The sequence below is a fragment of the Notolepis coatsorum genome (genome assembly GCF_963971535.1).
Source record: "Notolepis coatsorum genome assembly, chromosome: 3".
In the NCBI taxonomy this organism is placed as follows: Eukaryota; Metazoa; Chordata; class Actinopteri; order Aulopiformes; family Paralepididae; genus Notolepis; species Notolepis coatsorum.
Genome location: NC_140167.1, coordinates 164,124,189 through 164,196,277, shown reverse-complemented (window position 1 = coordinate 164,196,277; position 72,089 = coordinate 164,124,189). Strand labels below are relative to the sequence as shown.

Below are 72,089 nucleotides of genomic sequence, written 5' to 3'. Positions count from 1 at the left end.
TAGAGGCTACGGTAGAGAGCACAACTCCTCTCATTAGCGGATTGGCTTTTATTTGAACTCTGAACTTAAACGCGTCCGATGTGACACACCACTCTACTCCAAGAGCTCTTTCCATATGCGGTAAACTCAAGGCCATGTCTTGATCCTTGATTGCGGCACGTTCATCTTCTGGGATGGTTGCCATCACATTGTCACTGTTTGAAACAAACTTGTGGAGTCTTAACTTGCCAGTGCAGCAAAGTTCTCTTGCTTCTTTAACAAGTTGGATGGCTTCATTCTCAGTTTGAACACTTGTCAGACCATCGTCTACGTAGACATTTCTTTGAATGAAGCGCGTGGCTTCCTCACTGAACTGACCTTGCCCTTGTGTTGCCAGATGTTTTAGGCCAAAGTTGGCACAGCCAGGAGATGAGGCCGCTCCAAACAAGTGGACCTTCATCCTGTAGATTGATGGTGTGGTTTCCAAGTTTCCCTTCTCTCACCATAGGAATCTCAAATAATCTTGATCTTCCTTTTTCACATGAAACTGGTGGAACATTCTTTCGATGTCACACATGACTGCGACAGAGCCCTTTCGGAAACGGCATAGGACTCCCACCAATGTATTTGTCAAGTCAGGACCGGTGAGCAGATGGTCGTTGAGGGATGTTTCTTGAAACTTGGCAGAACAGTCAAATACTACACGTATTTTTCCTGGTTTTTGTGGATGATAAACCCCATGATGTGGAATGTACCAAGCTGACTTGTTGTCAATTTCTTCCTCAGGGACCTTCTCTGCATCGCCACGTGTAATGATGTCATCCATAAAGTTTACGTAGTCTCTGTAGTACCTTTGATATTTCTTTAGTCTCCTTTCAATACAATTCAAGCGGCGTATTGCATATATCTTGTTGTTGGGTAATTTCGGTCTTTCCTGTTTGAACGGTAATGGCATTTCGTAGTGACCATTGTTCTTTTGTGTGATGGTTTCTCTCAACTTCGACAGGAACTTGAGATCTTCTTGAGACACAGGATCATGTTCTCCAGTTCTTTCTGAGAAGTCTGATTCAAGAACTCTTATGATGTCTGAGGGAGTCATTTCTTTCACTTTGGTTCGGCTCACATAGTGTACTTCAGTTTTGAGATTAACAGAAGATTTCACACCTGCCGTTACTTGTCTCACTACTATGCGATGGCTGATTCCAATGGCGTCGCCGTAGTCTACGCAGGGATTCCCATGGCCAACAATACTCCATCCAAGGTCTGTACGCTGTGCATAAGGCTGACTTTCTTCGCCAGACACAACTTCCCTTGGAAGCAGGGCTTGTGAGCAGTTGTACCCAATGAGCAGACCTACTTCGCAGTCCTGCATAGGTGCGATCTCTCCTTGGAGGTGCTCTAGATGGGACCAAGCTTTTGCAGTTCCATCTGTCGGTATGTGAGTTATGTTGGCTGGAATGAAATCCCGCGTGTAGACTGGTGGTAAAGATATCTTCTTACCAGAGAAGAAGCCACGGATTTGTAAGTCGTTTACTCTTTCAGAGCTTACTACTGTGGTTCTTGAGGTCATAGTAGAGAGCTTGAGTTTGACTTTCACTTTGGTTGCTTCCAAAGCTTCTGCTAACTCCGTTAGAACAAAGGTTGTGTCGCTTTGAGAATCCAACAGAGCGTATACCAGGACTTCTTATGTTGGTTGAGTTGTGGATGAAAGCCAGACAGGAATTATTGCAGCCGTTTGTGTGTTGGCTTCCTGAAGTATTACTCTATGTGAAGTAGAGGTTGTGGCTGCTTCCTTGTATTGTGCTGATTGGGGTCTTTCTTTGTACCATTGTTGACTTGTACTTGGCTTGTCTTCATTTAACTTAGCTTGTGGTGGTCTTTGTCCTTCTTTGGCTCGCTCCTCATGCAGACATGTAGGATGCTGCTTGTGGCACATGGCGCAAACATTCCTATTGTTGCAGCTTTTTGAGTAGTGACCAGACTTGAGACAACCAAAGCATAGCTTTCCAGCTTGAACAAATTTGACTCTGTCTGAAACAGTTTTCTCCATGAACTTCCTGCATTTATGCAAAGTATGTCCGTACTTCTCACAGAAAATGCATGTTATGACAGTCTTTTCATTGGAACCTGTGGTTAGTGTCTTTGCTCCAAAGCTTTGATATCTTGGGCATTTTGGTTTTTCAGTCTCACCTTGTTTCAGTGACTGTAGTGATGTAACAGGGTTGCAGGCAATTTTTGCTTCTCTTGTCAGAAACTTTACAAATTGGCTGAAGGAGGGGAATTGGTTACGCTCTTCTTCTTCTTGGATAACCATCCTGTTCCATCTCGCCATTAGCCAATTAGGCAACTTTAAAAGAATGTTCCTGTTTTCATTACAGTAATTTAAAATGTCCAATGCCTTGATGTGGACCATGGCAGCCTCGCAACTCCTGAGAAAATCTGAAAACTCTCTGAGCTCAAAGCTGTCCTTAGATCCCATCTTGGGCCATGCTTGGAGCTTGTCTCTGTATGCTTTTGCTATTGTAAATGGATTTCCGTATCTCTCCTCCAAAATCTTCCATGCTGCAACATAGGCAGATTTGGTTCCTGTTATATCTTAATAGAAGAGACCGTGGTAGTGCTCAGTTGTGCTTTATTCACAGTTTGTATTTATACAGGTAAACAGTAGAACCGCAGGCAGTCCCTCTGGCGGCTGCCTCACACTGAACTAGAGCGCTCCGAGGCGCCTCTGGTTAACGTAACAGTAACCCATCATACGCAAGACACGTGACACAATAACATTGGGAGTTGTAGTCCTACACTACACTACACTCCTCCCCTACCCTGATTCCTGAGATTACAGATCTAATCTGTCTGGGGGTTTTGCATTTCGTTTTGGTCTACTACTTCCCATGACCCGAGGACCAACAGGCCCTAGTATTTCTCGCTCTTCCGTTTCAGGCTGTGGTAACTTAGTTGAAGTTCAAGTTCTTTAATAGTTGTCATACAGAAGTACAGAATACTTTCATACAAAATGCTTCTTACTGTTACGCTCCAGAGACTGTGCTAGACAAGATAGTATCAAATAACATAATAACATAATATAGCATGAATTTAGAAGAAGAAAATGAGGTCACAGTGTTCGGTATAGACATATGTACAATGTTCTGAGTTACCATATAATATACAATACACAATACTATGCAGTGTACTAATGTACAGTACTATCTAGTGCAAAGCAGAAATGGGATGAGGTACAATTTTAGGTACAATTTACAGTAAGGTGTACGAGTTGTAGTGCAAAAATATAAAGTGTGGGGAGTGGGTGCTACAGTGTGTTTGTTTAAAGTGGGTGTGTGCTATAAAGTGTGTGGAGTGGGTGCTACAGTGTGTTTGTTTAAAGTGAGTGTGTGCGTGTGGATGTGTGTGCTATGTGCGTTTGGTGGTTGTTGTTGTGTAGTGTTCATTCATTGTTCGTTTAGCAGCCTGATGGCCTGGGGATAGAAGCTACTTCTGAGTCTTTCTGTGCTCGCCTTGAGACTCCGGTATCGCTTGCCTGACCGCAGCAGTTCAAAGAGGCAGTTGTTCGGGTGACTGGAGTCTTTAATGATTCTCTTAGCCTTGCCCTTGCAACGCTTGTAGTAAATGTTCTGGAGGGTGGGGAGCCCCCCTCCAATTGTGCGTTCGGCTGCACGTGTCACTCTTTGTAGTCTGCTTCGGTCTTTTGCAGTGCTATTCCCAAACCAGGAGGTGATGTTGCCGGTCAAGATGCTCTCTATTGTACATGAGTAGAAGTTCTTAAGGATCTTCTGGCTGACTTGGAACTTCCTTAGGCGCCTGAGGAAGTAGAGGCGTTGTCGTGCCTTCTTCACCACACTGTTAATGTGTGTGGTCCATGTCAAGTCCTCGGATATGTAGGCTCCGAGGTACTTGAAGCTGTTGACTCTCTCAACCGGTGCCCCGTCGATGCTGAGGGGGCTGTAGTCCTTGACCCCCGACCTCCTGAAGTCCACAATCATCTCCTTTGTTTTGCTGACGTTCAGGGAGAGGCTGTTTTCCTGGCACCATCCCGCCAGGACCTTGACCTCTTCCAGGTAGGCCCTCTCGTCGTTGGCAGAGATCAGGCCCACCACCACTGTGTCGTCAGCAAATTTGACGATTGTATTGCTACTCCGCTGAGCCACACAGTCGTGTGTGTACAGGGAGTAGAGGAGGGGACTCAGAACACAGCCCTGGGGGGCCCCTATGTTGAGGGTGATGGATGAGGAGGTGCAGTTGCCTGCTCTCACCACCTGGGGTCTGCCAGTCAGGAAGTCCAAGACCCACTGGCAGAGGTCATAGCCCAAGCCCAGGTCCCTGAGCTTGGCTATGAGTATGGAGGGGACTATGGTATTGAATGCCGAGCTGTAGTCGATGAATAGCATTCTCACATAGTTCCCCTGCCTCTTGTCCAGGTGTGATGCTGCTGTGTGCAGCACATGGGATATGGCGTCCTCCGTGGACCTGTTGGGGCGGTATGCAAATTGCAGGGGGTCCATGTTGATGGGGAGGGAGGAGCAGATGTAGCCCTTTACTAGCTTCTCAAAGCACTTCATGGCTATGGAGGTGAGAGCTACAGGGCGGTAGTCGTTGAGGCAAGCAGGCTTGGATTTTTTGGGTACAGGGATAATAGTGGACTTCTTCAGGCAGGTGGGGATGACACCATTTGATTCACATGTCTTTTACATACTTTGTTCTGAACCTCAACCATGTATGTAACCGGGCCTAATGGCCTCACAATCCTCCCATGAACCCACCTTTCTCCTTCCCCTCCCCCATAGTTTTTCACCAACACCCGCTGGTGAGGTTGGAATGATCGGACCCTCTTCTGCGGTCCCTCCGGGCTCCGCTGTGAGCTCTGTTGTCCCGTCTCTGCACTGCTGGGCTGTATCAGCGACAGTCTCGTTCTCAGTTTCCGTCCCAAGAACAGTTCTGCCGGTGTTTTAACCGTCACACAATGGGGGGTGCTCCTGTAACAAAACAAAAAGTCTTGAATAGAGTGCTGCGTTGTGATACTCTGACTCTTTGCTTTTTCCAGCACCTTTTTCAGATTCTGCACCAGGCGCTCTGCAGCCCCATTAGAGGCAGGGTGCCACGGCGGCGACCGTGTGTGTTTCACCCCATTTTTCCTGAGAAAGTCCTAAAATGTCTGTGACTGAAATGGGGGGCCATTGTCTGACACCAGTTCCTCTGGCAGTCCATATTTTGCGAAGAACCCCCTCAAAACCTCCACTGTTTTCTCCGCTGTCGTTGTCATCATCAATGACACTTCCGGCCACTTAGAGAAACTGTCTGTTAACACCATGAACTTATGTTTGCCTTTGTCTGCAAAATCCACGTGGACCCTCTGCCACGGTCTCACTGCACCAGTCCATGCATGCACCGGAGCCGTCGGTGGTGTGTTTCTAGTCAGTTGACAAGGGTTACATGTGGCCACCAGGTCTTCAATGTCTCTGTCCAGGTTTGGCCACCAAAAATGGCTACGTGCTCTGGTCTTCATTCTCACTATACCCAGGTGATTGTCATGTAACTCTTTTAACATCTGTGACCTCAGTACGGGAGGAATGACCACTCTAAAGCCCCACATCACACAATCACTCTCTACAGACAGTTCTGTACGTCTCACCCAGTATGGTTTTAGTTCCTCCTCTGTGACATGCTTAGGCCACCCTTTCTGTGTGAAATCTTTCACTGTTCTCATTACTGCATCACTCTTGGTGTGCTCTGCGATCTTTCTAGCAGAGATAGGGATCTCATCTAAGAACGAGACTCTGAAGTCCGGGCTACACTCTTGTGCCTCTGCCTGCATCGGTAACCTAGATAATGCATCCGCATTCCCATGTGTCAGCGCGGCCTTATACTGAATATCGTACTGGTAGGCTGCTAGAATTAGGGCCCATCTCTGCAGTCTTGCTGCTGCTAATGTGGGAACACCTGTCTTAGGTCCTAAGATCTTGGCCAGTGGCTGATGGTCTGTACAGAGGGTACATTTTCGACCATACAAATATTCATGGAACTTTTGTACTCCAAAAATGATACTGAGGGCCTCCTTCTCTATTTGCGCATAATTTACCTCTGCCTTGGACAGGGTCCGTGAGGCATATGCTATTGGCTGCTCACTGCCATCTGGTAGCTTGTGTGATATCACCGCCCCAATCCCGTATGGGGAAGCGTCACAGGCCATTATCACTGGTAACTGGGGGTCAAAGTGCGCTAGCACTGGTGCTGCTGTCAGCATCTTCTTGGTTCTCTCAAAAGCCTCTTGACGCTGCTTTGACCGGACCCATTCCTGTCCTTTCTGTAGTAGTTCTGTCATAGGTTTTATCTGAGTAGATAAAGAAGGCATGAATTTCCCATAGTAGGTTAACAAAGACAGAAACACCCTCAACTCTGTGGTGTTTTTGGGCACAGGGGCCTTTTCGATGGCCTCCGTTTTCTCCTGAAGGGGGTGTAACCCCTGTGCATCTATGCGATGGCCCAAATAGCATACACTGTCCTGAAAGAAAGCACACTTTCCCTTGTTTACTCTCAGCCCATATTGATCCAACCTCTGCAGTACCCTTTCTAGGTTTTTCATATGAGTGTCTGTGTCATTGCCTGTCACCAATATGTCGTCTAGAAAACAGACTACACCATCTAACCCCTGCAGCACTTGATCCATTGTTCGTTGAAATATGGCTGGAGCGCTGGCTACCCCATATGGCAAGCGATTGTATCTGTACAACCCTTTTGGTGTGTTGATTGTTAAGTATTGCTTGCTCTCCTGCTCTAACTCCATCTGCTGATATGCCTGTGTCAAATCTAGCTTTGTAAAGTGTTTCCCTCCTGCTAACTTGGCAAATAGGTCTTGTGTTCTGGGAAGAGGATATTGATCTACATCCAGAAATGGATTTACTGTTTCTTTGTAGTCCCCACATATGCGAACTGTGTTGTCTCTCTTTGGTATATTCACTATGGGTGCTGCCCACTCACTGTGTGGCACTGGAGAAATAACCCCTTGCTTCTCCAAGTCATCTAGCTGTTTGTTTACAGCTTCCCTCAAAGCATAAGGAACAGACCTGGCTTTGCAAAACCTAGGTTGTGCATGTGGGGACACATACATTTTAGCCTTAACCCCTGTCACTTTACCCAAACCATTGCCAAATACCTGCGTATATGTCTGACACAGGGACTCTACCGGATCCCCTATCCTGTTGACCTTAGACCAGTCTAGGTTTAATGGTCTTATCCAATTACGACCCATGAGTGCAGGACCCCGCCCCCTGGCTACCACTAAGGGTAACTGCAACTTCTGTTCCCCACTCTCAACTGTGACCATTATCTTCCCCATTAGCTCTAATGGCTCATCTGTGTACGTTTTCAACTTAGTCATACATGGAAGTAATGTTACATTTTCGAACTTGGCATGGTACATACTCTCTGATATGACTGACAACGCGGCACCTGTATCCACCTCCATACATATTTTCTGATCATTACATTTCACAAACACATTGTATGGTTTCTCATACTCACAATCCATATTAGGTCGGACTGTATACAGTCCCATGTGAGTCTGTTCCTCTGAACCGGACCTGCACTCTGCCTGTTCATGTTCAGTCTCTGTGATCATGTTGACTCCTCCTCCTCGCCCGCCTCTGCTCTGGGCCACGCGCGTTGCTCTCCCTCGCTGATCTTGTCCGTTGAATTGGCCCCTCTTCCTGCAAGCCCTCTCCAGATGCCCCGTTGTCTTGCAAAACCGACACTGGAAGTCCTTGTAGTGACAATCCCCCGCCGAATGCCCTCTTCCGTTGCAGCGGTAACATTCCGACGCATTGCCGCTCTTCTGCTCTGTTTCTGCTCTCGGTGGTCGCTGTCCACCCGTGGCGTCTTCACGTTGTCTTCCCGTCATCTCCACTCTGTCGGTTCTGAACTGCGGCTCTGGCGCAAACCTTTTCATGCTGACCACTGTGCATTCGTAGTTGTTGGTGATCTCCAGCGTCTTGGTCCACGCTAGGACCCCATCACAAGCTGCATTCAGCAGCTTACTGCGCAGGTCGTTACTCGTGATACCGCAGATAAACTGGTCGCGAAGCTGCTTTTCCATTGATGTTCCAAAAGCACACCAAGAAGCCAATCCTTTCAATGCCGCCACATATTTTCCGTGAGCGACTCACCAGAGAGCTGTTTGCGATTTCTGAACGTATACCTCTCTGCTAGCACATTCTTCTTCGGTGAAAAATAGGCTCTCACTGCCGTTAACAAGTCTTTCAAGTCCACGTTGCCCAGCTTGTCTGGCGCCACCAAATCCTTGAGCAATGTAAACGTTTTAGCTCCTACCATGGAGAGAAACACAGCCCTTTGCCGGCCTGCCGCGATGTTGTTTGCGATGAAAAACTGCTGAAGTCTCTCTTCATAGGCTTCAAATGTCTCTATCGTCTCATCAAACACCAGTCCCGTTTCTAGACTGTACAGCGCCATTCCTTTTTGCACTTGCCCGCCACGAGTTCCAAGAAAAAAAAACATGGAAGCTAGCTTGACTATACTCTTTCTTCGGCTACAACCTCTATTTCCGAGGTGGACACAAACGTGTGTTTTCCTTTATCCTCGTCGCCACTGTTATATCTTAATAGAAGAGACCGTGGTAGTGCTCAGTTGTGCTTTATTCACAGTTTGTATTTATACAGGTAAACAGTAGAACCGCAGGCAGTCCCTCTGGCGGCTGCCTCACACTGAACTAGAGCGCCTCTGGTTAACGTAACAGTAACCCATCATACGCAAGACACATGACACAATAACATTGGCAGTTGTAGTCCTACACTACACTACAGTTCCGAGTAAGAAATAGCCATCAAGTGCTTTCTTAGCTTGTCCACTTACATACCTATGGAGTTTAGTATATCTTCTCCTTGTCTTCAATGCTCTTCTGATCAATCAGTATTTCAAAGGAAAGTTTCCAGTCATTGTATTTCAATGGGTCCCCACTGAATAATGAAGGTTCAGGAATTGGAATTCTGTTGGCACTTAAAGCACCTGCCAGCATCTTAACAAGCTCTGCTGTACTGTCATTTGAGGAGGTGGTCACAACTTGTGGTACGGGAGACGTATACAGGGACAGAGGACTTGTGGGAGCAGGCACTTTGTTGTCTGCTACCCTCTCATGTTCTAGTACATCTTTCCGCTCTTCTTCTGTGGCCTCCATTTGATCGTACGCAAGAATTCTTGCTTGTGCTGCATTAAGACCTTTCACTGCCTCCAAATGCTGTATCTTTCTCCGCTTTTCCTCCAGAGTCTTTTGTATAGCTCCATGTTCTTCTTCCAGTTGAGCTTTAATTCTAGCTTCCTCTTCCTCTCTCTCTATTCTTCGTTCAACCTCTTTTGCCTCTCGTTCTAAACGACGCTTTATGCCTGCTGCCTCTTGCTCAGCTATCTTCTTTTTAGCTTCTGCTTCTAGGCACTGTATTTCCAATTGTTCTTTTTCTTGTTCATTTAACACTTCCAGAACAGCTTGGCTTGCAGCAGCATCAGCGACAGCTTCTCGTCGCTTTACAGAAGACCTGCTTGAACGCACTGAGGTGCCTTTCCTGGAAGAAGTGTCAGAACCCGATTTATAGGTGCTTGAGTCAAAGAGAGAGCCTGCTTCTGGCCACTCTTTCTCTCCTCCTTCTAACACACTTCCCCCCAGTCTAAATGAGGCTCTGGATACAATTAACTCAGAAATCCCTGCACACAGATCCACTCTTAGACGTGTGTCCTGGTCTGGAGTTGAGATGTCACGTAGTTCATCATAAATATGCTGGACATCTTTAGAAAGACCTGTGACATCTGTAATGATATCAGTAAGCAGCTCATCAGGTAAATGTTCTGTCAATTGTGATAACGGACCTTTAGAAGATTTAACTTGTGTCCTCCATTTATTGTAAATGTAGTTGAATCTTTGTTGAAGCGCTTTGATCTTTTCCTCCTGCATTGCTTTACCCTTCTCTGTTAGAGTTCTGGTTCTTTGAGATCGTTTTGGTTGCTGCCCTTCCTCTTGTTGGGCTTCAGCACCTTCTACCTGACCTTCTTCAGGTCGGTCTTGGGAATTTGCACTATCCCTAACACTGTCCCCTACCTCAATTGCAGGCTCACTTGGCTCCGTCATTTGTAAATCACTACTTTAAATTTACCAATATTTGTAAAGAAAAAAAATAGTAAATAAACCTCTAAACCTTTAACATTTGTTGTACTCAAATTTGAATTAAATGTAGTACTATCCAAATAAATCAAATTGCTTAATTCAATTGGCTTTCAAAATAACCTCTCTCTATATATTAAGCACTTCAGAACACTTAGAAAACATAAATATTAAATGCCAATAATAGCCTTCACTTATAAATTATAAGTGTTTTTTATAGGTTATAATTTCCAAAACACACTTTAAATTAGAAATGGGTATAGTTCAATCAGAAAATATATTTACACTTTAACGTTGACACCTTAATGTGTATAAATTGTTAGCTTCAATTAAATTATATAGGCAAATAAGTCAAACGTTTAGCACGCACACAGTAATTAGAAGTCACAGTAAAATATATTATAGAAACGTTTACAAAAGCCCTCTTCTTGACCACTCTTAACTTATAATGTCCAAGTTCTTTATGGCTTTATCTTGAAACGCTGCTCTTTAAACTTGTGTGCATCTTCTTACTTCTTTGTGTTTGATTATGCGTGTAGTGCGTATTGTTTGTGACTCATCTGTCCTTTGTTGACGGTGCGCAGCAAACAATTGTCGGGGAAAGTCCGCTGGACGCCGGCCTTAAACTTGGACTTGCTTCATCGCCCACTTGCGTCGATGAACAGGCAAGTTTTCACTGTAACTCCTTCCAAGCACTGCAGACACAAGTGGTTTCTTTTTACGGGTTTATTAAAGGCTTGGTCCTCCAATCCACCTCCAATCCACAGTGAAAACTTAAAACAGAAAACATAAGTCGCGTTAGGTCGCCACAAACAATAATATACACAGTATGAAAAACAACACGTCAACAAAGCAAAATACAAACAAACATTAAATACCTCGTTGGCTGCATGCTACATAAAAGGGGTTTTATTCTTCTGTTCTTGTCAACAGTCTTGGTAGTGGTAGAAACAGTACAACTCCGACCATCCCTGTCGCTTGCTCGCAGGTGACGTAATCAGTCCCCAAAAGTTAAACGCGAGAGCAGCCTAACGGGACACCATATATAACCAGATGTAAAAATGAATATACTATAAATGGTAGCGAATTAAATAATAAAGAAAATAAGAAATGCAACATAAATACATTCTCAAATATTACACTAGACTTACAAACTGAAATAACATATAAATGATCAAACCATATAATGGCCACAGCTAAAGTCATCATGCAGCACAAGTACAGTTAAACGTAAAATATTATTTAAGTTTCAACAGCGTAACTTTTTTTTAAATTTTATTAATAAAAAAACTTTAGAACCGGTATTGTGATACTTAGGCCGGTATCGGTATCGAAGTCAACATTTTGCTATCGTGACAACACTAATGTACAGTGATACAGGTATAAAGACACTATGGTAGTAAGTCACACTGGCCAGCAGCGTAACTATAGTAAGAGTAGGTAAGGGATATGTACAGATATACAGATATAGATATAACCTGACATATACCCAAATGCAGATGGGTCAGAAAGACGATGTACCTTCCAGATGTGTGATTATTTACATGTAACATTAAAGGGATAGTTCACTTCAGTTAGAACATGTCAAGTTTCAGCAGTCTCATACCTCTATCTTAGTCTACCTCTAGGGGAGAGTGGGGTACATTGTGCCAAGGGGCATGTAGTTCCACCACTGTTATCTAGAAAACCATAGAAGAAGTTGGTCATGTGACAACATATTTTTGAAGAGGCATCCATTTCACTCAACCTGCAGAGAAGGGAGACACCTGGCTTGAGAGGTAAGCACATTTAAGTTCAAAAAACCTTTTTTTGCCCTCCAAAGTAAAATTTGTATGATCAAGGTTTTTTTATTGCTGTGTTTGAACAATTATAGACAACTTTGAAAACAGTTCACACATGTTTTAGTGCTTTAGTAAGCTACACCATGAGTCTATACAGTTAGCATGATGCTAGCTCAAAACAGCTGGGGGATGCATTTTTTTCAAAATGGTAGGCTTGGGGTGATTTGTGCCAAAGGGCCTGGGTTAAGTTGTGCCAGATATTCTCTTTGTTAAGTTGCCCCAACTTATAATTATTAACTATATATATTACTTTATTGTATTTTATTGTTATTGTACATTGCATTCTTGCATTTGATCACTAAAACAATATTATATTCTTAATTTTAGACCAAAATCCATCATGCCACGCAGATACAAACAGAAGACAGACAGGATTTCAACTCCTCTTGAGAAGTTGGAAAGAGCAGTGAAAGAGGTGCAACAGGGGAAGACTATACGACAGGTTGGAAAGGAGATGAAGATCTGCAGGATGCTTTTACCGCTTTTGAGATTAAAATGATCTGTTTTACTTAAAATTATCAATGGCAAAGTTACCCCAGTGTATTCTCTCTAATGGCACAACTTACCCCGCACGAGGACAAGTTGTGCCACAAAACCACTTTTTTTTCTAAAGCTATATTTCTGAAACAGTTTATTTAGGATCCAAAGTGATTGTCCCCAGGGATCAGTGGCGTAACTCTGTCGATAGTTGTGGGGGGGACAGATATGGGGGCGTGGTGAGTGACGTCGCAGGGGGGGGGTTTATGGTGAAAGAACATTTATTATATGGTGCTTCAATTAGCAATTATGAACACAGTAATACCTAGAGTGGTCATGCCCGCATTGATTGTGCAAAATACAATAATAAAATAGGCAGATTTTTTTTTAAATCGGTTATATATATATATATATATATATATATATATATATATATATATATATATATATATATATATATATATATTTAATTTTTTTCTTTTTTTTCATACAGTCAACATATTCTTAAATAATAGCGCTGCCCGAGGCTGGGCATGATACAGTCAACATATAGCAAGAGAGAGAGCGAGAGAGAGCTCCCGTTCTACAGTCAATATACAGTGTTATCGCTGCACAGACCCGGCAATGCCCCTGACCCTCCACCAGAGCAAGGCCAGAGAGAGAGAGAGAGAGAGAGAGAGAGAGAGAGAGAGAGAGAGAGAGAGAGAGAGAGAGAGAGAGAGAGAGAGAGAGAGAGAGAGAGAGAGAGAGAGAGAGAGAGAGAGAGAGAGAGAGAAGAAAGAGAGACACATTGGAAAGAAACAACCCAAAACCAGAGCTAATTGAAATGCTATTTGGCCCTAAACAGAGAGTACACAGTGGCAGAATACCTGAGCACTGTGACTGACCCAATACTAAGAAGATCCTTGACTAGGTACAGACTCAGCGAGCACAGCCTAGCCATCGAGAAAGGCCGCCATAGGCAGACCTGGCTCCCAAGCGAAGACAGACTATGCACCCACTGCACACAAGATGAGGTGGAAACCGAGCTCCACTTCTTAACAACCTGCCCACTATACCAAGACATATACTTCCCACAAATTGCAAACACCCAAAGAGACTTTGAAAACATGGACAATAACTCAAAACTCCCATACCTACTGGGAGAAATACAAGAATGTGAAATAAAGCCCATTTGAATTGAAGAGAGAGAGATAGATAGAGCATGTCTGTGTGTGTTAGAAAGAGAGAGATAGAGAGAGAGCATGTCTGTTTGTGTGTGTGTGTTAGAGAGAGAGCATGTATATGTGTGTGTGTGTTAGAAAGAGAGGGAAAGATAGAGAGAGAGAGCATGTCATTTTGTGTGTTAGAGAGAGATATAGAGCATGTCTGTGTGTGTTAGAAAGAGAGAGAGAGAGCATGTGTGTTTGTGTGTTAGAGAGAGAGAGAGCATGTCTGTGTGTGTGTGTGTGTTAGAGAGAGAGCATGTATGTGTGTCTGTTAGACCGCAGTGGTTCCCAAACCTCTCCTCGAGACACCCCAGCCGTTCCATGTATTTGTTAAATTCCACCACCAGCACACCTGATTCAACTAATAAAGGGCTTGTTAAGTTGAATCAGGTGTGCTGGTGGTGGAATTTAACAAATACATGGAACGGCTGGGGTGCTTCGAGGAGAGGATTGGGAAGCACTGTGTTTTAGAGAGAGAGAGAGAGAGAGAGAGAGAGAGAGAGAGAGAGAGAGAGAGAGAGAGAGAGAGAGAGAGCTCAACGGCGGGAATAGAATAGGTTGCATAAAAAACTCACCATAACGCAGTATCAATGGCAAAGTTGGAAGGAGACGACATCGACGCATTTTCCGTGGAGATGAAAAGTACCAGTCCCTTGGGAGTCCTAGTTTATCTGCCACACGTTAGCACTGGATAACTTAGCAATTAGCTAAAGGCAGGGACGCGTCCTTGCCTTTAGCTAATTGCTACTAGTACTAGCCGACATAGCTATAGCCTGACTGAAGGTTCTAACATGCAACAACTTTCATCTTCAGTCCATCTGCCGAACATCCTCTTCGTCTTGGCAAAGTTGGCATAACCATCATACTTGGTATTGATAACAAGCTTATGGCACACGGTGTAATTTCTTCTGCTCCATGCTGCTTTTCAAAAGACATCAACTCGCTCCTCTGAATAGCGCTGAATAGATCCTGTACCTCGTGGGTCCGGGAAGAGCCCGGAACACTATTCTACAAATGTGTCTATCTGCAGAGCAGCAGAGCCGCAGAAACCGGAACACTATTCTACAAACGTATAATGTGAAATATATAAGCATGTAAGAAAAACTAGATTTTAGGTCTGTGATGAAAAAGGGCCTCGCAGGAAGGGGGGCCTCGCAAACAAAAATTTTAAAAAAATAAAAAGAAAATAAAAAGAAAATTATAAAATCATAATAATATTTTTTTTTCTTTTTTTGCGAGGCCCCCCTTCCCGCGAGGCCCTGTGCGACCGCACTGCTCGCACACCCCCTGAGGCGGCCCTGACCTCCGGAGTCCGCTGAAACTCCTCTCAGCTTCAGCAGAGGATGTGGGAACAACCAGCAACAGCCTCACAAGGACCTCCACCTGATCAAAAAGACCTCTGACTTCAGGCAATATGCCTCTCAGGATGTCTGCAGCTTCTGTGCTTGATGCATAGGTGTTAGTTGCTTTGAACATGGCTAGCTGAACATCCAGCATCCTCCTGTTCATCTCTGGATACTTGTCCACAATGTCATCACTTTCTCCCCTAATAAGCACACCCTCCAACTTCTGAAGCACTTCAAAGCTTCTTTGATTAAACCGCTCTCGGAATTGCAGATCTGCTGTGTCCAGTATTTTGAAGAACTCCCCTCTGAAGAAGTCCACAGAAGTTGCTGGGACATGTGCTGCAGCTTCACCAGTTAGACGTTTTGGAGGGTTGCGGTTATACGAGGCATTTCCATTGGATCGATGTTTAGTGAGGTGACCAGCTTTGCTGTGTTGTCAAATATCTATGAATGAATGAAAACTTTATTTAACAGATTGCAGAACAGGTACAATACAGTACAGCTCAATACACACAATTGTTAAGGGGATGCAGACCAGAGAAAGACTTTAGTCTTGTTTACATCAGGGTCCCCCATTTTCAATTCATCATTATTAGTCAGGATTTTCAATTCTTAATGACATGTATGACATAGGATAGGGACATACATATATAGTACTGTTATATTTGTGACATATACCTGTTGGAATCTTTCCTCTGTTCGTTTCTTGTGGAGAGCTGTCTTGACACACTCTACTGCAGCCTGCATCCCTGTGATTGTGGTGGTTCGCCTTTGCAAGGATTTGTTGAGGCATTCCATTGCCTCAAGAACCTCCAAAGAAAGATGGAGTCCCAGAACTGTGTTTCCTTTCTGGAATCTGTCAAGCAGACCATTTGCCTTTGTAGCTGATTCAGAGCCAGTTGAAGCCATCTCTTCCAAGCTGAGTAACACTGATACTGATTGAGGACTGCATGCACTGCTGCGACTCGCACAGTCCACCGTGTAGGACACATCGGCTTCAGTGTGGTGAAGGATCCATGTGAAGATGTGGCAATGTTGCTGAAGATGTTCTTGTACTTGCCTGAAAGTCCAAACTGACGCCCCAATTCATGGACCCATTGCAGAGCATCACGGACTACAGATGAAGCTGTGCAAGTTGCCTGTGTTATCAAATTAACACAGTGAGGACCACAGTGTACATACAGAGCCAGTGGCTGTGCTTGTGAAATATAGGCTTGTGCACCAGAATATTTTCCGGACATGTTTGCTGCTCCATCATATGTCTGTCCCCGGAGCCCATCAAGAGACAAACCGAGACGAAGCAGCACATCTTTGGCTACATTTGCTAGGTTTTGTCCAGTTGTGAGCGACACTTCATATAAACCAACAAATTCTTCATGGGGAATAAGGTTGTGGTCAACATAGCGAAGACAGATTGATTCCTGTTCGGTCCCAGTGATGTCCTGTGTTCCATCAATAATGGAGTATTGCAACTGTGGTTGTGATCTGATTTCAGTGGCTATATCTCTAATGATGGATTTTGCCATTATGTTCAACATTTCATTTTGGATTTTGGGGCTTGTGTAATCTTGAGCACGTGAATTAAGCCTTGTCTGCCCAGGAATTGCACACTGCTCATGATCTTCTTCAAGCATGACATGGCTTTTTGCTGTGATGCTGCCAACGCACTAGAAAGCTGAACATTAATAGGATTTGGTTTCTGACTATGTGTAATAACTGCAAGCTTATGAGACTTGCTGTTTGTATGATCTGTAAATCTTTCCACAGCCTTTTTCCAGTTTCTGAATCCAGCAGAAACAAATGCTGGATCAGTGTATTTCGCCAGGGTAGACTTCTCACGTTGAAAATGCTTTTGCACAATAAAAGCACAGGACTCCACTGTGTGTATGACTGTAGTGAATCCAAGAAAATGCTTTAAACCATTTCTCTTGGAAACGTAGCGTTTTGTTTGCCAGTTTTTGACCTGGTATTTCTTTTGGATTGGGCTGATATGGCTCAGTTTCTGCTACCTGCAGAATAAACAAACAAAAAAAGAGAGAAACCATTAGAATAGGTATAGGTTTTTTATTTATTTGATCAAGGGGGACAGCGTACATTAATAAACAAACAACAGACCAAGGCTAGCAAAGCTATAGTCATTACTGAATGCTTTTATTAGTATTCTTACAATGTGATTGCGTGGCAAATACATTTTTCTTTTGGCTTGTTATTATAACAGAAGAATATATCTGCATATTTTGTCAGTACAAGATTAATCAGTGAATAACATTGAATTAAAACAATAAAATGTCTTGCTGATGGACTCTGTAAACAGGCAATTAGGAATGGAATGCAACCCATCACATTCACAGGTTTGGTGTGAGTGCTCGGCCTGAGTAGTCAGACCATCGTTCACACACCAAACCTGAGGGGAGGGGGCAGGGAGCTCTGTGTCTATTCCATCTTATCCAACCATCCACTACACAGTCAAATATGTATTTTGTTAAGACATTATTTGTTACTTACATAATTCCTGTCATTCAGTGGTGGCGATAGTGCGCGCTGCTGTGCATCTACGTTTACAGGCACTGTCTGTGTGCTTTTAGCAGGTGTATTTGCATCCATCTGCAGAATAAACAACAAAAAAAGAGAGAAACCATTCGAACACGTATAGGTTTACTTTATTTATTTGATCAAGGGGGACAGCGTACATTAATAAACAAACAACTGACCAAGGCTAGCAAAGCTATAGTCATTACTGAATGCTTTTATTAGTATTCTTACAATGTGATTGCGTGGCAAATACATTTTTCTTTTGGCTTGTTATTATAACAGAAGAATATATCTGCATATTTTGTCAGTACAAGATTAATCAGTGAATAACATTGAATTAAAACAATAAAATGTCTTGCTGATGGACTCTGTAAACAGGCAATTAGGAATGGAATGCAACCCATCTGTCATAATCACAGCACGGGCCTACTTCACTCCACCTCCTTTTCCCCTCACGTCCTCCACACGCTCCTCTTCATCCCCCTCTCCATCCACTGCACACTCCTCCTCATCCTCTCTTTCTCCAGTCACCCCTTCCTTTACCCTCATACGCCCAGCTGTATTCCATCCCCCTAATTCGCACGCGGTCAAGCACCCCACTCTCCACAGCTGCACTCAATCCTTCCCTGATGGGGGAACTACTACACCTCGACGCTGACCAGAAGCTGTCGTGGTATTAATTACCACTGTCCAGGTACGACGTCTCTGCCGAAAGCTCTGCTAGATACCAACTGTGTATTTGCTTACTCTAACCTGTTTCTCTCCTGTGCCCCAAAGGACCGCCGTCCCTGCCTGGACGTCACCTGTTCCAGAAGAGGAACACTTGTTCTCCCGCTGCAACCCAGCAGCTCCCAAGACAAGCACCAGGACCTCTTGCTCGCTCACTGCCGCCGCGGCAGCCACAAGACAGAACATAACCCTGTTCTATTTCCCCCATTTCCTGTGTTGCTCAATTGACATTAAACACCCTTGAAACCACTCCTATCTCTTCTCGTGTATTCAGCAATTGGGCTGTGCTCCAGACCCCAGTTCTCACAGAATACCACGACCACGATGACAGCACCAGCTGTACACGAGACCGAGGAATGGAAGAAGTTTCAGAAGCAGTCTGTGAGTATCATCAATGGCCAGACCGCCCGGGTTGACCAACTCGCTCACTCCCTAGACGCCGTCACAGCGCAGCTGGCCGCTCTCGCCCTCGACTCCATTGAGCGAGAAACACAGTATCTACGTATCGAGGCACACTTGGCACCAAGCCCCCCGCATAGAGAACCCCATGTCCCCTCCCCGCACCAGAACGTTATGACGGAAGCGTCTCCAAATGCTGTGCGTTTTTATTGCAGTGCTCGTTAGTGTTCAACAACCCCACACGTTTCACAGCGATAGGTCTAAAGTAGCTTACCTGTCGGCGCTGCTCACAGGCGCGGCGTTGAAATGGGCCACCGCTCTCCACTTCAACAATTCCTTCCTCTGCAATTCGTACTCTGAGTACGTCGACGACATGCGTAAAGTGGTTGACCACGCTCCAGATGGCTCAGAGGGGGCCTACGGCTTGTTTTCGATCCGCCAGGGAAGCCGCAGCGTAAGCGAATACACTATTGATTTCCACATCCTCGCCGCCGGCTCCGACTGGGGGGACACACCGTTGCGAGGCGCATTTCGCCAGGGCTTGAACGACGCTATTAAAGACGAGCTTGCGTCCAAAGAAAGACCCACCTCCCTGAGCAAGCTAATCCATTTGGCCAGGGAACTGGACCTGCGTCTTCGGGAACGTCGTTGAGAGAAAGCTAGCACCGCTCGTTCGCCTATACCCGGTCCGCCTCGTCGCGCCGCCCGCGCTGAAGAAAGTAGTTCCTCCGAGCCCATGGATCTCGACCGCTCACGTCTCCCTCCCAGCGAACGCCGACACAGGCTCGCTACAGGAGCATGCCTGTACTGCGGTCAAACAGGTCACTCCGTTGCCTCTTGCTCGCTTCGCCCAAACGACGGGGCTCGACAGTAGCGCTGGGCGTCTGTTCGAGTCTTGATATCGCTCCCAGCTCCGGCCCAAACATGCTATTCCGCACCACGCTGTGTCTGAATAACCAATCACTCCCGTTATCTGCCCTGGTTGACTCAGGGGCCGACGAGAACCTCATCGACGCCGGAGTAGTTTCCCGTTACAACATCGCTACTGACGCCTTGCCGATACCCTGTGACGCCCGGGGGTTAAACGGGAAACTTCTCACGCGGATTACTCGCCACACCGTACCCCTTCGCCTTCTGCTATCCGGGAATCACAGCGAGAATATTCGGTTTCACGTTACCAACTCACCCCACAATCCCATTGTCCTGGGCATGCCTTGGCTCAAGTTACACAATCCCATTATCAATTGGCCTACCGGCCTGGTGACCAGCTGGAGCGCCCACTGTCACGTCGCTTGTCTGCAGTCGGCTCGGCCGCCACTAGAGGATGCCGGTTCGCACCCCCCCAAAGAGAACATTGATCTGTCTGCAATTCCGCCGGCCTACCATGATTTGAAAGCAGTTTTCAGCAAACAACAGGCTCTCTCCCTGCCTCCCCATCGCCAATATGACTGCGCCATTGATTTACTCCCCGGGACGCCACTCCCCGCTAGTCGCCTGTTCAACCTCTCCCGCCCAGAGAGAGAATCAATGGAGAAGTATGTTCACGAATCCTTGGCCTCGGGCATAATCACCCCCTCCTCCTCTCCTGTCGGCGCAGGATTCTTCTTCGTTTCCAAGAAGGATCGTTCCCTTCGCCCCTGTATCGATTACCGGGGTCTCAACAACATCACGGTAAAGAACAAATACCCCCTACCTTTAATCGACTCTGCTTTTGAGCCCCTGCAAGGTGCCACCATCTTCACAAAACTGGACCTCAGGAACGCCTACCACCTTGTCCGCATGCGGGAGGGAGACGAGTGGAAGACGGCCTTCAAGACACCACTCGGCCACTTCGAGTACAAGGTAATGCCCTTCGGCCTGACCAACGCCCCTGCTGTCTTCCAGGCCCTCGTCAATGACGTTCTCCGTGACGTACTCCACCGCTCCGTATTCGTCTACTTAGACGACATCCTGATCTTCTCCTGCTCCATGGAGGAGCATGTCCAGCACGTCCGCCGGGTCCTCCAGCATCTTCTAGAGAACAAGCTGTTCATCAAGGCAGAGAAGTGTGAGTTCCACGTCTCCTCCATCGGCTTCCTCGGCTACATCATTGAGGGCGGCAAGATCCGGGCGGACCCCGAGAAGATCAGAGCGGTGTCCGACTGGCCCCGTCCCACCAACGTCAAACAGCTCCAACGCTTCCTGGGATTTGCCAACTTTTATCTGCGCTTCATCAGGGACTACAGCCTGGTCGCGGCGCCCCTCACCCAACTCACCTCGCCTTCGGTGCCCTTCGTCTGGTTCGACGCAGTGGACTCCGCCTTCGCCGAGCTGCGCCGGCGCTTCACCACGCTCCCATCCTCGTCCAGCCGGACACGTCCCGCCAGATCATGGTGGAGGTGGACGCCTCCTGCACCGGAGTGGGGGCGGTTCTTTCCCAACGCTCTGCCACCGACCAGAAGCTGCACCCCTGCGCCTTTTTCTCACGCCGCCTAACCCCTGCCGAGGTCAACTACGACATCGGGAACCTGGAGCTCCTGCCGGTCAAGCTAGCCCTGGAGGAATGGAGGCACTGGCTGGAGGGATCGGAGGTCCCCTTCCTGGTTTGGACGGACCACAAGAATTGTACCTAAATTGCACCTCGTCCCATTTCTGCCTTGCACTATATAGTATTGTATATTAGTACACTGCACAGTATTGTATATTGTATGGTAACTCAGTTACGTCCATTCTGCATCGAACATTGTACATATGTCTAAACTGAACACTGTGACCTCATTTTTTTACTTCTAATTATACTATGTTATTTTATTTCATACTTATCTTGTCTTGCACAGTCTCTGGAGCGTAACAGTAAGAAGCATTTTGTATAAAAGTATTCTGTACTTCTGTATGACAACTATTAAAGAAACTTGAACTTGAAACTTGCCTACGTCTCAACGGCCAAGCGCCTGAACTCTCGCCAGGCTCGCTGGGCGCTGTTCTTCACTAGGTTTAATTTCACCCTGACCTACCGGCCTGGTTCCAAGAACACCAAGCCAGACGCCCTCTCCCGGCAGTTCTTCCCTGAGGAGGGTCCCACACACCCCGACACCATCCTTTCCACTTCCTGTCTGGTGGCCACCGCCACCTGGGAGATCCAGTCCATCGTCAGGGAGGCACAGCGTGCCCAGCCGGACCCAGGTAACGGTCCACCTAACCGGCTTTTTGTCCCTGACCTCGTCCGCTCCCAGGTGCTCGAGTGGGTTCACGCTTCCCGGTTCGCGTGCCACCCGGGGATCGACCGGACACTATCCCTGCTGAAGAGGCACTTCTGGTGGGTCACCATGAGAGAGGACACCCGCGCTTTCGTCCTGGCATGCACCGTCTGTGCTCGTGCGAAGGCCTCCCATCGACCGCCCGCCGGGCTCCTTCGTCCGCTCCCAGTCCCCGGTCGGCCCTGGTCGCACGTCGCCCTGGACTTCGTCACCAGCCTTCCCCTCTCACACAGTAACACTGCCATCCTCACCATTGTTGACCGTTTCTCAAAGGCTGTGCACTTCGTTGCTCTATAGAACACTAGATAGCTTGCCCGCGCTGCCGGCCAATGGAGAGCGACGTCACTGAACCGCCGCCATCTTGCTCCAGTTAGCCTTGAGTGAGAGTGAGTGAGCTGCACAGACAAAAATACTCATAACTCGCTGAAATATTGACGGATTTACAAACGGTTTGGTTTATTACAAGCATTATTAACGTGGCTATGATTCAAGCGGTTTGTAAAAAAAAACATCTTTAAAAAAAAATGTTTTATAAGTATGCAGTATCATAACTACATCGTTGATGTTTATAGCAAACCAACACGTTTGTAAATCCGTCAATATTTCAGCGAGTTATGAGTATTTTTGTCTGTGCAGCTCACTCACTCTCACTCAAGGCTAACTGGAGCAAGATGGCGGCGGTTCTGTGACGCTGGTGACTCTGCCTTAAGCTATCTAGTGTTCTATAGATATCTATGGCTGCAACAACCAGAACCTGCAGATTCCTCCTGCAGATTCCTCCTGAGCAACGTCAGAAGGATCCGCCCCTTCCTGACAAAAGACACCACTCAACTCCTCGTGCAATCATCTCCCGCTTCGACTACTGCAATGCACTGCTCGCTGGTCTACCGACCACCGCCACTAAGCCACTTCAACTCATTCAGAACGCAGCCGCCTGTGACCTCCAACCTACCAAAGTCAGCCCATGTTACCCCACTTCTTAGAGTATGTAATGTCTTTACTACTATGCACTCAACACTGCAGCACCCACGTTTCAACACTGTTTGATGAACATTGTTACTCAGCTGAAAGAGTTGTACCCTTCCTGCTGACCTGTTGTACAGAACTTGGTAAGTCGCTTTGGATAAAACACGCACACCTGCTAATAATTTCAGAGATGGAATAAAACTAACCTTGTTTAATGAAATTTCGTTTTTATTCTTTACATGAAATCATCTATTAGGCCTCGTTTCGTTTTAGATCGACTGACACGCTCATGAGAGGCTTATTCCACCTTTCCTCAGGAGCCTATATCGCGCGGGCCGGGGTGTAAAGTACTTGAGTAATTGTACTTTGTTACAATACTTAAGTACTATGGGCGGTTAGGTGGCCGAGCGGAGATTGCGTTCGTCACCAACCCCGGAGCTGTGAGCTGGATTCGCCTGTTCGGTCGGGGCGCCTGCTAAGCGCGGATAGGACTTGAGGGGGATAGTGTGATCCTCCCACACGCTACGCCCTCTCGATGAGAATCCGCGCTGCCAGGTGAAAAGAAGCGGTGATTGGCTGGACGTGTGTCGGAGGAAGCACGTGGTAGCCTCCACTCTCCCAGATGATCTGACTGTGGGGGGTAAGTGCGCAGCGACCAGGAAGGGACTGGGAATTGGCATACGACTAACATTGGGATGGGAGAAAATCGGAGGAAAATGGAGGGGGAAAAAGACCAATAATAAAAATTAAAAAAAAACAATACTTAAGTACTGTTTTGGGGGATTTGTACTTTACTCAAGTATTATTAGGTTTGTATCCTTGTACTTTTACTCAATTACAATTCAGAGAGAAAAAACATACTTTTTAATCCTGCAGACCTACAAAGTACAAAGTACAAATCTCGCAGGTCCAACAATTTTAATTAGTATATTTGTTTCTCTGGCCGAACTAACGTTAACTTTATTAATCCTGCGGCCACGCTTTATTTAAAAACAGCCGATTCAAATCCCATCAATGGAAAATTAACCTGCCCATACCCATGCTGATTGGTCCTTGTGCAATACTAGAACGCGGAGATCTTTGATTAAACACCTGCTATCAGAAGAATAGACAGTCAGAGAAAAAGTTTTTACTTTTACTTTTTAATACTTAAGTACATTTAAAAGTAGAAACTTTTTTTTACTTTTACTCAAGTGTGTTTTTAGCCAGATACTCTGACTTTTACTTGAGTACGATTTTGAGACGGTACCCATACTTTCACTTAAGTATAATTTCTGGGTAGGTCTACTTTTTACACCCCTGCGCGGACTCATCCAGAGAGACTCATCTCCGTTGGGAAGGAAACCGCTCCTGTACAGCTCGACTGGCTCTGAGTGGCTTCATTCCAAAGATAGGTGTGAGGTCTGGAAGGGGAGCGGCGCGATGTTTGGTGTTATTACTCCACACCTACCTACCAACCACACGCCTATCTCGGGTCTGAATCTGGGCACGTAGCGTTTAAGGAACTTGGCTCGTCGTTGTCATTTTTGTGAGAACTGGAGTCTGGAGCACAGCCCAATTGCTGAATACACGAGAAGAGAAAGGAGCGGTTTCAAGGGTGTTTAATGGAAATTGAGCAACACAGGAATTGGGGGGAAATAGAACAGGGTTAATGTTCTATCCTGTGGCTGCCACGGCGGCAGTGAGCGATCAAGCGGTCCTGGTGCTTGTCGGGGGAGCTGCTGGGTGGCAGCGGGAGAATAGGTGTTCCTCTTCGGGAACAGTGACGTCCAGACAGGGACGCTGGAGCTGCTGGGTGGCAGCGGGAGAATAGGTGCTCCTCTTCGGGAACAGGTGACGTCCAGACAGGGACGCTGGAGCTGCTGGGTGGCAGCGGGAGAATAGGTGTTCCTCTTCGGGAACAGGTGATGTCCAGACAGGGACGGCGGTCCTTTGGGGCACAGGAGAGAAACGGGTTAGAGTAAGCCAATACACGGAGGGTATCTAGCAGTAGAGCTTGTGGCAGAGACGTCGTACCTGGGCAGTGGTAATTAATACCACGACCGCTTCTGGTCAGCGTCGAGGTGCAGATATAGTCCCCTCATCAGGGGAGGATAGGGTGCAGCTGGGGAGAGTGGGGTGCTTGCCCATGTGTGAATTAGGGGGATGGAATACAGCTGGGTGAATGAGGGTGAAGGAAGGGGTGACTGAAGAAAGAGAGGATGATGAGGAGGGAGCAGTGGATAGAGAGGGGGATGAAGAGGAGCGTGTGGAGGACGTGAGGGGAAAAGGAGGGGGAGTGAAGTAGGCCCGTGCTGTGATTATGATAGGACCCCCCCCTCGACGGGCGCCTCCCGGCGGCCCAGGCTTGTCAGGGTGAGCCCGATGAAAGTCCTGGACGAGAGTTGGGTCCAGGATCATTGGCCGGGAGATCCAGCTCCGCTCCTCCGGGCCGTAGCCCTCCCAGTCGACCAGGTACTGGAAGCCGCGGCCGCGTCGCCGCACGACAGCAACTCCCGGACCACGTAGGCCGGGTGGTCGTCTATCACCAGCGGAGGAGGGGGCTCTGGAGCAGGGGGAGACAGGGGACTGGAGACCACCGGTTTGAGCTGCTAGACATGGAAGGAAGGGTGAATGCGCATATGTGGGGGGAGCTGGAGCTTGACAACAGAGGGATTAATGAGGGACAGGATCTTGTAGGGCCCCACGAAACGGGGGGTTAGCTTTCGTGAGACGGATTTGAGTTGCAGGTCCCGAGACGAGAGCAATACCATCTGACCTGGTACATAGGCGGGAGCCAGGGTCCGGTGGCGGTCGGCGAAGCGCCGGTTCTGGTCCGCAGTCCGGAGCAGCGCAGCCCTCGTCTCCTCCCAGATCGTCCTGCAGCGACGGAGATGGTCCTGCACCGACGGCACGGTGATCTCCTCTTCCTGGGCAGGGAACAGCGGGGGTTGGTAGCCCAAAGATGACTCAAAGGGGGACTGACCTGTGGCCGCCGAAGAGAGGGAATTGTGGGCGTATTCCACCCACGGCAGGAAGGCGCTCCAGCCGGAGGGGTCCCGGGCCGTCACGCAGCGGAGTGCGGATCCCAGGTCCTGGTTGGCCCGCTCCGACTGGCCGTTGGTCTGAGGGTGGAACCCGGAGGAGAGGCTGACCGTGGCCCCCAGAGCCCGACAGAAAGCCCTCCAGACCTGGGATATGAACTGAGGGCCTCTGTCGGAGATGATGTCAGCTGGGATCCCATGGAGCCGGAAGACGTGGAGTACCATCAGGTCAGCAGTCTCTGCAGCAGAGGGGAGTTTGGGGAGAGCAACGAAGTGCACAGCCTTTGAGAAACGGTCAACAATGGTGAGGATGGCAGTGTTACCGTGTGAGAGGGGAAGGCCGGTGACGAAGTCCAGGGCGACGTGCGACCAGGGCCGACCGGGGACTGGGAGTGGACGAAGGAGTCCGGCGGGCGGTCGGTGGGAGGCCTTCGCACGAGCACACACGGTGCACGCCAGGACGAAAGCGCGGGTGTCCTCTCTCATGGTGACCCACCAGAAGTGCCTCTTCAGCAGAGATAGTGTCCGGTCGATCCCCGGGAGGCACGCGAACCGGGAAGCGTGAACCCACTCGAGCACCTGGGAGCGGACGAGGTCAGGGACAAAAAGCCAGTTAGGTGGACCGTTACCTGGATCCGGCTGGGCACGCTGTGCCTCCCTGACGACGGACTGGATCTCCCAGGTGGCGGTGGCCACCAGACAGGAGGTAGAGAGGATGGTGTCGGGGTGCGTGGACCCCTCCTCAGGGACGAACTGCCGGGAGAGGGCGTCTGGCTTGGTGTTCTTGGAACCAGGCCGGTAGGTCAGGGTGAAGTTAAACCTAGCGAAGAACAGCGCCCAGCGAGCCTGGCGAGAGTTCAGGCGCTTGGCCGTTGAGACGTAGGCAAGGTTCTTGTGGTCCGTCCAAACCAGGAAGGGGACCTCCGATCCCTCCAGCCAGTGCCTCCATTCCTCCAGGGCTAGCTTGACCGCCAGGAGCTCCAGGTTCCCGATGTCGTAGTTGACCTCGGCTGGGGTTAGGCGGCGTGAGAAAAAGGCGCAGGGTTGCAGCTTCTGGTCGGTGGGAGAGCGCTGGGAAAGAACCGCCCCTACTCCGGTGCAGGAGGCGTCCACCTCCACCACGAACTGGCGGGACGTGTCCGGCTGGACGAGGATGGGAGCGGTGGTGAAGCACCGGCGCAGCTCGGCGAAGGCGGAGTCCACTGCGTCGGACCAGACGAAGGGCACCGAAGGCGAGGTGAGTTGGGTGAGAGGCGCCGCGACCAGGCTGTAGTCCCTGATGAAGCGCCAATAAAAGTTGCCGAATCCCAGGAAGCGTTGGAGTTGTTTAACGTTGGTGGGATGGGGCCAGTCGGACACCGCTCTGATCTTCTCGGGGTCCGCCCGGATCTTGCCGCCCTCTTTGATGTAGCCAAGGAAGCCGATGGAGGAGACGTGGAACTCACATTTCTCCGCCTTGACAAACAGCTTGTTCTCTAGAAGACGCTGAAGGACCCGGCGGACGTGCTGGACATGCTCCTCCATGGAGCGGGAGAAGATCAGGATGTCATCTAGGTAGACGAATACGGAGCGGTGGAGTACGTCACGGAGAACGTCATTGACGAGGGCCTGGAAGACAGCAGGGGCATTGGTCAGACCGAAAGGCATTACCTTTTACTCGAAGTGGCCGAGTGTGGTCTTGAAGGCCGTCTTCCACTCGTCTCCTTCCCGCATGCGGACAAGGTGGTAGGCGTTCCTGAGGTCCAGTTTTGTGAAGATGGTGGCACCATGCAGGGGCTCAAAAGCAGAGTCGATTAAAGGTAGGGGGTATTTGTTCTTTACCGTGATGTTGTTGAGACCCCGGTAATCGATACAGGGGCGAAGAGAACGATCCTTCTTGGAAACGAAAAGAATCCTGCGCCGACAGGAGAGGAAGAGGGGGTGATTATGCCCGAGGCCAGGGATTCGTGAACGTACTACTCCATTGATTCTCTCTCTGGGCGTGAGAGGTTGAACAGGCGACTAGCGGGGAGTGGCGCCCCGGGGAGTAAATCAATTGCGCAGTCGTATTGGCGATGGGGAGGCAGGGAGAGAGCCTGTTGTTTGCTGAAAACTGCCTTCAAATTGTGGTAGGCCGGCGGAATAGCAGACAGATCTATGTTCTCTTTGGGGGGGTACGAACCGGCGCCCTCTAGTGGCGGCCGAGCCGACTGTAGACAAGCGACGTGACAGTGGGCGCTCCAGCTGGTCACCAGGCCGGTAGGCCAATTGATAACAGGATTGTGTAACTTGAGCCAAGGCATGCCAAGGACAATGGGATTGTGGGGAGAGTTGGTAACGTGAAACCGAATACTCTCGCTGTGATTCCCGGATAGCAGAAGGCGAAGGGGTACGGTGTGGCGAGTAATCCGCGTGAGTAGTTTCCCGTTTAACCCCCGGGCGTCGCGGCGTATCGGCAGGGCGTCAGTAGCGATGTTGTAACGGGAGACTACTCCGGCGTCGATGAGGTTCTCGTCGGCCCCTGAGTCAACCAGGGCAGATAACGGGAGTGTTTGGTTATTCAGACACAGCGTGGCGCGGAATAGCATGTTTGGACCAGAGCTGGGAGCGATATCTAAACTCGAACAGACGCCCAGCGCTACTGTCGAGCCCCGTCGTTTGGGCGAAGCGAGCAAGAGGCAACCGAGTGACCCGTTTGACCGCAGTACAGGCATGCTCCAGTAGCGAGCCTGTGTCGGCGTTCGCTGGGAGGGAGACGTGAGCGGTCGAGATTCATGGGCTCGGAGGACCTATTTTCTTTGGCGCGGGCAGCGCGATGAGGCGGACCGGGTATAGGCGGACGAGTGGTGCTAGCTTTCTCTCGACGACGTTCCCGAAGACGCAGGTCCAGTTCCCTGGCCAAATGGATTAATTCGCCCAGGGAGGTGGGTCTTTCTTTGGACGCAAGCTCGTCTTTAATAGCGTCGTTCAAGCCCTGGCGAAAGGCGCCTCGCAACGGTGTGTCCCCCCAGTCGGAGCCGGCGGCGAGGATGTGGAAATCGATAGCGTATTCGCTTACGCTGCGGCTTCCCTGGCGGATAGAAAACAAGCCGGAGGCCCCCTCTGAGTCATCTGGAGGGTGGTCAAACACCTTACGCATGTCGTCGACGTACTGTGAGTACGAATTGCAGAGGAAGGGCAAAAGTGGAGAGCGGTGGCCCATCTCAACGCCGCACCTGTGAGCAGCGCCGACAGGTAAGCCACTTTAGACCTATCGCTGTGAAACGTGTGGGGTTGTTGTTCGAACACTAACGAGCACTGGAATAAAAACGCACAGCATTTGGAGACGCTTCCGTCATAACGTTCTGGTGCAGGGACAGGGGGTTCCCTATGCGGGGGGCTTGGTGCAGCGGGGGTAGCGGCTGATGAGCCCTGCTGTGCCAAGTGTGCCTCGACAAGTAGATACTGTTTTTCTAGCTCAACGGAGTCGAGGGCGAGAGCGGCCAGCTGTGCCGTGACGGCGTCTAGGGAGTGGGCGAGTTGGTCTACCCGGGCGGTCTGGCCGTTAATGATACTCACAGACTGCTTCTGAAACTTCTTCCATTCCTCTGAGAACAAATAGATTTACTTAAAGGGACAGTCCACCCAAAATTAAAATTAAAACTATTTAAGCCATCATAGAGACTAACTTGTGTTTGATTTAAGGCATTAAAGTGACTAGCATTGTGTTTGATTTAAGGCATTAAAGTGACTAGCATTGTGTTTGATTTAAGGCATTAAAGAGACTAACATTATGTTTGATTTAAGACAAAAGAATATTCTCCAACGGTCTTACGACAAAAAGGGCTTTCTCTTAGGGCCATTTGAGACCTTTTCGAGCCGATTTTGGGATTCACCAACCGTCCCAATAAAACATATATAATTAATATTATATTATAATATATTGTCTATATTAATTTGTTGCCCGAAAAGGTCTCAAATGGCCCTAAGAGAAAGCCCTTTTTGTCGTAAGTCCGTTGGAGAATGAGACCCATATATTATAATATGATATTACCGTACTTTTCGGACTATAAGCCGCGGCTTTTTCCCCCATTTTTCGACCCTGCGGCTTATATAACGGTGCGGCTAATCTATGGATTTTTACAGCTAACTGGGCGCACTCCCTCAGCTCTGTGACCATCAGATCAGACTCCTAAATCTGCTGCAGCAGTGCACGCCTTGCCCCTCCTCCTCCCCCTCACGTCAACAAACCATTACGGCAAGAGTCTAGTGTATGAGCAGCTCAGGGCTCCTCTTTCAACATGCTGCCTAGTACCTACTGTACCCGGCGCTGCTAACTGGCTAACGTTATGAGAGCTAACGTTCCTACCTACTGTAGGGGTCTGGGGGACAGGTGCTCCTCACAGCTTGGCCTGGAGGACGGTGGAGGGGTCTGGGGGACAGGTGCTCCTCAGCTTGGCCTGGAGGACGTTGCTACCTACTGTACCCGGCGCTGCTAACTGGCTAACGTTATGAGAGCTAACGTTGCTACCTACTATACCTGGAGCTGCTAACTGGCTAACGTTATGAGAGCTAACGTTGCTACCTACTATACCTGGAGCTGCTAACTGGCTAACGTTATGAGAGCTAACGTTGCTACCTACTATACCCGGAGCTGCTAACTGGCTAACGTTATGAGAGCTAACGTTGCTACCTACTATACCCGGAGCTGCTAACTGGCTAACGTTATGAGAGCTAATGTTGCTACCTACTATACCCGGAGCTGCTAACTGGCTAACGTTATGAGAGCTAACGTTGCTACCTACTATACCCGGAGCTGCTAACTGGCTAACGTTATGAGAGCTAACGTTGCTACCTACTATACCCGGCGCTGCTAACTGGCTAACGTTATGAGAGCTAACGTTGCTACCTACTATACCTGGAGCTGCTAACTGGCTAACGTTATGAGAGCTAACGTTGCTACCTACTATACCTGGAGCTGCTAACTGGCTAACGTTATGAGAGCTAACGTTGCTACCTACTATACCCGGAGCTGCTAACTGGCTAACGTTATGAGAGCTAACGTTGCTACCTACTATACCCGGAGCTGCTAACTGGCTAACGTTATGAGAGCTAATGTTGCTACCTACTATACCCGGAGCTGCTAACTGGCTAACGTTATGAGAGCTAACGTTGCTACCTACTATACCCGGAGCTGCTAACTGGCTAACGTTATGAGAGCTAATGTTGCTACCTACTATACCTGGAACTGCTAACTGGCTAACGTTATGAGAGCTAACGTTGCTACCTACTATACCCGGAGCTGCTAACTGGCTAACGTTATGAGAGCTAACGTTGCTACCTACTATACCCGGAGCTGCTAACTGGCTAACGTTATGAGAGCTAACGTTGCTACCTACTATACCCGGAGCTGCTAACTGGCTAACGTTATGAGAGCTAACGTTGCTACCTACTATACCTGGAACTGCTAACTGGCTAACGTTATGAGAGCTAACGTTGCTACCTACTATACCCGGAGCTGCTAACTGGCTAACGTTATGAGAGCTAACGTTGCTACCTACTATACCCGGAGCTGCTAACTGGCTAACGTTATGAGAGCTAACGTTGCTACCGACTATACCCGGAGCTGCTAACTGGCTAACGTTATGAGAGCTAACGTTGCTACCTACTATACCCGGAGCTATTAACTGGCTAACAATATGAGAGCTAACGTTGCTACCTACTATACCCGGAGCTGCTAACGTTATGAGAGCTAACGTTGCTACCTACTGTACCCGGAGCTGCTAACTGGCTAACGTTATGAGAGCTAACGTTGCTACCTACTGTACCCGGAGCTGCAAACTGGCTAACGTTATGAGAGCTAACGTTGCTACCTACTGTACCCGGAGCTGCTAACTGGCTAACGTTATGAGAGCTAACGTTGCTACCTACTGTACCCGGTGCTGGCTAACTGGCTATCGTTCCTGTTTAAACAAAAATGTTAATAAATGGGAGCTTCCTCAAACAGCCATCTCTTTCCCGACAATCCCCTCTGTGCACGAACCCTTACATATGGTAATTAAACATTAAAACACCTGCTGCTTATAGTCCAGTGCGGCTTATATATGTACACATCATTCAATTTAGCTGCTGCGGCTTATATTCAGGTGCGGCTTATAGTGCGAAAAGTACGGTAATTATATGTGTTTTATTGGGATGGTTGGTGAATCCCAAAATCTGCCCGAGTGCAGTGCAGTGTCATTGTGCCAGTGTCACTTGGGGGCGGAGGGGGGGGGTCCTGAGGCATTAATCCGCCTGGCGGCTGAGGGGAAGAAGCTCAGTCTGTGACGAGCTTTCACAGCCTTTGGGATCCTCAGCCTTCTCCCAGAGGGGAGCAGGGTGAAGAGGCTGTGTCCGGGGTGGGAGGGGTCAGCCATGATCTTTCTTGCCCTCTTCAGCGCCCTGGAGTCGTGCAGGGACCTGAGGGAGGGCAGGGGACAGCCGATCACCCTCTCTGTGGAGCGAATCACCTGCTGCAGCTTGGAGAGATCTTTTTCCGCTGCAGCGGGGAACCAGGAGATGATGGAGTGGGTGAGGATGGACTCAATGATGGCCGTGTAAAATTGGGCCATCATGGTCCTCGGCAATTTGTATTTTTTCAACTGCCGGAGGAAGAACATACTCCCCTGAGCCTTTTTAAGCAGGGCCGTGATGTTTAGCTCCCATTTCAAGTCCCGGGAGATTGTCATGCCTAGGAAGCGGCATGACTCCATGGAGGCCACCTGGGTGCCTCCCAGTATGATGGGAGGGGGCTGGGCTGCTTTCCTCCGGAAGTCCACTACCATCTCTCCACTGTCTTTTGAGCATTGAGCTCCAGGTTGTTGCAGCTGCACCAGCTCTGCAGCCTCTCGATCTCCCTCCTGTAGGCCGACTCGTCCCCCCTGGAGATGAGACCCACCAGGGTGGTGTCGTCAGCGAATTTCAGGAGTTTTACCGATGGGTGGAGAGAGGCACAGTTGTTGGTGTACAGGGAGAACACAGTAGTGGGGACAGGACGCAGCCCTGCGGGGAACCGGTGCTGGTGGACCTAGAGCTGGAAATGCTCTTACCCAGCCTCTCCCGCTGAGACCTGTTGGACAGGAAGTCGGTAATCCACCTGCGAGTGGAGGCCGGCACCTGCAGCAGGGATAGCTGGTGCTCCAGGATGGGTGGAAGGATAGTAATAATAATTTTATTTGTATAGCACTTTTCATACAGAGGTTGCAGTTCAAAGTGCTTCACAACAGTAAAAAATACAGGCATAAGCGGCATAAAAAGATAGACAGGTAGCAAGGTATGGCAAATCACAGTGTTTCACATTAGGATCTAGCATCCCAATAGGCTCTCCGCTTACAGTTTTCAGTAACACAAATAGTAAAAATAGTTTAAAATGATTCAGTTTAAAAATAGTCAAAAAATTATAAAATAGAACGGACATAAAAAATACAGGCATGAGCAAGCATAGCAAGGTATGGCAAATCACAGTGTTTCACAGTAGGATCTAGCATCCTAATAGGCTCTCTATTCAGTAATACAAATAATCACAGTGTTTCACATTTGGATCTAGCAAATAATAAAAATAGTTTAAAATGATTCAGTTTAAAAATAGTCATCAGTAAGAAGTAAAAAGTGCAATAACCGACACATGAATTTGATAGGCAGTGTATAAGGGTAGGCAGGGTAAGAATAGTGCAGGTAAATACAAGTTGTGTCAGGATATCCCTGATGTTTCCTCTTGCCACTAGGTGGTAGCAGATATCTATCAGTGAAATGCCTGAGCAAAGAGATAGGTTTTAAGCTGTCTTTTAAAGATGTCTAGCGAGTTGGCTTCCCTGATGTTTTGGGGTAGTTTGTTCCATAGTTTTGGGGCATAGTTGATAATAGGCTGCATTACCGATCCTCTTTTGACTGCTTCTGGGAGCCTCTAGTAGTCCAGCAGCTGATGATCGCAGTGTTCTTGCTGGTGTGTAATTTATTAGAGTGTTGGCGATGTAGCTAGGTCCCTGTCCATTTAGAGCTTTGTATGTAAGGAGAAGGACCTTAAAGTAAATTCTAAATGTTACAGGAAGCCAGTGTAAAGCAGCTAAGACTGGACTAATGTGCTCTCTCCTTTTGGTTCTAGTTAGCAGTCGGGCTGCAGAATTTTGGATTAGCTGAAGCCTCTCTGTGGTTTTCTTAGGGAGACCTGTGAAAAGTGCATTACAGTTGTCTAACCGGCTAGATATGAATGCATGAATTAGCTTCTCAGCATCGTTCTGATTAATAAATGGTCGTACTTTTGCTATATTTCTGAGATGGAAGAACGATGTTTTCGTCACTTTGCTAATATGAGAATTGTTCAGTTCTGAATCTATGATAACCCCAAGACTAGTGACATCAAATTTGATCCAAGGGGTTAGTCCCCCCAGGTTCTTTATTAATGTTTCTTTTTTAGTTTTGGAGCCGATAATTAGAATTTCAGTTTTGTTCTCGTTTAGTTTCAGGAAGTTCTTACTCATCCATTTATTTATTGCCAGTAAGCAGTCTGTAATGGAGCTAATCGCTGTATCATTTGGTTCAGCAGATATGTACAGTTGTGTATCATCCGCATAGCTATGGAAATCTACATTATGTTCTCTGATGATATCACCCAGCGGTAACATGTAAAGGGAGAAGAGTAAAGGACCTAAGCAACTCCCTTGTGCAACTCCATAGTTGTTGTCGTATATATCAGACATGTGATCTCCTAGTTTAACATAGAATTTCCTCTTTCTGATGTATGTTTTAAACCAGCCCAGCACATGTTCTGAGAAACCGACATGGTTTTCAAGACGATCGATTAGAATATCGTGAATCGTGATCGATTGTATCAAATGCTGCACTGAGATCTAACAGGATAAGGATGGAGATCTTATTCTCGTCAGAGTTTAGTCTGAGGTCACTGATTATTTTGGTGAGGGCAGTTTCAGTGCTATGATATTTTCTGAATCCTGACTGAAATTCTTCTAAGATGTTGTTTTCTTCAAGAAAGGAATTTATTTGAACTGAAACTATCTTTTCAAGTACTTTACTAATGAATGGTAGGTTGGATATTGGACGATAATTTGCCATTTCATTACTATCCAAGTTAGGTTTTTTTAGTAATGGCTTTACAACTGCTGTTTTAAAGGCATCTGGGAAAATACCAGTCCTAAGGGAAGTGTTTATGATATCTAGCACAGGGCTTGAAACACTATTAAACACCCGTTTGAAGAAAGCTGTAGGTATAGGGCAGGGGTGGCCAACCCGCGGCTCGCGAGCCGCATGCGGCTCTTTGCCCGTCAATGTGCGGCTCTTCCATCCATAAAAAAAAATAAATAAAAATAAAAAAAAATAAAAAAAAAATATTTTTTTTAATTTTTCTTTTACTTTTTTTCCTTTTTTTTTTTTTTTTTTGCTTTTTTTTTTTTTGTCACTCATTCCATAAGGACGTAGAATAAACATTTACAATTTTTTTTTAAATGGTCCATTTGCATGTTCTTGGTACTGAATCTAGGGACATATATGGATCAGTGTCAGAAATAGTGTGTCTGTTACTAGGCTTGAGTAAATTGTAATGAACCAAAGGAGAATATCAATTCTATTTAAAAAAAAATTTATCTTTGACTGTAAATAACACCATGCTAAAATTGACCAGACCTGAAAAATCTAAGCAAATGAATAAAGGGAAGATGATTAAACAGAAGGTTTTGTAGATACAGTACTGAATTCTGCCATCTTTTTTATAATGTAAATTTCTCCACCATTTTTCATCATATTGCAACACAGTTTTTTGCAAGACGTTCACAGAAAGGTAGAGAAACTAACTGCGTTCTGTTTTATGGCAATAACGTTCAGGTTTGTGGGAGATAATCCCAAAAAATAAGAGAAATTAAAAAGTTAATCCAGAAGTCAGATGATTGACAGGGGCTGGTGTGAGCTGGGTAGGGTAGTTTTTCGAAATTTGAAAGCCCTGAGTCTCTTCCTTCAAAAGACTACACTCACTTTTGGCTGTGCCACTTCCTCCTGTCAATATGCGCCGGTTTCCGACTCAATGCCCTGAGATTTCTATAATCTTATATTTCACTAATAACAGTTCAAATAATTGGTAAACAAACATAATGCTGAAAATATACACTTTTACTGTATATCTCGGGCTTAAGAGGTTAACCCTGTGAGGCCCAAATTAAAAAGAAATTAGCAACTTCAGAGGCCAGAGGGTGGGACATATAAACACATTTACTATCAAATAGCATTGTGAGGCTGAACAACAGGACCAATTGACTATACATGTGCTTAAAGGGGAACTATCTTATAAATGGCTTTTTTCAGTGTTTACCATTGTTTCTTAGCTATGTGGACTTATATTAATAGGATATATGTCTCTAATTCTCATATTGGCGAATTCTTCCAATTCTCCTCTCACAATATTCACCCTCACTTAACTGAGTCATCTGAAAATGTGCATATCTGTGATGTCAGAGATTTCTCAGCTGCATAATAATGTGGCAGTTGATGTGGCAGTTGGCACCAGGCCACACAGTGGTTGGAGCCCAGCCTCAAAACGGCTTAAGATCTTAAGGTAGAAAAATGCGGTTTTTAGTACTTGATTAGAAATACAAAACAATGCATTAAAAAAAAAAAAAAAACTAGGTGTTCCATAGACTCACAGGAATTGTGTAAAAGTGCCCAAATAGTGAAAGAAATTGTAAAATAGTTCCCCTTTAACATTTTTTAAATAAACATAATTTTTTTAAATGGCTAAAAGTGATTTTGTAATTTTGCAACCGTTAAAAGTACCCTGTGAGGCCCAAATAAAAAAGACATTAGCAACTTCAGAGGCCAGAGGGTGAGACCTATAAACACATGAAGGGTGCCGTGACTGAAAAAAAAGGTTGAGAAACGCTGGTATATGGTGTGGCTCTTTGTGGTACCACAGTAATTTTTTTGTGGCTCTTAGTCTCTGACTGGTTGGCCACCCCTGGTATAGGGTCAATGTCTGAGGTGGAGGAGTTACATTCTGAGACAGTTTTGCAGAGTACATCTAATGTGATGCATGTGAAACTTCTCATGGTTACATTGCGCGGTTTGCCGCAATCAGCTTTATTTCCATCATGAGTAATGCTGGCCCTGATCAAGGTTATTTTGTTGTTAAAGAATAGTGCAAGTTCTTCACACTTAACCGTTGATGACTGAGGAGGTGTAGGGGCAGTGTTGAGTAGTACATTAATAGTGGAAAAAAGGATTCTGGAGTTTCCAGCATTTTCTGTAATGATTTTAGAGAAGTAATCTTTCCTTGCTAAGCGGATGGTTTTATTATAAGCAGTTAAAGCATCTTTGTATATATCACAGCATATGGTGTTTTTTGTTTTTCTCCATTTTCGCTCCGCTGCACGACATTTCCTTTTTTTCTTTGTTGACCGTATTATAGTTCAACCAGGGCGAGGCTCTAGTTTTCTTCTTTTTCGTTTTTAATGGGGCGACAGAATTTAATATAGATGACATTGCATCATTGAGATTTTCTACCATTTCATTTAGAGAGCTGTCATGATTGTGTGGTTCATGTAGTCTGATAAGATCAATGAACTTTGATTCAGCCTTGTCGTTTAGGAGCCTCTTTTTAACTATGATTTCTTTTTTTGTTTTAGGAAGGGTTATTTGAGTATCAAAAAATATACAGTGATGGTCGGAGAGAGATAATTCAGTTATTGAGATATTTGTTATGCTTAGCCCAGTTGTTGTTATAACTAAGTCTAGTGTATTCCCAAGCCTGTGAGTTGCATTTGTTATATGCTGTATTAGGTCAAAGCTATCCAGTAGATTTTTTAGTTCTATAGTTTTGGAGTCTATTTTCTTATTAAAATGGATGTTCAAGTCTCCATTTAGGATCACCTTATCATATCCGGTAACACATAGTGAGATCAGTTCAGATAGCTCCTGTATAAATATTGGTGAGTGTCTAGGCGGGCGGTATATTGTGACAATAATAGTTGATTCTGTTTTGAGTTCAATGGCAATGGTTCAATGTCAATTCCATTGACATGAACTCGCCTAGTTCTGTGATTCTAAACAAGAGTTTTGAGGAGAAGATTGCTGCAACTCCTCCGCCCCTTTTATTTTTTCTGGGTATTTGAAAAAAGTTATAGTCTGGTGGACAAGATTCTATCATTATTGATGTAGCTGTGTCATATAGTATTAAAGTCCACATACAAGATCCTGACATAGTTGCCCGCGCAGTCCAGATGTTCCAGCGTATAGTGCAGAGCCATGTTCACAGCATCCTCTGTGGATCTGTTGGCTCTGTACGCGAACTGCAGCGGGTCCAGCACAGGATCTGATGAGCTTCAGATGGGCCAGGACCAGTGGTGCAGTGGTGGTCCCACGCGGTACCACGCCGTCCCAGCAGTTTTCTGAGCAGAAGTACGTTCACAACTTTCACTCGACTCGTTGCGCCGTGTGCCAAGTACCGGCACTTATCTATCACCTAGACTTTGCATAATAATAGGATACCAATAACATAACAAAGAACCAGAAGTGCAAAACCAAAATACAAGCCCTGTGGGGGTTTGCTTGATCTGTGGAACCTCTCACTATGTGACAAATGGTCCCGACTGGAAGGATGAGGCATTAAGTTGTGCTTCAGAAGGAAACTGTCCTTCTGTAAACTAAGTTACATTGTTAATTTAGTTTGTATTTACTTTTCTAGTTTAAGTTAATTCAATTAAAGAAATTGTAACTACAATTACATTTAAAACATTGTTTGTTTTTCAACCATATCTGTTGACAATATAATTTCTTTATATATTGAAGGCTACATCCTGAACCTTTTTCAGCTTCTTTATTTCAAGGCAATATTTACAAAAACTAAACTAAAACTAGTAATTGCCTGGGGTGTGGGGATGGAGGTTGTGGCCGAGTGGGTGGAGGAAGAGGGCGGGGGGAACCTCTTTCTCAAACCTACAATAAAATGAATTTAGCTCGTTCGCAAGGGGAGGCTCTTCTCACTAAATTCATTTTCACTGACATTGGCCTGCTGAGTAGGTTGTTTACTGTAGGCCCCCGGATGACATAAGCTGTGAGTGGGTGTGTCTTACCCTTGTAGGTCACAGTGCTCTGGATCTGTCCTATGCAATGCAGCTCGCCACCTGGGCTGTCCAGTGGTATTTCCGCAGGCTCCAGCGGTCTGTTTGGCATGAGTGAGTGGTAGGTCTCCTCGCGAATGATGCTCACATCCGCCCCAGTGTCGATTTTAAACTCGACCGGTGTGGAGCCCATCAACACCTTGACGGCCCACCTCTTTGGCGACCCACCTGCTTTACTCACTTCCCCCATGTAGTACCCATCTTCTGACCCAGAGTCCTACTGTTGTTGCTGCACTTCTTTTTGTTCTCTGACCTCACGTACTGCTTTCCTATTTCTACACACTTTGCTCCAGTGCCCTACTTTGTCGCAGGTATTACATGTGGACTTTTTAGCTGGATCTCTACTGTGCCACGCTCTCCCACATTGTCTACATTGTCCTCTGTCGCCCCCTTGTGGCTTACCCTGGCGGCCATTTCCTTTGTAGCGCTTGTTGTGAGTGACCTCGTGTATCGGCCCGCCTCCGGCTGTCTCTCCTTGCATGCTGATCTGCGCCGCAACCTCTTCAGACTGCCTGACAGTCTCTATGGTCAGCGCGAGTGTCAGGTCCCTCGTAATCTGCAACTTACGAGAGACTTCTTTGTCGAGGATTCTGTCACGGATGTTCTCATCCTTGCTCGCGCCGAAATCACAATGCACAGCCAGTTCATACAAAGCCCTAATAAAATCTGCTTTTTCTCCTGCTCTCTGTACCCGTTGATGGAAACATGCCCGTTTGTGTATGACGTTCCGTCGCGGTACAAAGTAGTCATCGAACTTCACTAGCACTCTTCTAAAGTCATTTTGATGTGCTACTACTTCAAATTCAAACGAACGGAATATATTCTCTGACTCGCTTCCCATAGCATATATCAGACTGCTAACCTGCACGGTACCCTCTTCCTTATCCAACTTGGTAGCCGTTCTGAATCTCACAAAACGCTGCTTCCATTCGGGCCATTCTCCTGGTTTGTCGAAAGGAAAACTCGCCGGCGGTTGAAATTTTGCCATTTTTGTCTACTTTACTTCTGACACCATGTAGAATGATCGTCTGGAGGCTATGACTTGGTGCAAGCTCGTTTATTGACAACTTCAGTATGCAGTAACAGACAGACTCCTTCACGTTCCGTGTAACAATATATAACTCCAGATCAATGCGCATGCCTTAGAACTACCCCTGCATATCTTATATACTTCCGTATATGACAGACCTGACCCAAAATAATAATTTCACTGCGTGGGGGCACCAGGGTGTCAGACAGCACTACGATAGCCTGAGGCTCTAATGATGGGTTAGGGTCAACCAGGGGAAATTTCCTGCCCATTATCTGACATTGTTTCTTTCCCAAATCGACCACCGCACCATATGTTGAAAGAAAATCAAATCCAAGCAAGATCTCATCAGAGGGAATGTCAGCAACCAAAAATGTTGCTACCAGCGCGAGGGACTCCAGTTGACATACCGTCTGCCAGCACCCCAGAATGCCTATCTCCCCACCATTAGCTGCTGTAGCCTGCCCAACATAATCTACCAGATCACATCCCCCTTTTGTAGCAGAGAGCCACAGTTGTTTAGGAATGACAGAGCTAGAAGCTCCAGTATCTACAAGTACATGACAGTCTAACCCACCTATTTTAGCTTGAAGATATCCCGAACCACCCTTCAAGCTGTCAGGGGCCACAGTAGACTCAGGAATGGGGGCGGGCATTGGACCCTCTGTGCACACCCCCTCTAGTTTTCCTGTAAATAAGGGCAGTCACGTCGGAAGTGACGATTACACCCACATTCCCAGCAACCCCTTTCTCTTTCTCCATCACATCTAGTCGGGGGAATGGGGGCACTAACAGAGTATGGAAGGGGAGCAGACACTGTAGGTGTAGGTTTAGGAACAGATTGGCTTGGATTGGCTATAGTCTGTACAGTGATTTTCAGAGACTTAACTTCCTGCCGCAGGCCTCTACGACCCCAAGCAGCGTATCCATTTGTTTGTCACACCCAGATTGCTCAGTGACTCCACACACCTGTGCATCAGAGGCCAATTTACTACCCTCCAACTCCCTAATCAGCTCCAATTCTGCAGCAAGATTAATGGCAGCCTCTAAGGTTGCTTTCACATATAGTTTTGGTGGACTCGGTGCGGTTCTGGGGGTGAAGTTGCAACATTGTTGCATTCTTCATTTGGTTCGCCTGCTTTCACACAGATATCTGTCAGGCGGACCGAGACCTTCTGAACAATGTCACGCGGTCGAAAAGGGCGCTTGTCTATTGGACAGTGGAAATGTGTGTGTGGCTGCGATCCTGTGTGTGCGCGCGCGCGTGTGTGTGTGTCTGTGTGTGTACTGCGGAGCCCTCCAGATCAGCGGAGCCGAGTTTTGACATGGCATTGATCCATTGTTCTATTGAAGCACATTACCACCATCCTCTCGCTAAACAACTTGTAGACCACAGTGTTTTTATGAGTGCCCACAAGTAGCTGTTTTAATAATATAATAAGCCGCGCGCCTCGGTAATAATAATAAGCCGCGTTTTTTCTTCCTTCTTCCCAAGATGCACAGACATATATAGATAGATAGATAGAGAGATTAGATGCAGTGTGCTTGTTTTGCAGTGAGTGCTGCGAGCAGTTGTAATAATAATCACTTCCTATATTTTGTTTGCGTTTGGTTCGATGAAGCCGAACCGAGACCTACGTTTTCAGGCGGACTAGAGTTCGCCTGCTTGGTCCGCGGACCGAGTTCGACGCGCATTCACACAGACCCGAAAAACCGGACTATCGAATTCTGGTCCGAAAGTCCGGACCAAACAGCCCCTGTGTGAAAGCGACCTTAGGTTGTAGGTTTGGCACTGCGAAGACTAACTCGCAATTCCCCATTCCCAACATTGGAAATAAAATGGTCCTTAGCCAACAAATCTTGGGTGTGGGCGTCCGCTGAGGGGTACGCTTTAACAACCAGCCTCCGAAGCGCAATACCAAATTCTCGGATATTCTCCTTATGTAGCCTCTTACGAGAAGAGAAGGTAGCCCTGCTCCAATCATCACTATCACATGGTTCTAAGCATCTACCCATTGCTTCTTTCAATAAGACATAATTAGCTTTAGCTGTCGCAGATAACCCACCATATACCTCGCGGGCTCGACCTGACAAGAGAAGACTCATAAATGTTAGTCTCAATGATTCGCTCCAATTATTAACACCAGCGGCCATTTCAAACTGTTCAGCCCAATCAGACCATTCCCGGCCGGCACCAGTGAAAGTCTCAGGCATAAAAATGGGTCGGGACATAGCCAGATTACTACTAGGGGAAGGAGACGTGTCTGATCGACTTGTGCTTGCCTCAGCCGGTGGTTGGTTATCTCCAGGCAATTCCATTTTAATAACTATCCCACCGCTGTCAACAATGTAATAAATATGCGAGTTATACCATTAGCAGGAGAAACAAATAGCAGGGAAACTGCTATTTGTCCAAATGCCCTGAAATAACCAACTGCACAACCGGGGTACAAGGAATAACAACTTTATTTCATAAAGGTACCTATGCTAAACAATTATACAGAGGACACGGGATCTATTAATTAAAACCTATGAGCCATGAAGCCGATACGAATTTCCCCTCCGGCGACATGACAGGGTTTAGCAGAACCAGAGAATGCAGCAGGTATAGCCAGGCGTCCCTTAGGTAAATTATATCACCTCTAAGTTAAGCACACTATAAATTACAGCACTTATATATAGGTAAACCCTTCACCTCTAGAATAGAATAGAATAGACTTTTAATTGTCATTGCACAGTATACAATGAAATTTCAGGGGAGCTCCCACAGACCGTAGTACATATATACATACATGAACACATAACACATATAACACTGTACATAACAGAATATTTTAAATAATAAAGTGCATAATGGGTGGTAATCAGAGATTATCAAGTGCAGTGGTAAGTGCATGGTGCACGTGAGGGGACAGTCAATGAGTATTTAACAGTCTGACTGCTTGGGGGAAAAAGCTGTTCTTAAATCTTGTACTCTTGGCATGTATGGACCGGTATCTCCTCCCTGAGGGAAGGAGCTGAAAGAGGTGATGTGCTGGGTGAGACTGGTCCTTGATGATACATTTGGAGCAGTGGAGGCAGCGGGAAATGAAGACGGAGGTGATGTTTGGTAGAGGAGTCCCGACGATCCTGCCTGCCGCCTTCACCACCCTCTGTAGAGCCTCTTGCTCTGCCTTTGTGCAGCTGGAGAACCACACAGACACACCTTATTAGAGGTAGAGCACATATCACAGCACACCTTTATATAGGCAACAACCCTTAGTTTGAATGAGGTACGGTACATACACAATGCACTTATAATAGTCACACACACACTCTATCCGACCAACTGGTCCACGTGAATATTTAGGGAATCACCTCCCGCTACCAGTCAACCCTCTCTCGCTGCTCGTCCTCCGCCACCATCCCCCTAGGTACATCAGTACTCAGGCCTCATGCACAATAGGACACCTTATTACACAACATAAGTAATTCATGCAGGGGACCAGGGGTCTCTAATTGGGGGGAATAATCGGGTACCGTAAAGGTCTTCTGTATACGTAACTCACCCTCCATATGAGGCACGGCAAATGTGAACACGGTATGTCCTATCACACACGTTAAACACCCTCCTTAAGAGGCACTGCGCTTTATACAAAGTATATGCCTAATCACACACACGGCCCGCTAATCACCCTCTCAAATAGGCACTCATAGACAATAGATCAACTGTACACTAATTACGGAATACTACCCAGGTCCTAATTACCCCTCCCTCTTGCTTCCCCTGTTCCCCTTCAACTGGTCACACGATATATAAAATATACTAGCCTGGGCTATATAATAAATAGGGCATATGAAGGACTAGCCAATATGCAGGTTAATTAAGAGGCACGATATAATACAGATAATATAACTAGAAGATACACAAGATACAATATACAATATATATATACAGTAGGCCTATACAGTTATAAAAATAGATCATAATACAAAATCCTATACTAAGTGCAATGTGGGTAGCAGTGGACTTAACTCGCCCGCACGGCGCAACCCTTCCCGGGGGTCTGTGCTTTTGGACCCCGTCCAACTCTCCGGGAGAAGGCTCCGTCGAACAGGTGGTCCACCAGGTTTGTAGTTGTAACCTAGTAATCGTACTCGGCGTCCGCGAGGACGTTCTGAGTAATATTCTTTAGGAGCGAGGTAGCCAGTACTCGTCGCCGGTGGATAACTGACCACGATCGACCCCACCCCCCGGGCCCTAACAGAGTCTGGTTACCGCTTCTAGCGAGGTGCTCCAACCCCGATATCTGAGTCCCACTGGCTTATCAATAGTCTCAGCGTCTCATCCCCGCGCACAATCAGTAACACCTGAGTTCAATAATGACAGCCACTTGAGTCCCTGCTCCTGACGTCATTACTCGGCCCAACTGTGGATCCAGCCCAGCGGCCACCACCAAATGTTTGCTCCGAGTAGTTTGGCTCGAGCCCCCATATTACGTAACCATTGACTACAGGAAGGCTCGTTGTCTGGTCAATGATACATAATAAGGAGACGGTAGCCAAAGTATCTGAATAAAGAATATTGAATGTATAATTACCATGGTCTTGAAAGTAAATGAACATAAGATAATAAACAAACAAACACAGAACTATACAGACAGGATCAGCATCAGACGGAAGGGAGGACAGAATACTTATACACAAAGGGATGACGAGACGAGACACACCTGGGTTGATTACAAATGGATACACCTGGAAGGGGGAACACTAAGGACCACATACCAGGACAGGGAACTACAACTAGACATGACACATCACACTAGGAACGCCTGATCAGGGCACAAACACACACATAACAATTGAGCTGTACTGTATTGTACCAATTCTGCAATCTGTTAATACAGTTTTCAATCAGCTAGCATGAGTAACCTGAATGCCTTACAATATCTGTGACCCACTTTCTCTTCGCTGTCATGCCTATCTCAACTTATAGCATTTTGTTGGCGGGGATGGACCTACTGTGCAATATCCAGACCCTATAAAAGCTGATGGGACCACATGTAACTCGGTGCGTCCATTGCCAAGGAAAAGACACCTGCTTGATCCTGACAACCACCTTGCTACCCCCCCATCTAGTGCAGGAAAATACTAACTTGTAAGTCCTGAAGACTGGGTATTGTCAAAGTCCTTATAGGCGGTATTGTCTAAATATTGTGATGTGTTAGTGAAGATGTGAATCACTAACTAAAAACACCATTTGCATGTGTGAATCAGATGTCATTTAATCATTTGTTATAAATGCTCATATCTAGTATTAATTTGTGAACCAAAGATACTGCAAGTTCTTGTTACAATCAAACAACAATACATAAATAATACTGAGACCAAATGTTATGATTAATGAACAACATGGATTTATTCATTAAAGTGCATTTATTTGATTATGATTTTGATACTTCACAGGAACATCAATCCCTCTCTGGATGTCAACCACCACCAATCAGAGCTCAGTTCTACAGCTACACAGACGTGCACAGCTACTCAGACTGAAGGAGAATGTAAGGGTCTACCTTTCTTTTAGGAACTGCGTAGCATGATCTTTAAAAAATGCAGCAAGTCTGTGCAGTAATCTTTCCATAAATTGTATGTCTGGGAATATTATTTCCACAAAGATATCTTTCTGCGTAAAAACTATGAATTCACAGAATTGGCAGCCTGTCACCATAAGTTGTCTTTGTATTTGCACATAATAGTTGTGTGTCTTCTTCAATGAAATACTGCCCCCCTCATCTTCCTGTAAACAGAAATCTGGGAATTTGTCGCAAGCCTCCAATATCAAACAGTTTCTTGCCTTATAAGGACATTTCACTTCGACTATCCCACTCTCGCCATTGTCACACAACTTCCCGTCAGATGTGGCTCCTAAAAAATCAAACTCTGAATTGACAACAAGACCACCCCTGTGAAAATGTCTGGCGGGATAAACCTCCAGATATTTGGCCTTCGCCTTTGCCTCATTCCTTTTCCCATACTCCAAAGCCGGGGCACAAATGGATGTTAACCGGAAAACACTCTCCAGAAATGTTGTTGTTGGGGCAGATTTTCTGTTTACCGCTTTCGCAAAGTTTGAAGCAGTCAGTCGTGACCTCCGCTCTTCAAACCAGTCATTTGACAGAGCCTGGGCCAGAGTGCGTTCTTCCAGTGCTACCAGGTTTGTCTCTGCAGTATTCAGATCTTTGTAGATTGCTGGAAGCTTCACTGGAGATGGCTGGTGCACAGATACATTTCCACACCTCTGGTGTGAAATTGGGTCTGTTTTCTTCTTGAGATTTCTTGTCTGTAGAATAAAAGCAAAATGTTATTATTGTGATGTCATGTATATGTGGAAACTCCCTAACAATAATTTTAACATTTATGTTTCCAGGGGTTTGCCCTTTAGAAGTATTGGGCACTGCTGTGGAAGGTGCAAGATTGAAGTCAGAGCTGGAGAAGAAGGAGAGGACGATAACCTGGTTGAGATGGCAGCTTATTGAAAAGGAACAGATAATACAGTCTCTCCAACAGGATGCTCAGAAAAAGACATTCTGTACTGTGGAAAGTGTTGTCCAAAAAGAAACAAAGATCAAAGGGCTTTTTAAGTACTACACTGGGATCACATATGTTAGATTCAAGTTATTGTTAGATTTTCTTGTGCCTGCTGGCTGTGATGCACCTTATGCAAAGGGCCGTAAAGACATGAAGTCACTAGGAAAACAAAATGGCCTATTTTGACACTGTGTATGTTAAGACACAACTTGGGACTTCAAGATTTGTCTCAGAGATTTGGAGTATCCATGCAGTCTGCAGGACTTGTTTTTAATACATGCATAGAACTTATGTATTTTAAATTTGGACAAATTAGCATATGGCCTCATAGAGACATTATTATTGAAAACATGCCTGCAAAACTTTAGAAAAGAATTTCCTTCTACTTTAGTCATTATTGATGGTACTGAATTTAAGACCCAAGTGCCATCTGCACTGGCTTTACAAAGTCAGCTTTATAGTGAATATAAGTCAAGCACAACCCTCAAAGCATTGATTGATTGATTGATTGATTGAAAAGTGTATTAACAGATTGCAGAATGGGTACAGTACCTTACAGCTCAGTACATACAATTGTTAAGGGGATGCAGACCAGAGAAAGACTTTCGTCTTGTTTACATCAGGGTCCCCCATTTTCAATTCATCATAACATATATGACATACATGACATACAGATAGACAGTACTGCTACATCTATACATTTATGACATATCAGATTTGCAAATACAGTACTGTTTGTGATACAAAAGTGTCCAGAAAAAGAGTGTATATACATTTGGCATAGAAACTGTACATTGGAGGAGGTTGGGTGGGTGGGGTGGGGTTGGGTGGGTGAGGGCTGTACATTGGAGGTGGGGGGGGGGGGGGGGTGGGTAGGGGACACACACACATTTTACACTGTACATTGGAATAATGACAAAGCCTTACTTGGTAATTTACTGTACAACTAGGTTAGGACATTTGTAGGGGCCAGTTTCGAATTGCAGTCTCACGTAGGTGTTTTTTGAGAGTGTTTTTGAAAGTGGGTAGTGATTCACATTCCTTTACAGCTTTAGGTAGGGCGTTCCACATTGATGTGGCATAATTGCGAAACATGTTTAGTCCCTTGTTTGAGCCGAATCTGGGTTTTACATGATTTGTGGAGCTCCCTCTGGTGTTGTGATCGTGGTATTCACTGACCTTTGGGAAGTATTTTGACATGTACATGGGTACCTTGGTCGCGTAGTGTATCTTGTAGACCAGGCCCATTGCAAGTTGCTGTACTCTGTCATCTACTCTAAGCCATCCTAGGTTGTCAAAGTGGGCAGGGGTGAGGTGGGTTCTAGGAGTCAGGTCAAGCAGTAGTCTGACTAGCTTGTTTTGAGATGTTTGTAATTTGTTTTTTAGTGCCTTTGAGGTGCTTTGGTACCATGAGGTGCAAGCATAGTCGTAGTACCCTTGAATGAGTGCTCCTGCTAGAGTCTTCAGGGTATTCTTGTTTACCAGAGAGGAGATCCGGTACAAGAATCGCGTTCGTTGGTTGACTTTTTTTATTACATTGGATGCCATTTTGTCACAGGAAAGATTAGCCTCTAGGATGGAACCCAGGTAGGTATTTTCATCTTTCCTTGTGATAATATTGTCACCCACTGTAACCGAGAAGCCGTCGGTCTTGCTGAGTTTGTTATTTGAACCGAAGAGAATGGACTCTGTTTTGCCCATGTGTAATGATAGTTTGTTGTCGGCGAGCCATATGCAGATTTTGCCTAGTTCCGAGCTGAGGGCTTTTTCAACCTGTAACTTGTTCTTGTCAGAGACCAGCAGGGCTGAGTCGTCCGCAAACAGGAACAAGTTGCAGTCACAAGCTGACGACATGTCATTTGCATAAATTAGGAATAGTAGCGGTCCTAGTATGCTTCCTTGTGGAACACCACAGCTCACTGTGAGGGGGGGGGATAGGGTACCGTTTACCTCCACCATCTGTTCCCTCCCCTCCAGGTAGGATTGTATCCAGCTCACTGATAAACTATCAAAACCAATTGCTTTTAGCTTGTCAATCAGAATGGTGTGATTGACAGTGTCGAAGGCCTTTTGTAGGTCCAGCATGACCATGCCGCAGTATTTGCCCGCGTCCACCTCTTGTTTGATGTGGTCGTTCAAGTAGAGAAGGCATGTGTCAGTGGAGTGGGATGTTCTGAAGCCAGATTGGAATTCGTATATTAGATTTTTTTCCGCGAGGTACTTTTCGATCTGTTCGTATACTATTTTTTCCATGACTTTCGAGATGGATGTAAGGATAGAAACAGGGCGGTAGTTGCCCGGGTCTAATTTGCTGCCCTTTTTGTGCAGGGGTTTTACTCTCGCAATTTTGAAGTCCTTGGGGACGTGTCCCTGTTTTATGGAGAGGTTTATTATGTGTGTGATGACTGGGGTGATGGCTGCTGCTGAGTCTCTGAGGAATTTGGAGGGGATGTTGTCATGGCCAGTGGCCTTGTTTGGTTGGAGGGCGCTCAGCTTTTTGAGTACCTCATCTGTAGTTACCATTTCCAGTTTGAAGTCGTCTTTGTGGACGCCTAGGTTCTTGTAGTATGCTACTATGTGTTCTACCCCATACTGCCCTGAGTGGGAGGGTAGTTTGCTTACCAGTGTTGTGGCTATGTTTGTGAAGAAAGTGTTTAAGTAATTGGCTACATCCAGCTTGTCTGTGATGAGCGTGTTGTCCGTTTTTATGTTTATGTTTGAGAACCTGGTTTTAAGTTTTTTACTGCAGCCTAGTTGATTGTTGAGTAATTTCCAAAGTTCACATGGTTTATTTTTGTTTTCCTCGGTTTTGTCATTGATGAAATTTTTTTTAGCAGTTTTGATCATGGAGTTTACATCATTTCTTAGTCTGTTTCTTTCTAGTTTGAGTTCAGTCACGTGGTCTTGGAGTTCACTGCTCGTGCTTTTGGTAAGCTTTGACTGGCTTTTACGAAACTCAGAGCATTTATTGTCTCTGGCTTTCATAGCGGTCAGTATTTCAGTGTGCATCCATGGCTCAGCGCGATTTTTTACTCTGGTGGTTCTTAAAGGGGCCATGTTGTTTAGTATTGATGAAAATTTGGTTTTGAAGCCAAGCCAAGTTTCTTCAACCAGTTTGCCATTGAGTTCATCTGACCAGTCCAGACTCTCCAGTTCAAGGTTAAAGGCCTCGCTAGAGTAGGTTTTGAGGTCTTTAGATGTGACTGTTTTGTGACAGCCAGCCTTTAGTTTTAGCTTTTTGCGGGTACAGAATATCATATAATGATCACTTAACCCACATGCTATAACCCCTTTATTGGAGATCTTGGACTTGTCAGAGGTCAGTATGAGGTCAATGGTAGTCTGAGTTGATTCACATATCCTTGTGGGTTGGGTGATTAGCTGGCTGAGGCCGTGCAGATCACAAAACCTATTGAAGGATTTGAAGACGGGTGCATCTTTTTGTTGCATATCCGTGTTCCAATCCCCAATAAGAATTTTTTCCGCATCCTCAGCTCCAGCTAAGCACACATCCAGAGTATCATAAAAGCCAGTTTGATCTGGCGGTCTGTATATTGTGCCGACTAGAACAGATTTTGCCCTTTCAAATAAAATTTCCACCCATACGGTTTCAATTGTCTCATGATGAAGGTGGATGTGATCCAAGTGGGTCTGTCATTTTTGTGTCCGAGTTATTTACAGGTGCTGTATCCGATAAGGCTATTACTGAAAGCAGTGGTTTTTATGATTTACTTAAAACACTGAAAGTTCATGGTTACATCAAGGATGGTGATGCTGTTATGGCTGACAAGGGTTTTACAATACACGACGAGTTGAAAGAGCTTGGATTACGTCTGAATATCCCTCCTTTTGCTGCTGGTCATTCTCAGATGTCTCAGTCAAATGTGGCGTTGACTAACAAAATTGCTCGTCACAGGGTTCATATTGAGCGTCTTATATGTAAAGTTAAGATGTACAAAATCATTTCAGATCGCATACCAACAACCCTTTTCAAAACGATAAACCAGATATGGTCAGTTTGTTGTTATATGACCCTACAACAGGATGTGTTTGTAACTGATAAATTAAATTGTAGACCTGCATTACCTGATAAGAAAGTACAGAACCAATTTGGACTTCTCCAAAAGGGGTTGTGATCTTTGGCACACTGTCAAGTCAAGTCAAGTCAGTTTTATTTGTATAGCACATTTCCAGGCAGCGGCAGCTGACACCAAAGTGCTTCACAAGCAGGTTGATAAAAACAAATTAGTGTGAGGCAAGGTATAAGATTAAAAGAAAGAAATAATAAAAAAAAAAAACATAGCAAAGCAATGAAAGCAACAAAACAAACAATATGGTGCAAGATATAAGATTAAAAACATAATAAAGCAATGAAAGTAATAAAAACTGGTAGGACACAGTAAAACAAAGAGGATAGAAGGGTCAGGGGTCTAGTGGTAGTTAAGTAGGGGGGAAGGCCAAGGAGAACAGGTAGGTTTTCAAGAGTGATTTAAAAGCCTGTACGGTCTGGGCAGTCCGTACGCTGATGGGGAGGCTGTTCCACAGTCTAGGCGCTGCGGTGGAGAAAGCTCTGTCTCCCCTAGTTTTGAGCCTGGTTCTGGGTACCACCAATAGCATCTGGTCAGCTGATCTGAGGGAACGGTGGGGGGTGTGGCGGTGCAGGAGCTCGGACAGATAGGAGGGAGCCGTGCCATTTAATGATTTAAAAACATTTAGTGCTAATTTAAAATCGATCCTGAAGCTAATAGGCAGGCCAAAACTGGGCTGATGTGTTCGTATTTTCTTGTTTTGGTGAGGAGGCGCGCGGCTGCGTTCTGCACCAGTTGTAGGCGGCGGATGAGGGACTTGTCAATGCCAGTGTACAGAGCATTGCAGTAGTCGAGGCGGGTGGTGACAAAGGCATGTATCACCGTCTCTAGGTTACTTTGGGAGAGGTATGCCTTTGTCTTCGCCAGGAGTCTAAGGTGATAAAAGCTATTTTTCACTACGGCGCTGACCTGTCTATCGAATTTAAACACTGGTAGACAGGATAGTTGCCAAAGGTGTTCCAGTCATCCGTTGTAGATGGGCAATATCTTCCTCTGTTACAGCTGGAAGTCTGTAAATATTTAAAATATTGTATTAAATGTATTGCATATATTAATAATAACTTGGTCGTACTTTTGCTATATTTCTGAGATGGAAGAACAATGTTTTGGTCACTTTGTTAATATGAAAATTGAAGTTCAGTTCTGAATCTATGATAACCCAGAGACTTGTGACCTCAGATTTGATCCAAGGGGTTAGTCCTCCCAGGTTCTTTATTAACGTTTATTTTTTTGTTTTGGGGCCGATAATTAGAATTATAGATAGAAAACCTACATTATGTCCTCTGATGATATCACCCGGCGGTAACATGTAAAGGACCTAAGCAACTCCCTTGTGCAACATAGTTGTTGTCATATATCTCAGACATGTGGCCTCCATAGTTTAACATAGAATTTCCTCCCTCTGATGTATGTTTTAACCCTTCTGCCTTATTAGGTAACTGACAGAGTTGGCACATCAGTGCATGAAAAGATTGCATCACGTTCAAGGTCATAAAATACTTAATTTGTAATATTTCGTTCCAATTCTTTTTTTTATGAATACCACTATAAGGATGGATACCTTATTCTCATCAGAGTTTAGTCTGAGGTCACTGATTATTTTGGTGAGGGCAGTTTCAGTGCTATGCTATTTTCTGAATCCTGAATTCTTCTAAGATTTTGTTCGCTTCATTGACATTGATGTCTCATGAGCTAATTTTATATGTACATCAACTTATAAAGAGTGTATTACCAATTAAATGTATTTTTGATATTGTAACTCATTGACTTTGTTCACTTTATTATATCTGTTGGATGATGTATTACTACCATCTTTACCTGTAAGAAGTTTCAACATGGCACACCACTGGCCGTCTCTTTCTCTTCTCAGAGGGTTTTGCAACCACGACATGGTTTATAGGTACTGGCTGTATTTTATCACCTCTGGGGACAGTGATGCAGTGGTGGTCCCACGGGGTACCACGCCGTCCTAGCAGTTTTCTGAGCAGAAGTACGCGCAGTCGCGCACGGATGTGTACGCGCAGTCGCGCACGGATGTGCACGCTCGCTCACACAAAAATGCGCTCCACTCAGTACTAAGTACCCACCGTCTTATAACAATAGCGCAGGTCGTCAGGTGTCTTCAACTACACTACCCGGCACTTATCTATCACCTAGACTTTGCATAATAATAGGATACCAATAAAAAAAAAACAGGGTTTCAATTGCAGTCTCTGTTTTTAACTTTGAATGTCAATTTACACTTATAATTACAATTAAATGTAAATGTAATGTAAATGAATGCATCTTGCGATTATTATACATTTCTCTCGAGTCGCTGCGTGCGTCCTGCCATTATTGCTCGCCATGACTCTGCTTGGCGCAGCCGCGGTACGAAAAAGAATTCCCTTTTTCATGATATTTGACGCCTCCGATTGGCTCAATTTAGTTTCAATCTGTATGCATCTACAAATCATATTATACCAGGTAGCCAATTGACGGGAAATCCGTCAGACTCCGAATCAAATTGACGGAACTCCGAATCAAATTGACAGAATTCCGTCTCAGGACAAAACGCTTTAATGCCTGGTGCCAGCCTGCTCATCAGGAGCAATTAGGGGTTAAGTGTCTTGCTCAAGGACACATCGACACACTGCCCGGGAATCTAAACGGGAACCTCCGGATTGCCAGAAGCCTGCTCTACCTCCCGAGCCACTGTCGCCCCATCAGCCACTATGTCACGCACACTAGCACACCAGCATGTCATTTTGTCCAATCAGGTGCATTTCACGTGGGGAAATGGGAAGTATGGAGGGGCTACATGCGCGCAACATGTAAACAACGTTCATTTTGGACCCGCCAAAATATTTTAAAGTCGATAAATTCATTAATCAATATTTTTTGGAGGGGAAAAGCAATACCTTTATTCTGCACCTTTCTAAAAGCTCTGTTAGAATATTGTTTTAAAATACAAAAATAAATTACTCTACATAATTATTTTTTATCTATAGCACCTTTAAAATTGCAACACTTCATATGTGACTTTAGGGTCTTGTTGAGCAATCTGACATTTTTCTTCACTTGTACAAATCGGGCAGATACTTTTCAATCTATGTCTTATCCTCTTAACAGTCCTGCAAATTTTGCATAAAACGCCTGTCGATTGCATACTGAAAGTAAATTGGACACTATTCTGGAACCATTTGTAGCAGATGCACAAGTCTGGCCCTTCCTTGAAAGGAAACATTGAAAAATGTAAACACATCTAGCTTTTACATTAGTTCTTACCTTTTTACATGTTTTAAGAATACATAACCCTCTTAAATTATACTTTCCTTCTCTTGGTTTAAAAAGACATTGAATACAAAACTGGTAGGCTTTTACTCTTCGCACGAAACATCAAAACAGGACTGCTCGGGTCAACAGTGTGTCCGGTGTTTACCACTTCTATCTGGGCCTGGAGCTCCTGCTGCTGCACAGTCTGCTGGCTCTGGGTCTCCAGGTCTCTCTTGGCCCCCAGCAGCAGCCCGTCGTAGAACCTGTCTAGACGCCGGCTAGAACTCTGCTCCTCTGCAGACGACACACAGACAGACACATGTAGTTTCCTCCCCCTTAAATGTATAATATGCTCTTTTAGAAACTCTGTCTGTAAATAAACAGTACTGTATGTGTTAGGGGTGTAACGATGCGACCTCACAACTATTAAATTCAATTACGATTCTTCAGGCAATGATTCAATGCATCATTTGACCACGATTCGATCCAATAGATTTTCTATTAGTTAATTATACGATGAATTGAAAATGGGGGACCCTGATGTAAACAAGACGAAAGTCTTTCTCTGGTCTGCATCCCCTTAACAATTGTATGTATTGAGCCGTACTGTACTGTACCCATTCTGCAATCTGTTAATAAAGTTTTCATTCATTCATTCATTCATTCATTCATTCAATTCCCCAAAGAAAATTGAATACACAAATGTGGCTGGGGGAACTGATTCACTCAGCATGAATGGACTATAGGTCAATAAAAACACAAAAAAAAATTATAAATAAAGAAAAAATAATAATTTGATTAATTTCGATTATAATCGATTCCAACATTTTCAAATCGATGCAATTGAATCGTCACATTAGAATCAATACATTTCGATTCATCAATGCATCATTACACCCCTAGTATGTGTGTATATCTTTTTGTATGTCATAAATATCTGGATGTAACAGTACTGTATATCTGTATGTCATAAATGTTATGATGAATTGAAAATGGGGGACCCTGATAAACAAGACGAAAGTCTTTCTCTGGTCTGCATCCCCTTAACAATTGTGTGTATTGAGCCGTACTGTATTGTACTGTACCCATTCTGCAATCTGTTAAATCTGCAATCTCTCTGTCCTGAATGTTCTATTATGACATCATACTGTGACATCACAAATGTTCTAGAATGACTATTATGACATCATACATCGCAAATGTTCTAGAATGTAGTACTTATGACATCATAATGTGACATCACAAATGTTCTAGAATGTCCTACTATGACATCATACTGTGACATGACAAATGTGTTCAATATTGTCTGATTCAATAATAACATTCAGTATTCAATATTGTCTGATTCAATATTAACATTCAGTATTCAAGTAGAACAGCTAGCTAGCCGCTGTGGACACTCACCTTTCCACCTTGGTTGAGAAATGCAGCTTCAGTCTATGTGTTGTTTATAGTCCAGTGGTTCTCAACTGGTCTAGCCTCGGGACCCACCATTTTCCTTAGTCATTAAGTCGCGACCCACATTTTTTAACGACTATGATTTAAAAGAAATTAAAAAAAATCAGTAATTGAACCAGAGCTGAGAAGCCACTTTCACAAAGATAGCTAGTGCAAAAAAATAAATGTATGTAAAAAAATAAAAACGCGACCCACTCAAAATGGCACTGGTTTAGTCTTCTTCTTCTTCTTTTGAATTTCCGGCAGTGTAGACGCATCGTGGCCTAATTCTATCTGTTCAGTACTGTTCAAAGATGCACAATGAGATCTTCTTCTTCTTCTTCTTCTTCTTATTTGAATTTCCGGCAGTGTAGACGCATCGTGGCGTATTACTGCCCTCCGCAATTGTTTTTATGGGTTCTTCTTCTTCTTCTTCTTCTTCTTCTTCTTCTTCTTCTTCTTCTTCTTCTTCTTCTTCTTCTTCTTCTTCTTCTTCTTCTTCTTCTTCTTCTTCTTCTTCTTCTTCTTCTTCTTCTTCTTCTTCTTCTTCTTCTTCTTCTACTGGACCCTGTCATCCCCTACATTCTGAGAGAATTGTTGAATATATATAGAACACAAATGTTCTAGCATGTTCTATTATGACATCATACTGTGACATCACAAATGTTCTAGAATGGTCTATTATGACATCATACTGTGCGATCACAAATGTTCTTGATTGTCTATTATGACATCATACTGTGACATCACAAATGTTCTATAATGTTCTATTATGAATTAAATTAGTCTTTTTTCTTTTATTATTTTGTTAGTGATGTAATCAAAAATAACACTTGGAACAAAAAAAAGATAATATACGATTGGTAAACACTCTGATTAACCAAAACACTTAAAAGAAAACTGGATGAATTATTATAATAATATGTGGTTGCCACTTCTTTATCGTTGCTATTGTAGATAACTGTGGCAATTCTAGAGTTAATACATGTAAAATATGGTATTCATTGATAACCCAAAAAAAGTATCTACTTGAGGAGAGAATGTGTATATCTGTGTTTTAACTTTGTGTACACACTTGTGTGTGTGTGTGTGTGTGTGTGCGTGTGTGTGTGTGTGTGTGTGTGTGTGTGTGTGTGTGTGTGTGTGTGTGTGTGTGTGTGTGCGTGCGTGTGCGTGCACTGTGCACGAGTGCACATCTAGGGGTGGGGTGTAGATTTGGTCTCCCTGATGTTGACTCCTTAGCCACAGCCTTGGGTTGTAATACTGGACAAGTGTTTCATAACGCCCGTTGTGTGGGCCGGTTTCGGGGCCGGTGCGTGGGCCGGTGTGTGGGCTGGTGCGTCTGAATGTCCCGGGCTGAATTTGTGTCCAAGTCCGCCCCTGGATGGAGCTCGAGCGCCTGCTCTGAGAATCTACTGTGAGCTCACACCTATAACCCTGAATCACACTGTTGAGTCATTACCTCTGTAAATATCCATATCTGTCTGAATATACCTGCATAATTTATAATCCTTCTATATGTCAAGTTAGACCGCGCTCTCAAGATTCGACACTGGGTGCTGAAATCCCATTAAGTATTATATAAAAAAGAAGCAGTGAAGCTAGACCAGCACTCTCAGGTTCAAGAATTTAATGGCAGCCTGAAACAAACATATTCCGAAACATGTTTGATTCAGGCTGCCATTAAATTCTTGAACCTGAGAGTGCTGGTCTAGCTTCACTGCCTCTTTTTTATATAATCCTTCTATATACCTATGTACACCTGCATATAACCCATATATAACTCTGTATGATAGCATGTACAATAATGCTGTATATTTATTCTTACCGGTATATATGTATGGATTATGGTATGTACAGACAGATGTATATGTATATATATATCTGTCTGTACATACCATATAATCCTTTTTACATATCTGTAGATACTATATATACGTATATTTGAACATATCTGTACATATCTCTTACCTACTCTTACTAGTTACACTGCTGGCCAGTATGACTTACTACCATAGTGTCTTTATACCTGTATCACTGTACATATTAATACTACAACTCTGTACATACATCTGATTAGCACTATTACTCGGTAGTACTCATTTATATATTTTATATCAAGTCTAATCACCTGTACTATATTACTATTGCACTTTACTGTTACATTTGCTCTCTGGTTGGATGCCAAACTTATTTTCGTTGTACTGTACGTGTGCTGTATGATGACAATGCATTTGAATCTAATCTAAAAACAGACAGTTCTACCATAAAGACACAGTGGCCCAGTCTCTTGTAAATGTAGGAAAGCCTTTAGCGCCATCTGGCGGAGACTAGAGGAAGCTACATCAGAACACAAAGGGATTTACTGACGGACCAAATGTAACTGAACTTATTGATTGAATATGTCGTTATCAACTGAGCATCTCTTTCAGTTTCAGAGTAGATGACTTCTATTACTATTAATGGTTCAAATGAATACATGGTTGGCATGAGGTCTGTGTGTAATAGGCTTAGTATTAATCAGGATGGAAATTATTTGTTAATTATATCACAAACCGTAATCACTGAATATAATAATATCACTCTAAATGGTTCAAATGAATACATGGTTGGTATGAGGTCTGTGTGTAATAGGCTTAGTATTAATCAGGATGGAAATTATTTGTAAATTATATCACAAACCATCACTGAATATAATAATATCACAAATATTACTCTAAACTTTAAATTCAGGAAAGCTTCTATCTAAATGGGTTAACTTAAGACCTTTCCCCCAGACCACTGCGACCGTTTTAATAATGTGTGTGTGTGTGTGTGTGTGTGTGTGTGTGTGTGTGTGTGTGTGTGTGTGTGTGTGTGTGTGTGTGTGTGTGTGTGTGTGTGTGCGTGCGTGCGTGCGTGTGTATGTGTGTGTGTGTGTGTGTGTGTGTGTGTGTGTGTGTGTGTGTGTGTGTGTGTGTGTGTGTGTGTGCGTGCGTGTGTGTGTGTGTAGGGGGTTATATAGGGGCTACTCCCTTATAATTTGACAATAATCGGCATGCCGACATTTTCTTGATCACGCTATAGTTCAGTTAAAATCAATATAGACCTGACCGTATTGGTCGAATAATAACAATAGTTTATTAACTAGTAACTTTATATTCAGATGATATCTAATTGTATTGCATACTGTATTTCTATTACCCCATGCCCATAGTACACGTACCCTCCCCCCTCCCCATGCTGACGCCAGAATTTCTCCAAGGGGATCAATAAAGGAATATCTTATCTTAATTGAGGGTTGTTGTGTTTTTTTTATCACAAAGTAGCATGTGTCAATCCAGGTTATTGTAAAAGTGAAGAAAGAATGAAAGGGTTTTTGTTTAGGTTGAAATAATTTGCTCCACATTGTTGCATCACCATTAGCGATACCAAAGTCACAACTGATTAAAAGGTAAATCAGGCTGTTTATACATCGCTTTATTAGGTTACTATTATTATGTCAGACCATAATAAGTAGTAATAGATGTCTGCCCACTGCACGGACTACAACGTGGTGTGTATCAGGCCAGTTAGGGTATGTCACGTGTATACTGCACCTTGTGTACTACTATTTACTTTTACTCTGACTCATATATTCAGATTAAAATTCTTTATTGCCTATATTTATTGTAACATAATTATAATATAACCGATAGGGCATACAGACCCCTCATCTGCACCTTTGTTTACACTGTTTATCTGTTCTCATATTTTTATATTCAGAGTTAATTATATTGTTTACACTGTTTATTTGTTACTCGTATTTTTATATTTAGATCGAATTGTATTGCCTGTATTTATGTCTTTCTACTATTACCATGCCCATACCTGTACCTCCGCTCCCCCATGCTGCTATATGACGCCCGAATTTCCCCAAGGGGATCAATAAATAAATATCTTATCTTATGCATTATTATACTATTATATTCTGGGGTTTTATGCATCATCCCTCCCCCCCCCCCCCCCTCCCTTACTAAAACAATGCAGCTAGCTAAAGCTTTACATAGGGAAAAAACACATGAAGAAAACGTTGGGCTATTTTTCCACCCAATTGAAATGCAATGTCTTTTTTTAAAACAGGCCTGATATTACAATGACGACATTTCCAGGGCGACGCGCCTGTGACTTTGCGGTGTTTGTGTTTTTTTCTTTCTTTTTTCCCCCGTCATATTTATTGCGTTGAAACCACATTACAGCAGATACACTTCACAAACAACATAGACTGTTGATTGACTATGAAAAATAAATGAGGACTTTATAGAGACACTTTAAAAACGAAAGGTATTCCTAAATCTACACTATCAACATCGTTACAGTCTTTTACCACATTTAGTATGAATTAGATTTGATCTTATGGTTTACGGTATCAACTTGTACATGTAATTAGCCTACAGCTGTGGTAGACACAGTACAGAATACATTAGGCAGACGGAAATCGTTTTGCAGGATATTCTACACATAACATATTCTTTATATTATATCTTAAACTAACATTGCAGACTATACAATTAACACAATCAAATAAGTAATATAGATCTAATTAAAATGCGAACCCAATAGTGTACATCCAGTCACTATCACCCAATGGTAAATATGTACAGTATGTTCATATTTACAGTTGTTTTGACTAAAAAGATTTGAATCGATCAAACAAATCCCCCAACCTATACTCCTGGGCAATGATTGATACTATAAACTGTGGTGAGATTGTCCTTTTGTCAAAGTTGACCCACTTGATAGATAGATCTTTAGATAGATCACAGTAGATTTCGCTGAGTAAATTGTACTCAACTGAGTACATTTTACTCAAACTGAGTACAATTTTACTCACTTGGGCTAAAATGAACTCAGCTTGAGTAAAATTTACTCTGCGAAATTTACTGTGAGATAGATAGATAGATAAGATAGATAGATAGATAGATAGATAGATAGATAAGATAGATAGATAGATAGATAGATAGATAGATAGATAGATAGATAGATAGATAGATAGATAGATAGATAGATAGATAGATAGATAGATAGATAGATAGATAGATAGATAGATAGATAGATAGATAGATAGATAGATAGATAGATAGATAGATAGATAGATAGATAGATAGATAGATAGAAGATAGATAGATAGATAGATAGATAGATAGATAGATAGATAGATAGATAGATAGATAGATAGATAGATAGATAGATAGATAGATAGATAGATAGATAGATAGATAGATAGATAGATAGATAGAGATAGATAGATAGATAGATAGATAGATAGATAGATAGATAGATAGAGAAGAGAGAGAGAGAGAGAGAGAGAGAGAGAGAGAGAGAGAGAGAGAGAGAGAGAGAGAGAGAGAGAGAGAGAGAGAGAGAGAGAGAGAGAGAGAGAGAGATAGATAGATAGATAGATAGATAGATAGATAGATAGATAGATAGATAGATAGATAGATAGATAGATAGATAGATAGATAGATAGATAGATAGATAGATAGATAGATAGATAGATAGATAGATAGATAGATAGATAGATGGATGGATGGATGGATGGATGGATGGATGGATGGATGGATGGATGGATGGATGGATGGATGGATGGATGGAGGGATGGATGGATGGATGGATGGATGGATGGATAGATGGTATTCGTTGTCATGCCATGTGTGGTTTTCTAACTAGGATAGAACTGTAGTAGCCTGTGTCCTTGGTGCAGTTCTTCTCGCACTCTCTCGGCGCCAACATCTCAGACTTCAGCGGCGACACCGTCTCTGAGCCCGGCGTGGCGGACGGCGAGATCCTCCTCCGCTTGGTCTGCTCAAAGATCCCAGAATCACTCGAATCGATCGATTTGATCGAAGACGGCGTCTCTATCCAGCTCGACTCGGACAAGTCCTTTGGGTTTCGTCTCCTCGGAGACGCCGATAGGAGACCTCTCCGTGGGGATGATGGCGTCTCCGTCCTCGCCGGTCAGGTAGCTGGAGGCCGTCCTGCCGGAGTTCGCGGGCCAGCAGGACAGGACCGAGCCGGACTTGCTGCAGTACTGGGGCGGCGTGCGGGGCCCCCAGCCCGACGGGTCCGCGTAATACCCAAGAGGCCTGTTGGAGCAGCCCGCGGGCGGCAGGGGAATCGCCTTCACTCCGGCCGCCGCGTAGGACAGCAAGGTGGCCGCGTTACCGGCGAAATCGGCGGCGTCGTACGCTGAGGCGGCGGCGAAGTCCAGTCGGTTGTTGGCAGGGGTGACGAACCAGCGCTGCGGGGGGGCGACCGCGGTCTCCTCCGCTTGTTGCGGGGACAGCAGGCTGTTGCTGAGGGGGACGCTGCTGCGGTCCGTGCCAGGGCCAGTCCCCACGCCAGGGTGGAAGCGAGACTTGGCATAAGAGCTGACGAACTGGTCCTGCAGGAAGGAGCTCGCCATGGCGTATCTCGCCCCGGGCATGATCTGTGAACGCGGAGAGTCACCCGGCGACGGAGTGAGCCGGTCAATGTCGCAACCCGTGTAGACACTGAAAGAGATGCAGGGAAAACAGACACATTTACTAATGATGTGGTTTGTGATGCTTTATCCAGCAGACAGGCGAATCTAGGCGAATTGCAGACCCGACGGAGGCCATATAGGAACATAGATTACGACTAAACTAAACTAAATATCTAAAATGTGCATCAGTAGTACTCTTGTATAAATTCCAGTTTACTGATCTGTATATTGTATATTAATATTGTATTGTATATATTACTATTGCACTTTATATGTCTTTATACCTGTATCACTGTACATATCAATACAACTGTATACATCTGATTAGCACTGTTACTAGTACTCATTGATATAGTATTGTGTACCCAGTTTAATCACCTGTGCATTGTATATTACTATTGTATTGTATATTACTATTGCACTTTACTACCATATACTTTATACCACTACAATTCATGCATCTGATTAGCACTATTACTCAGTAATACTCATTTATATAGTATTTTGTACCCAGTTTAATCACCTGTACATTGTATATTACTATTTTATTGTATATTACTGTTGTACTTTAGTGTCTTTATTATTGATTGATTGATTGATTGAAAAGTTTATTAACAGATTGCAGAATGGGTACAGTACAGTACAGCTCAATACATACAATTGTTAAGAGGATGCAGACCTGAGAAAGACTTTCGTCTTGTTTCCATCAGGGTCCCCCATTTTCAATTCATCATATGACACACATGACATACAGATAGACAGTACTGCTACATCTATACATTTATGACATACCAGATTTAATTATATTATTATTATTATCACTGTACATATGACTATACTATACAACTCTGTACATACATCTGGTAGTACTCAGTAGTACTCATTTACTAGAACTTGAACTTGAACTTGAACTCATTTATATATTTTATATCCAGTTTAATCCCCTGTTGTACATTGTATATTACTATCGCATACTTTACTGTTACATTTACACTCTGTTTAGATGCCAAATTTATTTTACTTGACAATACATTTTAATCTAATTTAAACGTGGTAGTAAATATAGACCCGTATGTCTGTCGCCTAAATTAAGCTTGCCATGTAATAATAGCCACCATCCCCCAACTGCAAATGTACAATTTTACAATTTAAATTATAGTCGATTAAGACTCAAATACCATGTGCAGATAGTGATAGATGTGATCTGCTGTGCCTTCTGAAAGCAAAGACATATAGGCCTAATAGTTTGACTCTAAATTATGTTTAAATTAACGTATGGATATCCATCTGGAAACTGATGAATGGGGTATAGAATTATATTATAACACAGAAACAATTCATTGTCCATGTGATTTCTTCTTTTTGTATTATAATAATAATAATAATAATAATAATAATAATAATAATAATAATAATTATTATTATTATTATTATTATTATTATTATTATTATTATTATTATTATTATTATTATTATTATTATTATTATTATTATTATTATTATTATTATTATTATTATTATTATTATTATTATTATTATTATTATTATTATTATTAAAAAGTCGTTAGGGAGGTATAGAGCAGTCGTCTGATAATCCATAGGTTGACGGTTCGATTCCAGGTCCTCCCGGCAGCGTCTGTCACTCAACACTGCAGCGCCCAAGTTTCAGGCCCTCGTAAATGTCTGAACCCCCCAACCACGCACCCACCCACCCACCCCCTCCGATTAGCCTAGCAGCTTTTCACATTTCTTCCAAACATAATTTAAGCAAGGTTCCTCGAACCTAAATCGAATTTATTTCCATATAATACAGTCCTCTTGGTTATAATATTATATTATAGTATTATATGGAAATAAATTCGATATGCATATGCCAAAGGACAACGTTGGATTTGGGGTGTCTGTCTCGTGAGCTCTGAAAACATATGGACTACTAGCATCTGTTGGCCAAAAACACCTCACCAAGCAGGTCGGCTATGTGGTGCAGTGGTTAAGTCGCTCCCCACCAACGCAGGAGACGCTCGGTTCGAGCCCACCTCTTGTCATTGCTTTTTAAACATTTGTGCGAGAAATGCGGCTACGGAAATTATTGACTGTGCTTGCTGAGACGATAATAGGCTAGCGATTCAAAACGCGCTGCTGTGTTACAGTGTTGTGATGTGAACTATAACATTAATTTAGCTGCTGCTGATGCATAATGAATGAATGGTGAGTTGTTTAAAATTACAACATATACATGTGTTAATTATTTGATTGGATTGATCCGAGAGACAGAGAGAGAGATTGCTCCAGAGCATCTCAGAGCATTACATTTTCAACTCGACCTAACGTCACGTAAGTAACGTCACGTTAGTAACGTGAACCCCCGGCTGCGACCCATAAGGCTGGGACAGTCACAGCACCAGCCGCTACTGCTTGGTTGGGTGGTTCCAGGAGGAACCTTTAACAGCTCAGAGGTTACTGGAGGAACCGTTCACTCAGAAGGGGTTCCTGGAGGAACCTTTTTTAAAAGGGTTCCTCACTCTTAGAATTAGGAGAGCCTCAAGGAACTCTATGGATACTCAAGGAACCTTGCTTGCTTGGGCGGTTCCAGGAGGAACCTTTAACAGCTCAATTTAGAGGAGAGGTTACAGGAGGAACCTTTCACTCAGAAGGGTTTCCTGTAGGAACCCTTTTTAAAAGGGTTCCTGTAGAATATTTTTCGAAATTAATTAATGAGGTTACTACAAGCCTTTCCTTCTGTGAAAATGAAACAGAATATCAGTCATTTTATAATTGTTGTTTCTCGAAATCATTCTGGAAAGATATAGTACTTTACTGATATTCAAGTGTCTCAGCACAAAAAAAACATTTAGGTGATTCTTAAATAATTTATTTAGCCTTTTAATAAAAAAATAAACAAAATATTAAAACGTTGTTTAACTTATAATTAGATTAGCCTAGCAGCTTTTCACATTTCTTCCAAACATAACTTAAGCAAGGTTCCTCGAACCTAAATCGAATTTATAAATTCGGAAATAAATTCGATATATGCACTGCACTACCAGCCCTTCTCGAGCCATGTGCCAAAGGACAACGTTGGATTTGGTGTGTCTGTCTCGTGAGCTCTGAAAACATATGGACTACTAGCATCTGTTGGCCAAAAACACCTCACCATGCAGGTCGGCTATGTGGTGCAGTGGTTAAGTCGCTCCCCACCAACGCAGGAGACGCTCGGTTCGAGCCCACCTCTTGTCATTGCTTTTTAAACATTTGTGCAATGTCAATAATTTTATTGATAATAATAATAATAATAATAATAATAATACTTTTAATGAGTTCAAAATTGAACCCCAAACCCCACAAAGCGGTTCCTTGAAGAAACTTTCTAAGGGGTTCCTCGAGGAACCTCTCCTGCAGGAGTTCCCAGTGGCAATGGAGAGGAACTCCAAAAGGTTCCTCGAGGCTCTTCTACTTCTAAGAGTGAGCACAGATGTTGGCCAAAAACACCTCCACAATGTAAGGTGACTAAGTGGTGCAGTCGGTAAGATGCTTTCCACCAACACAGGAGACGATGGGTTCGAGCCCACCTCTCGGCGTTGCATGTTAAACATTTGTGCAATTATATATATATATAATTATATTAATAATAATAATACTTTTAATGAGTTCAAAATTGAACCCCAAACCCCACAAAGCGGTTCCTTGAAGAACCTTTCTGAGGGGTTCCTCGAGGAACCTCTCCTGCAGGGGTTCCTCAAGGAACCTTTTTTAACTGAAAAGGTTCCTCCTGCAGGGGTTCCTCAAGGAACCTTTTTGAACTGAAAAGGTTCCTCCACAGTGGCAATGGTGAGGAACTCCAAAAGGTTCCTCGAGGCTCTTCTACTTCTAAGAGTGGAATTAAAAATGGGGGACCCTGATGTAAACAAGACGAACGTCTTTCTCTGGTCTGCATCCCCTTAACAATTGTGTGTATTGAGCCGTACTGTATACTGTACCCATTCTGCAATCTGTTAATTAAAGTTTTCAATCAATCAATTCAGCAATGGCATTGCTGATCATTGTTACTCATGCTTAAAGAGTTGTATACCCTTCCTGCTGACTTGTCGTACAGAACTTGTAAGTCGCTTTGGATAAAAGCGTCAGCTAAATGACTAAATGTTAATGTGAATGTATCGAAGTGTCCTTGAACAAGACACTTAACCCCTAACTGCTCCCGATAAGCAGGTTGGCACCTTGCATGGTCGCCTCCACTGTCGGTGTGTGAATGTGTGAGTGGATGTGAGGAGGAACTAAATTGTAAAGCGCTTTGGATAAAAGCTGTTATATAAAATGCAGTCCTATAATGCAGTCCATTTATTAACATGTTGTCTCTCTGCCCACTCAAGCCTGTAATGTCATGCCGTTGTTAAGGGAATGTCCAAAAAGAATAAGGTGGAAACAAAAGTCTTACGTATCATAGTTGTCCCGAAATCCTTTGGCGAATGGATTATGATCAATTTTCAACTGCGTAATCTGTAAAAAAAAACATGTTATATTGTGAACTTTCGTATAAAACGACCACAGGTGTTTGTATGTGGGTCTCAGAGTGCTGACGGTATACATGTCAAGTCATACATCGGTGTTCTGGTAGGCCGTCACCGCGATGAACTGCGTCTCTGTGAAGGTGAAGGTCTGGACTCGTCCCGGTTGGCTGGTGTCTTCGGTTCCGTCCTCGTTGACTTCCACCACGTGCAGCCTGGGCTGGTACTTGTGGAGTGACTGCAGAACCACCATCTGGACAAATTCAAACATAATTAAAAAAAAAAAAAACGTTCACTCACAGAAATGCTATATTAAAGGTCCCATGTTTGGCTATTCCTTTCACTATTTGGACAATGTTACACAATTCCTGTGAACACATCTGTAAGGTTGCACCGGTTCAGGCCAAGTGGCCAATGTGTCGTAATTCAAACGAATAGAACAAGTTATAAAATAAATAGATGGATATAAATACATAAAAAAATTTAAAATAAAATACTCCCTAACAATAATAATAATTCGTTTTGTATATGATAGAACTATTCTACATGCAGGCTAAGAAACTATTGTAAACGTCAGAGGCTATACTGCTCCTCGCATGATTGATTATAGATCGGTGGATTGATTTTTCATCTCATGGTTGATCACCATTTTCCAACGTGAAGCACAAAAACAATGACATAAACAATGAACAGATTTGTCGGACCACACTCTACCTGGCCCGTGTTGTTCGAGGCGCCTTTATTGTTTGTCAGCTTTAGTTTTCCAAACGAGATCTCTTGACGCATCCAGTGCGCGCCGGTGTTCGGTGAGTCCGGGTGCATGTAGACGCGGTTTCCTGCGAGGACATAATAAACAATAATAAAAGTTTAAAACGCATGTCAGCGTAATGTTGTTTAATGTTTTCTAACAGTGTTTTAATGTTGACGAGTATTTTAATAATCTCATGAATACACTGATTAATCCAACTAATTCACTGTGAACATAATCATCTAACACGGATCAATCATTTAGAGATTTGACATTTGAGCACAAACCGTGTTTAGTGTGTCATGTTTTTACATTAGAACTGAATACCTGCTACGTTCGTGTCCGCTTTTCCACAAGGAACCCATTTCCCGCCTTGAAATCTCCAGTGATTGGGATCAGCGAGAATTACGTCCACAAATATATTGTAGTGAGCGGTAGGATCAAGGCCAGAGATGTTGAAACTTAAAAATGGAAACATTCGTCTGTGGGGGAAATAAATACAAGCACATGTAGAAACGTGTATTAAATTATTATTATTATTATTATTATTATTATTATTATTATTATTATTATTATTATTATTATTATTATTATTATTATTATTATTATTATTATTATTATTATTATTATTATTATTATTATTATTATTATTATTATTATTATTATTATTATTATTCGTTCTTTTTTAATAATCAGCCATGTTATAAATACACTATAATGCGTATTGACTGAATTCAGATCAGATCTTATTCGCCTATAGACATGAACTGCATGACCAATTTGCCTTATAACCATAATGCATAAAAAAAATCGTTACACATTTAAATCATGATGAAAAGGACGACATAGCGAGTTCATATATATATATATTAGCTTGACATGGCACGCGCTTAAAATGTCACACTGCATGGAGTAAAAACGCAAAGCTCCATTTATATACGAGAGCCTCGGAAAAGAAGTCCTCCGGTATACACTCACCGGCCTTGTTTGGTGATGATCATCTCCGTCTGGTGCCGGTGGAACTTCAGCCACAGCGCCCTGTTGCACAGATACACCTGCGCCTTCCCGGGGACCAGTCCCGCCTGGTGCGCGGAGGAGAATTGGTAGAACGCCGCGCCCTGGTACGTGTGTCCGTACTGTTGCGCGGCGTACGGGTATCCGGCCGCCGGGTATCCCTGCGGGGAGCCGCCGGTCAGCAGGCTGTTGTAGGCTCCGTTAGTGATGACTGGGTGATGGTGCGCCATGTAGCGACCGGGACTCCCGATGGAAAAAGCCGGGTGCGTCGGTCCATGTTGACTCGGGTAGGGGAACATGGCACCACTCGGAGATGCTGCAGAGACCGACTGTGGTGGCTGGTTGGCTTGAGAAAGGATGTACCTTTCTCCTGCAGATCCATCGAAATGATGATGACGACTGTCAGAGACTCCGTGGAGATCAGGAGGAGAGAGTTTGCCCCTCGGCACGTCCCCCGATGCGTCCTTGGAGTCGGGGAAATTGTCCGCCTCCTCCGACTGATTCGTCATCTCCTCCCCAGAGTTTTTTTTCAGAGGTGAACTTATCTCCAGGTTGTCACTCGCGGATATAAGAGGATCGAGTTGAGATCCACCAGATCCACTCTGGTAGCCGCTGCCCACCTGCAGACATTTCTTGGAGAGGTCGCTTGCTGAGACGCAGTTCTCGACCTGCATGGCGGAGTGGAAGAGGCGCTATTATCAACCTGTATCACAAGCTGTTGCACCACTTCCACTAATAATACACCGGTGAGGTGCGCCAGTGTGTGTGGAAGGCGGCAAATTAACCAATTGACACCATTCCTGCAATCAGGAAGGATTTTCTTTTCATCACTCTGCTGCCCACATTGCTAATGAAACAAGTATTGCCATTGGTTATAGCTCCAGACATTAATTTAATTAGACAGTTCTTAATTAGAATAATCCGAGGAAAATACCTTGTTTGTGTGCAGGTATCCTATCATATCACATATAATTTAAAATCATATTTGATCAAGATAATGACCATATGACGCGTATTTTTATCTTAATACTTTTAAATAGAAAAATATTTATTTTGTTTTTATTATAAATAAATATACACACATTTCCTCCGCACATCGGCCACAGCATCATCTGCGTTATTTATTATCTACATTATTTACCTATTTATGTGCTATGAGTGGCAAAGTGTGTCACTGTCTACCGGAAAAAAAAATATATTATTAACACGGAGAAAATGACTGGCTTTGACAGGCAGCGTATCTGATGCTTTAAAAATGTTTGTGATATAGCGTGAAATCGCGGCGTTCCTCTGAAGATGTGTTTATGAGACCCAGACCCAGTGCTGCTAAATAATTCATCAGCACGCTCTAAACTTCTCAACCGCTGCACTCATAAGTCATAACGGACTGTTCACATATACGTTTAGAAATACTTGGATTTTCTTCTTATATTATGTCCATGTATGAGTTTCAAGTTTCTTTATTAGTTGTCATACAGAAGTACAGAATACTTTTATACAAAATGCTTCTTTCTGTTACCCTCCAGAGATTGTGCTAGACAAAAATAGATAAGTATAATTATAAAATAAAATAAGTATAGCAAGTAAAAAATAGAAGTCACGTATACGTGGACACAAGTGTTCAGTATGTATTATGTACAATGTTCAATGCAGAGTAGAAGTACATGAGTTACCATACAATATACTAATACAATATACTAATATACAATATACTATATAGTGCAAGCATGGGATGAGGTACAATTTAGGTACAATTTACAGTAAGGTGTAATGAGGTATGGGTTGTAGTGCAAATTCTTTACCAATAAATATAAAGTGTGTTTAGGTGTTCTAAAGTGTGTAAAGTGGGTGCTGCAGTGAGTTGTTTGTTTAAGTGAGTGTGTGCGTGTGGATGTGTGTGCTGTGAGTGCATTTGGTTGTTACATATAGTGTTATTGTTCGTTGAGCATCCTGATGGCCTGGGGATAGAAGGGGGGTAATGTCAAGGCCTGTATATATGTATATATATATATGTGTGTGTGTGTGTGTGTGTGTGTGTGTGTGTGTGTGTGTGTGTGTGTGTGTGTGTGTGTGTGTGTGTGTATGTGTATGTGCACATAATTATATATAAGAACAAAATACATACAGAAATAAATAAATACATACAACATAGGCTACATACATACATACATACATACATACATACATTACATACATTACATTACATACATACATACATACATACATACATACATACATACATACATACATACATACATACATACATACATACATACATACATACATACATACATACATACATACATACATACATACATACATACATACATACATACATACATACATACATACATACATACATACATACATACATACATACATACATACATACATACATACATACATATCCAATGTATGATATAGGCTATTTCGCTATTTCATACAAGGTAACAAAACCATAATACAGGCTGAAAAGCATGCCTACCGCAGGTCATAAGGGTTTTGTGCATTCCATGGTGGAATAATACAATATATTTATTTTTGTCAACTAGATTTTGTAATTTATATTTGTATGTAGTTGGGTGTATTTATAAGGCATTCATTGTTCAAGAATCCTTTCCAGAATATATTCTTACATAAATATATATATGTTGTGGAATCAATTGAAATGAGGGGATGATGATGAAGTTGATGATGATGATGATGATGATGATGAACTAAAAAGAAGATCTACAAATATGAATTAAAGATTAAAACATGTCTCTTTGCCGCCCCATTGGCTGAGCCCTTGATAATCAAATCATTATTTGTATTTACATAACAGCATGGGTATATTAACCTTTTCACTACCACACTACAGAAGGTTAACCCTTTCACTAGCACACTACAGACGGCTAACCACCTATATAGTGAAAGAAGGGTTAACCTTGTCGCGTGGCAGTGAAAGGGTTAAGCTTGTATCCCAATGGGTCCCCAAAGCAGGTGGCTGCTGCAGAACCTATAGACACAAAATGAAGGAAGCAGCCTATAGAATGTGTGTTCCAAACCACACACCCACTCCACCATCTCACTCACTTTTAGATTAGATTACATTGAAATGTATTATCATCATGCAGCACAAGTACAGTAAGAAGTTTGGCATCCAACCAGAGTGCAAATGTAACAGTAAAGTGCAATAGTAATATACAATGCACATATATGGTGATTAAACTGGGTATAAATATATGAATTAGTACTACTGAGTAATAGTGCTCAGATGTATGTACAGAGTTGCAGTATTAATATGTACAGTGATAAAGTCATACTGGCCAGCAGCGTAACTAGTAAGGGATATGTACAGATATAGATATCTGATATGTAAAAAGGATTATATGCAGATAGATAGATATACAGTACAAATATATACTGTATATATGTACAGTATATACAGAATTATTGTACATGTTATCAGAAGGGAATTCAGTGGGATTTAAATGAAAACACTGTAAAACACATCTGATTAAGTTGTGCTGTATATTCCCGTTTCCATATTATAGCTGCAGAAGAGAGCATATTTATAAATGTAAACAGGCGAATGAAGACGAAGCCAAAACCACCTCCATACTCGGTTGAGGGAGGGGGGGGGGGGTGAATGCCTGGGTTTGTATCTCTAATGAAGTGCGCTTCATCTGTGAGGCTAATAAGAGAGGTCATTACAGTGGGGCTATAGGGTCCAGCAGCAATCTATTCCTGTGAATCATACAAGCACAGGCTTGCCTGGTCCGCCTGCTGGAAAGCCTGGTCCTCCTCTCCTCCTCATTACAGGCTTATGGTTGACTTCCATCTCGGTTCTTTAATAAGCAGACCCCCCCCCCCCCCCCCCCCCCCCCCCCCCCGAACAAACCAATTGTTGAATCAACCGTACACAACCATTTTAGTTTGGCCCCGCCCCATCCGTCC

The 72,089-nt window shown here is 44.1% G+C and overlaps 1 protein-coding gene across 1 annotated transcript; it reads right to left on the bottom strand.

Annotated features, from left to right (window-relative positions):
• Window positions 1–18,718: 18,718 nt before the first annotated feature.
• On the bottom strand, window positions 18,719–68,824 carry tbr1b (T-box brain transcription factor 1b; the record flags this gene model as incomplete). Its single annotated transcript, XM_084311422.1, is given in 9 exon segments — window positions 18,719–18,784; window positions 54,132–54,259; window positions 61,099–61,298; window positions 61,300–61,914; window positions 66,319–66,380; window positions 66,483–66,641; window positions 67,103–67,224; window positions 67,464–67,618; window positions 68,115–68,824. Coding segments are annotated over 9 exon segments (2,217 nt in total).
• Between the last annotated feature and the right edge of the window lie 3,265 nt (window positions 68,825–72,089).